The 72,089-nt window shown below is 38.6% G+C and overlaps 3 protein-coding genes and 1 pseudogene across 5 annotated transcripts; 2 read left to right on the forward strand and 2 right to left on the reverse strand.

Moving 5' to 3' along the window:
- Positions 1 to 13,545: 13,545 nt before the first annotated feature.
- Positions 13,546 to 18,706, reverse strand: TCEAL7 (transcription elongation factor A like 7). Of its 3 annotated transcripts, none has more exons than XR_015723238.1 (3): positions 18,604 to 18,706; positions 17,923 to 17,990; positions 13,546 to 13,618 (listed from the first exon to the last, which is right to left on the reverse strand). XR_015723238.1 is itself a non-coding variant. In XM_045804243.2 (3 exons), the coding sequence occupies exon 3, from the start codon at positions 17,558 to 17,560 to the stop codon at positions 17,258 to 17,260; it is 303 nt and encodes a 100-aa protein (XP_045660199.1). In that variant the 5' UTR covers positions 17,561 to 17,571; positions 17,923 to 17,990; positions 18,604 to 18,706; the 3' UTR covers positions 16,624 to 17,257. The 3 variants fall into 3 exon arrangements, 2 of the variants coding, with proteins under 2 accessions (XP_045660199.1, XP_045660197.2); XM_045804243.2 differs by lacking the exon at positions 13,546 to 13,618 and adding an exon at positions 16,624 to 17,571; XM_045804241.2 differs by lacking the exon at positions 13,546 to 13,618 and adding an exon at positions 16,624 to 17,571 and having other exon boundaries at positions 17,923 to 18,028.
- Positions 18,707 to 32,337: 13,631 nt separating this feature from the next.
- On the reverse strand, positions 32,338 to 46,830 carry LOC123796752 (2',5'-phosphodiesterase 12 pseudogene; annotated as a pseudogene).
- Positions 46,119 to 47,739, forward strand: BEX2 (brain expressed X-linked 2). Its single transcript, XM_087859606.1, has 3 exons — positions 46,119 to 46,256; positions 46,657 to 46,734; positions 47,102 to 47,739. Exon 3 carries the CDS (start codon positions 47,107 to 47,109, stop codon positions 47,491 to 47,493), a length of 387 nt encoding a protein of 128 aa, XP_087715732.1. The 5' UTR covers positions 46,119 to 46,256; positions 46,657 to 46,734; positions 47,102 to 47,106; the 3' UTR covers positions 47,494 to 47,739.
- A 12,279-nt stretch (positions 47,740 to 60,018) lies between these two features.
- On the forward strand, positions 60,019 to 62,859 carry TCEAL5 (transcription elongation factor A like 5). Its single transcript, XM_045804240.2, has 3 exons — positions 60,019 to 60,114; positions 61,399 to 61,466; positions 62,133 to 62,859. Exon 3 carries the CDS (start codon positions 62,160 to 62,162, stop codon positions 62,778 to 62,780), a length of 621 nt encoding a protein of 206 aa, XP_045660196.1. The 5' UTR covers positions 60,019 to 60,114; positions 61,399 to 61,466; positions 62,133 to 62,159; the 3' UTR covers positions 62,781 to 62,859.
- The last annotated feature ends 9,230 nt before the right edge of the window (positions 62,860 to 72,089 follow it).

Here is a 72,089-nt window from a genome sequence, read left to right on the forward strand (position 1 = left end):
TACTCAAAGAATACAAAAATTCTAATTCAAAGGGTTACATGTACCCCAATGCATATAGCAGCATTATCTTCAATAGCCTAATTATGGCAACAGCCCAGGTGCTATGGATAAAGAAGATGTGGTATATGTATATAATAGAATATTACTCAGCCATAGAAAATAATGACATACTGTCATTTGCAAGGACATAGGTGGATCTAGAGAGTACAATGTTAAGCAAAGTAAGTCACTCAGAGAAAGATAAATACCATATGATTTCACTCATATGTGGAATTTAATAAACAAAACAAATGAGCAAACGGAAAGAGAGACAAACCAATCATATGGTATTTGTCAAGAAAGAGACTCTTAACTATAGAGAACAAACTGATGGTTACCAGAGGGAAGGTGGGCAGGAGGATGGGTGAAATAGGTGATGGGGATTAAGGAGTACACTTATCATGACAAGCAGTGAGTAATGTATAGAATTGTTGATTCACTATATTGTACACCTGAAACTAATGTAACGCTGTATGTTAACTATATTGAAATTAAAACTTAATTTAAAAAGGTAGAACTGTTGTTGTTTTTTAAATATCAACCAAGGTAGAATTCAAGGCAATGGGCATTTATAAAGAGGGATATTTAATAAAGAAAAAAGATCAGTCCACCAGGATTGTATTATGATACCTAATTTATTATTTTTTTAAAGATTTTATTTATTTGACAGAGAAAGACACAGAGAGAGCGGGAACACAAGCAGGGAGAGTGGGAAAGGGAGAAGCAGGCTTCTTGCTGAGCAGGGAGCCCAATGAGGGGCTCGATCCCAGGACCCTGGGATCATGACCTGAGCCGAAGGCAGACGCTTAACGACTGAGCCACCCAGGCACCCCAATGCCTAATTTATATGCAGCTAAAGACATAAAGCAAAAAATAAAAACCAGAATAAAAGGATGAGAAGAAAAATCCACAATCATAGTGAGAAAGAATACCAGAAGTTTCTTGGTAACTAATAGTACAGTCAGAAAAATATCAGTAAGGATATCAAAAATTTACATGATAGCCTCAGGATACTTGGTAAGAGTCCATGCACTGGAACCAAATCCACACTCTGTCTCTTACTAGGTGTGTGACCCTCACTATTTTTTATATCATAAACTCCCTTCCTAAACTAATGAGAGCTATAGACTCTCTACTTAGCACATACATACACCTTGAATAAACGGATTCCTCCATCCCTACACACATACGTGCATTTAATTTTGAACACAAGTTTAAGGGGATCCACAAGTTTCCTTTATTAAGCCTTTGTAGTCTAATTTAATCAGTAGGAACCTAGAACAGGAGGGTCAGATAGAAAACACATAGTAAGATAAGAGACATAAACACAGATCCATAATTAGAGTGAATATGAACCAACTAAGCACTTCAAACCACACTTGGTAAAAGTAATAAATCATACGCTGCTTAAAAAGACACAATGTAAATTTAAGGACACAGGAAGATTGAAAGTCAAAATGTAGAAAAATACATACATGCATACCATAACCAAAGGAAAGCTGGTGTAGCTATGAAAATATCCAACAAAGTAAGCCATAAGCCAAGAAATATTACTAGAGATAGAGAGATATATTTTATGATAAAATTGTCAATCTAATAGGAAGGTACTAAGATTGTTAATCTGTATGCTTCTACAAACATTGCTTCAAAATATACAATACAAAATATATCAGACAAAAAAGGAAAAATAGAGAAATCTAAACTTATTGCGGAACATGTAAATATACCTCTCTAAATAACTGATAGAATAATTAGAAAAAAATCAGCAGAAGTATTACAGATTTAAGCAACAAGACTAACAAATTTGACCTAATTTACATATATAGAGCAATACAAACTACAATTACAGAATATACATTTTTTTCAAGTGCAAACAAGACATTTGCTAAAATTAACCTTCTATTCAGTCTTTTAACCAAGTAGCAACCAATTTAAAATATTAAAATAATTCAGAATATGTTCTCTGATGACAGATGAATAAAGCTAATAATAACAAATGGATAACAAAAAATTTCAAAGTTTTGGAAATTAAGCAATACATTTCTCAGTAATTAATGAGTAAAAGCAGAAATTACAATCAAATTTAGCCTTATCTTTAATTGAGTGATAATGAAAACACGACACATGGAAACCTGTGAGAGGCAGCTATCTGTGCTTAATAAGAAATTCTATGCCTTTAAATGCGTATATTAGAAAATAAGAAAGACTGAAAAATATCAATGATCTTAAGTTTGCTTGAAAATAAGTTTTGGGGGAAACAATATAAATCCACACAATTCTTGAAACAAGAAATAATTAGAATAGAAATTAAAAAGAGATGAAACAAAAGAAAGAAACACAAAAGTTAATTGCATGTAAATACTAATAAAATCAAAACCCTCTAACAAAATTGTTCAAGCAAAAAAGAGAAGACACAACATAATACCAAGGATAAAAGAAAGAAGAACAGCACATATTCTACAGATTTTAAAAATATAATAAAAGAATAATAAGAACATCATTCTAATAAATTTAATAATTTAGATTAAATCCATGAATTTATTAAAAAACACAACTTACCAAAATAGAAAAAAGAAATAGAAAATCTGACCAGTCCTATATCTATTAAGTGAATTGAATTGCAATTTAAAAATTGGCATAAGGTCCACTTTTGTGATGACGACAGGAAGAGCTATGAAGACCCCCTCAACAGTTACACAAGTAGATCAGATGGAAACTATTAAAAAACCCAACCATTTAATGTCTTTAGGAATTGTCCTAAGGGAAAATAGCATATGAAGAAACATTTATTCAAGAAAAATCTACCAAAACTTGGTAAAAAACAATAAGCGTTCCTGGCATTTGAACCAGGACCTGCTGCTTCCTTCCTCTTCACCCCCAGCTCATCTTAACAAAAACTATACTCTGGAGGCAGAGCCAAAATTAGAGGGCTTCCTTTCCCCCTCAGTTCCCAATCAAGGTTTATATCTCACTGGGAGGGCAAGTTACCAGCATTCCTGATCCCCTCCACAATAGAGTTGAAGAAGCTAAATTCTTAGTGAATGTGATCAAGAAGTCATGGATTCCCTTCTAGTAACCAGTGGCTACCCAAAAGACAAATGCTTCACCCAACAAGGCAGACCAAGAATAAAGGGGTCCTAATTGCCCTCATCATGGATTCCTCTTAGAGCAGAGATTTCAACCAGGAGAAGCGATCAAACAAACAAAACCAGAGGCTACATACAGCCCTGCCAAGAGTAGCAGCTCACAGTTTGTGCCCAGGGAGAGAAGTAGCCCATTAAAAAGAGAGAGAGAGAGAGAGAGCGCTTAGGGGCTCCTGGGTGGCTCAGTCGTTAAGTCTCTGCCTTGGGCTCAGGTCATGATCCAGGGACCCTGGGATTGAGTTCTCACCGGGCTCCCTGCTCAGTGGGAAATCTGCTTCTCCCTCTCCCACTCCCCCTGCTTGTGTCACTCTCGCTCTCTCTCTCGCTCTGTCAAATAAATGAATAAAATCTTTGAAAAAATAAAAAATAAAAATAAAAAATAAAAAAGAGCTTCTATGCTCTCCACAAAAGAGAGGACTCAATTTGAAACACAGTCTGGGGAAGATAAAGCTTAAACTTAACACTAGAAAACAATAGCTTCCCTTAAATAAAAGCAACGAGTTAAACTATAGGCCAGCTAGTACACCAGAGAAAACTAGGGGGAGAGTTAGTAAATAAGAGTCTACGGGGGGGGGGGGTCAGAATAAACTTGAAAGACTGGCCTCAAAAACTATACCTGATTGAATTTAATTGGATCAGAGTTTGGAGCATTTTATGCCCCAGGGCTTTGTTGAAAGCAGAGCAATCAGCCTATAATTAGTGGAGCCTAACAGGCCAAGTCTAACCCCAAACGAAGCAAACAGCTTAATGCAGAGATCAGAGAGACAGTCAAAAAGGGTGTTGGCAGAAACCACTCAATTCCAGGATGCCTGTACATGTGCTTGTTCGCACCTTCTGAGGAGTGATAGCAAAATGTTCACAAAGTGGGGGAAACAGCTTCACTAACAAAACCTAGTCAAGTCACAAAACAAGCAAACAAACAATACCCAAAACAGAGTGCAGAAGGTGGGGAGGCAAATCAGTATTCAAAGATGTTAAAATAGACTACCTAAACCGTGCAGATTTCAACAAAAGTCACAAAATATTCTGTGAAAGAAAAACTGCATTGTGCAGAGTTAAATATGACAGGGAGATTTTATTCCTTGAGATTGAACTTAACTCCAACTTCTACAATGGGGGCAGCAGGGGATTTTTATAATCACTACACAGGGAGAAAAAGTCATTGGATTAAAATTACTAAGAGGAACTTGATTAGATATCAAGGGTGGAAGAAGAGAAACTTAATTGAATTTCAAGGGTAGAAGGATTCTTGCTAAACTAGCTTAGCAGGATTCTTGCTAAAACTGAGATGAACAGGATTTTTTTGCTAAAACTAATCTTGACAGTCCAAGGACAGCGCCTAATCAAGAAGAGGGCTTGGGGTGCTGGGGTGGCTCAATTGGTCAAGTGTCCAACTCTTGATTTTGGCTCAGGTCATGATCTCACGGTCACAGCACATCTGGTTACAACATGATTTGCTAAATGTTTGAAGCTCACAGTTGAGACCTACTGCTAAGAAAAGATTCCTTTCAAAATATTACTGCCCATTGACAAATGAACCTGGTCACCCAAAAGCTCTGATGGAGATGTATAATGAGATTCATGTTTTCATGCCTGCTAACACATCCATTCTGCAGCCCATGGATCAAGGGGTAATTTCTACCTTCAAGCCTTATGATTTAAGAAATACATTTTATGAGGCTACAGATGCCATAGTGATTCTTCTGATGGATCTAGACAAAGTAACTTGAATCCTGGAAAGGATTCACCATTCTAGATACCAGTAAGAACATTCATGATTCATGGGAAGAGGTCAAAATATCAACACTAACAGGAGGTTAGAAGTTGATTCCAACCCTCATGGATGACTTTGAGGGGTTCAAGACTTCAGTGAAGGAAGTAACTGCAGGTGTGGTGGAAATGGCAAGAGAGCTCGAATTAGAGGTGGAGCCTGAATGGGACTGAATTGCTGCCCTCGCATGATAAAATTTTAATGGATGAAGATTTGCTTCTTATAGATAAGCAAAGAAAATGATTTCTTGAGATGGAATCTATTCCTGCTGAAGATGCTGTGAACACTGTTGAAATGAAAACAAAAGATTTAGAATATTACATAATCATACTTGATAAAGCAGCAGCAGGGTTTGAGAGGACAGACTCCAATTTTGAAAGAAGTTCTACTGTGGGTAAAATGCTACTGCATGTGACAGAGAAATTGTTCATAAAAGAAAAACTCAATCAATGTAGCAAACTTCTCATTGCTGTCCATTTTAAGAAATTACCACAGCCACTCCAAATTTCAGCAACCATCATCCTGATCAGTCAGCAGCCACTAACACTGAAGAAAATTCTTTACTAGCCAAAAAAAAAATTATGACTCACTGAAAGCAAAGATGATGGTTAGCACTTTTTATCAATGAAGTATTTTTAATTAGGCATGTACACATTTTTAAACATAATGTTATTGCACACGTGATGGACTATCGTAGAGCATAAACGTAAACTTTTATCATCACCAGGAAAACAAAAAATTCATTTGACTCGCTTTATTGCAGTGGTCTGGAACCAAACCTGCAATATCTCCAAGGTATGCTTATATACGAAACATGGACAGGATACAGGTAAGACACATGCTTACTTATTCCTAGCATATTGTTTTGCCCACTCATGTGCAAGCTCCCTGCCTGGTGAGCTGGGCTAGACCTCTGAAAAAAACCACTCTGCCGTACAGCATATACTGTTTAGAATGCTGACAAAGCAATTTTTGTTGCGTAGACGATCAATCAATAGCAGCTTTCTGTATGTGCTACCATGCTCAATAAATGCCTATTGCTCACAATAGCTGTCATTTTTAAAAAGCATGAAAGTTTTCCAGGTGATACATGTATGTAGATCATGGAGTGGATACCATAGATAAAATTCCCATTTTACAGATAAGCCTACTGAGGTTCAAGGAGTTTATACAACATACTTAAGCTCACTCAACTAAATGAAGAGTCACATCTGGAATTTCTATCCAGGTTTGTCTGACTATATAGCATGTGATCCTAGACATTAAGTTCCGGTGTCTCTATTTACAATATATAAAACACTTCCGTTTGGATCTCCCACAGACATCTCAAACTCAACTTGTCCAAATATGATCTTGCCATCTTCCCCTTACACTTATGACTTTCCCCCACCCCATTCCTTCTCCTTTTCTCATGACCCCTATTTCAATAATTGGTGCCAACACACCACCAACTTTGATGCCTTCTCTCTCATCCCACACAATCAATCAGTCAACAAGTCCTGGACACTCTAACTTTTATTTGGGTATGATCCCTGTGTATATATTTTTTAAAGCAGTCTAAAAAAACACTTTTAGAGCAGTTTGATATTCAGTCTTCCAAAGTGGCTATACCATTTCACAGTCCCACCACCAATGAATGAGTGAGTGTTCCTGTTGCTCCACATCCTTGGCAGCGTTTGATATTGTCAGCGTTCTGGATTTTGGTCATTCTAATAGAGCCGTAGTGGTTTCCTGTTGTTTTAATTTGCATTTCCATGATTACATATGGTGTGGAGCATCTTTTCATCTTACTTCCCATCTAGATACCTTTTTTTGATGAGGTGTCTGTTAAGGTCTTTGGTCCACGTTTTAATTGGGTTGCTTGTCTTCTTACTGTTGAATTTTAAGAGTTCTTTGTATTTAGGATAACAGTCCTTTATCAGATGTGTTTTCTGCAAATATTTTCTCCCAGTCTGTAGCTTATCTTCCCATTCTCTTGACATTGCCTTTCACAGAGCAGAAGTTTTTCACTTTAATGAAGTCCAACTTATCAATTATTTCTTTCATGTATTATGTTTTGGGTTGTATCTAAAAAGTTATCTTCTGGGGCGCCTGGCTGGTTCAGGTGATAGAGCATGTCACTCTTGATCACAGAGTTGTAAATTCAAGCCCCACATTGGGTGTAGAGATTACTTAAAAATAAAATCTTTAAAAAAATAAAATAAAAATTAAAAGTTATTATATCCAAGGTCATCTAGATTTTTTCCTGTATTGCTCTCTTTGCCTTTAGGTCTATGATCTATTTTGATTTGATTTTTGTGAAGGGTGTAAAGTCTGCGTCTAGGTTTATTCTTTTACAAACAGATGTCCAGTTGTTCCGGCACTGTTTGTTGAAGAGTATATCTTTGCTCAGTGCATGGCTTTTGCTCCTTTGTCAAAGATCAGTTGACTGTATTTTTGTGGGTCTATTTCTGGGCTCTCTATTCTGTTTTATTGATCTATCCATCTATTCTTTTGCCAGTACCACACTGGCTTGATTACTATAGCTTTATGGTAATTCTTGCAGTTGGATAGTAGTGTCATCAGTCCTCAAACTTCATTATTCTTTAGCACTGTGTTGGCTTTTATGTGTCTTTTGCCTCTCCATGTAAACATTAAAATGACTTTATTGACACCCACAGAATAAATTGCTGGGATATTTATTGGGATCTAACATTTAAATATGTCTCTAAAACTAGTTTTTCTTGCATATGGCTTCACAGGGGAATTCAACCAAACATTTAAAGGAGAGTTACTATCTATTCTTCTCACAATTTACCAAAAAATGGAAGAGAGAGGAAAGCTTCCAAATTCATTCTATGAGGCCAGCATGACCCTGGTACCAAAACAAGGTAAAGATACCACAAAAAAGAAACTGTAAGCCAATATCTCTGATAAACATAGATGCAAAAATCCTCAACAAAATATTAGCAAACACAATCCAACAAGACATTAAAAAAAGCATTCACCACTATCAAGTGGGATTTATTCCTGGGATGCAAGGGTGGTTCAATATTTGAAAATCAATCAACATGATACATCACACCAACAAGAGAAATGATAAAAACCATACAAGCATTTCAACAATAGATGCAGAAAAAGCATTTTAATGTACAACATCCATTTATAATAAAAACCTTCAACAGAGTAGGTTTAGAGGGAACACACCTCAACATAATGAATGTCATAAATGAAAAACCCACAGTGAACATCATACTCAATGGGGGGAAAAATGAGAGCTTTTCCTCTATGGTCAGGAACAAGACAAGGATATCCTCTCTCACCACTTTCATTCAACATAATACTAGAAAAGTCCTAGCCACAGCAATCAGACAAGGAAAGTATATAAAAGGCATCCAAATTGGTAAGGAAAAAGTAAAACTTTCACTATTTGCAGATGACATAAATCTATATATAGAAAACCCTAAAGACTCCACCAAAAAACTACTACAACTGATAAATGAATTCAGTAAGGTTGCAGTACACAAAAATCAATGTATACAAATCCATTTCATTTCTATACACTAATAATGAAGCAGCAGAAAGAGAAATTAAGAAAACAATCCCATTTACAATCACATCAAAAATAAAAAAAAATATCTAGGAATATAAAATTAACCAAGGAGGTGAAATACCTGGCCTCTGAAAACTATAAAACATTAAATGAAAGAAATTAAAGATGGCACAAAGAAATGGGAAGACATTCCATGCTCATGAATTGGAAGAACAAATATTGTAAAAATGTCCAAAGCAATCTACAGATTTAATGCAATTCCTATCAAAATCCCAACAGCATTTTTCACAGAGCTACAACAAATAATCCTAACATTTGTATGGAACTACAGAAGACCTCAAATAGCCAAAGCAATCTTGAAAAAGAAGAGCAAAACTAGAGGTATCACAATCCCAGATTTCAAGTTATACTACAAAGCTGAAGTAATCAAAACAGTGTGGTACTGGGACAAAAATACACACAAAGATCAATGGAACAGAATAGAGAGCCCAGAAATAAACCCGTAATTATATGGTCAATTAATCTTCAACAAAGGAGGAAAGAATATGCATGGGGAAAAGACAGTCTCTTCAACAAATGGTTCTGGGAAAACTGGACAGCTACATTCAAAAGAATAAAACTGGACCACTGTCTTACACCATATATAAAAATAAACTCAAAATGTCTTAAAGACCTAAATGTGAGACTCAAAACCATAGAAATCCTAGAAGAGAGCATACGCAATAATTTCTCTGACATTGGCCACGGCAACGTTTTTCTAGATATGTCTCCTGAGGCAAAAGAAATAAAAGCAAAAGTAAACTATTAGGACTACATCAAAATGAAAAGCTTCTGCACAGCAAAGGAAACAGTTAACAAAACTAAAAGACAACCTACTGAATGGGAGAAGATATTTGCAAATGACATATCTGATAAAAGCCTAGTATTAAAAATATATAAAGAATTGATACAACTCAACACCACAAAAACAAATAATCCAATTAAAAAACCGGCAGAAGACAAAAACAGACATTACTCCAAAGAAGACATGCAGATGGTAAATAGACACATGAAAAGATGCTCAACATCACTTATTATCAGGGAAATGCAAATCAAAGCCACAATGAGATAGCACCTCACACCTGTCTGAATGGCTAAAATCAACAACACAAGAAACAGCAAGTGTTGGCAAGGATGTAAAGAAAATGGACCCTCTTGCACTGTTGGTGGGAATGCAAACTGGTACAGCCAGTGTGGAAAACATTATGGAGATTCCTGAAAACTTTATAAATAAAATTACCATATGATCCAATAATTCCACTAGTGGGTGTTTACCCAAAGAAAATGAAAATACCAATTTGAAAAGATACATACATCCCTATGTTTATAACAACATAATTTACAATAGCCAAATTACAGAACAACCCACATGTCCATCGATGATAGATAAATGGATAAGAAAGATGTGGCATGTGCGCGTGCATGTGCGCGCACACACACACACACACACACACAGGAATATTACTCAGCCATTAAAAAGAATGAAATCTTGCCATTTGCAACAACATGGATGGAGCTAGACAGTATAATGCTAAGTGAAATAAGTCAGTCAGAGAAAGACAAATACCATATTACTTCCCTCATATGTAGAATTTAAGAAACAAAACAAAGTCAAAAGAGACAAACCAAAAAACAGGTCCTTAAGTACAGGAAAAAAACTGATGGTTATCAAAGGAGAGGTGGGTGGTGGGTGGGTGAAATAGGTAAAGAACTGGGTTAGTCTGAAAAGACTAGAGCTTAAAAAGGTTTTTAACATAGTCCTGGCAATGGTGAGGGGGAATAGATACTCCCATGCATTGTTGATGCAACTGTTTTTATTTTTTTTTTATTTATTTATTTTTTTATTCGACAGAGAGAGACAGCCAGCGAGAGAGGGAACACAAGCAGGGGGAGTGGGAGAGGAAGAAGCAGGCTCACAGCGGAAGAGCCCGACGTGGGGCTCGATCCCGCAACGCCAGGACCACGCCCTGAGCCGAAGGCAGACGCCTAACCGCTGTGCCACCCAGGTGCCCCATGTTGATGCAACTGTTAATTGGTATACCTCTTAGGAGCAAAATCTGGAAATATTTCTAATAATTAAAATGTGCTTAATTTTTGTATTGAGGTAAAATTCACATAAAATAAACTATTTTATTTTTTATAATTTTTATTTTGTTATTTTAAATGTATAATTCAGTGGCATTTAGAATATTCACTTTGTTGCACAACTATTCACTTCTATTTGGTTCCAAAAGATTTTTATTACCCCCTCAAAGGATGCCCTTTACCAATTTACCCATTCTGTCCTGTCTCCAGCCCTGACAACCACTAATTTATTTTTTGTCTTTATGGATTTACATATTCTTGCCATTTGATATAAATGGAATCATACAATATGTGACGTTTCATGTTTGGCTTCTTTCACTTAGCATAATTTTTTTCAAGGTTCATCGACATTGTATCATATTATCAGTACTTCATTCCTTTTTAGGGCTGAATAATATTCCACTGTAAGACTATACTACGTTTTGTTTATCAGCTCATCAGTAGATGGACATTTGGGTTGTTTAACCCATTTTGAATTTTATTTTTGGAATAACATGAGGTAGGGGTCTAATCTCATTCTTGTGTATGTGGATCACCATTTGTTGAAGAGCTTATTCTTTCTCCCATTGAATGGACTTGTCACCCTCGCCCAAAACCAATTGGCAATAGATGTATGGGTTTATTTCTGGACTCTCAGTTCTAGCCCATTGATCTACATGTCTATTCTTATGCCAGTAGTACACTGTTTTACTATAAATTTGTAGGGTTTTAAAATAAGAAAGTGTGAGTCTTCCTACTTTTTTTCTCAGTATTTTTTGTCTATTTGGGATTTCTTGCAATGAATTTTACTCTCAGCTTTTCCATTTCTCAAAACTAGACTATTCTTATTTTGATAGGAATTGATTGCTTTGGGAATTACTGCCATCTTAACAAATATTGAGTCTTTCGATCCATGAGCCTGGAACACCTCTCCATTTATTTATGTCTTATTTAATTACTTTCAGCAATTTTGTAATTTTCAGTGTACAAATCTTGAGATACTCAGGTTAAATTTATTCTTAAGTATTGTATTCTGTTTTGTGCTTTTGTACATAGAATTGTTTCCTTAATTTCATTTTGGATTGCTCATTCCTAGTGTAACAGAAATACAGCTGATTTGGAATAGCTGATCTTGTATCTGGCAATTTGTCAAGTTCATTTATTAGACCTAGTAGACTTCTTGCATATTCTTTAGCATTTTCTCTATATAGGATCATGCCGTTGGCAAATAAAGATAATTTTGCTTCTTTCTTTCCAATTTGGATTCAACTATTTTTTTTTCTTGCTTAATTTCTCCGGCTGTAACTTCCAGTACAAAACTGATGAAAGCAAACATCCTTGTCTTATTTGTGATCTCACATGGAAAGCTTTCACTCTTTCATTATAGAGTATGATCTAGCATTGAGTTTTTCATAAGCACCCTTTATTATGTTGAGACAATCTGCTTATATTCCTGGTTTGTTGAGTGTTTTTATTATGAAAGGGTAATGGAGTTTGTCTAATGCTTTTTTTCTGTATCAATTGAGATGATAATGTGTTTTTCCCTTTCTTTTATTAATGTAATATAAGGTTTTGACATTGATTTTCACATGTTGAATAACCCTTGAATTTTGTGGGTAAACCCCAATTCATCATGATGTAAAATCCTTTTAATATTCTGCTGGCTTAGTTTGCTAGTATTTTGTTGGGGATTTTTGCATCAATATTCATCAGGACTTTGGAGGTGATGGATATGTTTATGGTATGCATTGTGGTAAATAAACAAACCAATAAAAATATTTTCATACCATATGATCCAGTGTTTCACTACTTTATATTACCATGGAGATATATGCACACAGGTGCACAGGAAAGCATAGATAAATGTTTATTATGGCATTGCTGGTAAGAACCAAAATATTGGAAATAGCTTAAGTCATCAAAAGGGAAAGATCAAATAAACTGTGGTCTATCTAAACCAAGAAAACTACACAATAGTTAAAAAGAACGAGATTCTTCTATTGAAGCATTTCCAGGAATATTGTTAAGTAAAAACAGTAGGGCAATAGATGTAATATTATAATATTTAGTTAAAATGCAAAACAGAAATATATATATTTCTAGATGGATATCCATCAAACTAATGTGTTTAATTGTGGGAAGGGGATTGAAATTGGAGGTGTGGGTGAAGCAGTATATTAAGTTGAACTAGGCTATCTCAATGGATTTAAAGCAGTTTATTACTCATTCACGTTACAGTTTAATGAGAGATATTGGTTCTCCTGCTTGGCTCTGCTCCATTGATTATTCAGGTATCTAGCCTGCATTCATCTCACAGTCATGTGTTCCAGATGGCACACATGGTTTCCAACGTTACTGAAAGGAGACGGAAAGATCACCCAGCATTGTTTAAAAGCCTTAGAAGTGTCTTATATTACATTTGGTGGCCCCAACATATGTGCAAGGGAGGTTGGAAAATGTAAAAGATCACATACTTTTTGATCAAGCAATCTTACTTTCCAGAATCTATTCTATAGAAATATAAGCACCAGTAATTTGAGTCTATGTGCAAACATGTTAATTGCAGACAGCATTGTTTTTAGTGGGCAAAGTATAGAAATAACTTAAATGTTGAGTGACAGGGAATGATTTTAATAACATACGGTACATTCATACTATAAAAAATAGATTCATTTGTATTTGTATTTATGGACCTCTGAAAAGTCCTATGAGACTTCCATGCTGAGAAAGAGACACAAGATAAGTAACTCAAAGTCATATAAAGAAATAAACAACAACAGTAAAGGTAGCTACATAGGTAAATATAAAAACAAGTAGTTTTTCATATTTGGTTTATAACTCCTCTTCTTTTTCCTATATGACTTAAAAGACAAATGCATAAAACAATAATTATAAAGCTATGTTAATAAGCACATGCATAAAACAATAATTATAAAGCTATGTTAATATGCACACTCACCATTTATCCTGTTTCAGCTGAGATGTGCAGGAGTCTCCTTATAATGGTTTATGATTCCTAATTAAGGGCTCCTGAAAGTCACAATGTAATATTATAATATATAGTTAAAATGAAAAACAGAAATACATAAATTTCTAGATGGATAACCATCAAACTGAGAAGTGTTTAATTGTAGGGAGGAGATTGAAATTGGAGGTATGGTTAAAGCAGTATGTTAAAATGAACTAGGTAATTCATTATGACAATATTTTTTGTGACAATAGCAATATAAAGACACATAATGTCCTTTTTTAACGATTTTATTTATTTATTTGAGAAACAGAGAGCGAGAGAGAGCATGAGCTGGGGGGGAGGGGCAAAGGGAGAAACAGACTCCCTGCTGAGCAGGGAGCCCAATGTGGGGCTTGATCCCAGGACCCTGAGATCATGACCTGAGCCAAAGGGAGATGCTTAACTAACTGCCACCCAGGCACCCCAAGATACATAATGCCTTTACTTAACAATATTCCTATAATGATGTTTCGATATTAGAATCTTATTCTTAACTATTGTATAGTTTTCTTGGCATAGATAGACCACTTTTTATTTGACCTATCCCTTTCGATGACCTAGGCTATTTCTAATATATTGGCACTTACAAACAATGGCATAGTAAACATCTATGCTCTCCTGTGCGTATGTGTACTTATATCTCCTTGGTAATACAAAGCAGTGGAAGTGCTGGGTCATATGCTATGTACATATTTTTACTGGTTTGTTTATCTTTTTCTTTTCCATCTGTAAAAGCTATTGGGGTTATAGAGATATTTTCCCATTATCTGCCATGGTATTGAAAATATTTCTTCATAGGCTATTTCTTGTCTTTGGACCTTTTTAATTATTTTTTCCTTTATAACTTAAAATGACATCACAAGATTATACATTTTTTAATTCATTTTCATTGCAATATTTTATTCTTGTTCTTCACATTTACTTTCTTTCTCTTTTTTTAAAAGATTTATTTCTAAGTAATCTCTACACCCAACATGGGGCTCGAACTTACAGCCTCAAGCTCAGAGTCACCAGGTGAGTGAGCCAGGAGCTCCTTGTTCTTCACATTTTCATCTTCAATCCACCTGGGATGTATTTTTGTGTATGTGGTGAATAGGAATCTATGTTCGTTTCCTTCTGATTGGATAGCACATGTACTTGATTCATAGGTTTAAAAAAAATCCTTGCAAATATGTGAAATCTTTAAATGAAAAATATTTATAGCTAAACATTCACTCACCACTATGATTATTTCCTTAGGACAAATTCCGAACAGTAGAATTATTTGGTTTTTTGCCTCCTACCAAGGCTGAACAATGTTTATTGTTCACATAGATTTACTTGTTAGATACACAATTTTCAGGCTATGATAACCACCATTTTGACTTTCAGGAGCCCTTAATTATGAATTGTAAACTATTTTGCTCCTTGATTATAAGGAGAATTCTACACTGCTCAGCTGAAACAGGGTCTATGGTGAGAGTATATGAAGCAATAGTGGAGACCATAATATAATGGGAAACCCCAATGGAGGGCCAAGGCGAAATGCAGAGATTCTGATTCAGAGTAAGAGTATCAGTGTGTATGGGACATATGTGTCCAAATTTTTCATTTTTAATAAGCACTCCAGATGATTATAATGTAAGGAGCTGTTTGAGACATCAGTTATACAATGTTACAATAATTTTATAGACTGAATATGGGAAATGATCCCTTTCCTGTTGGGTCCCATTTGAAAATGCAAATTATAGTTTGTAGTGAAATAATTATTGCCATTTTATGCAATCAGAAGTAAAACTGGGCCAAGAACACTAGATTCTAACTAAGCAAACATTTATTAAATACTCACTATATAGAAGTCACTAATCAAAAGAGGTATGAAATATACGACATGGTGTTTACTTTGAGATGCAAAATGCAAGAAGCCCAATTAGGAAATAATGCTTAAGTGTGTGTATATATATATGTATATATATACACACACATATATATATGTATATATGTAATATATAGAAGTATATATATGTGTGTGTATATACATGTCTTTTGTAAGACTAAATATATATATACACACACATACATATGCACTAAATATATATACAATACATATTGTACATAGATACACTAAAAAGTACATGTAGACATATATTTCTATATATGTCATATATATGTCATATATATGTCATATATATTATATATATATTAGTCTTAACAAAGAATTTTTCATGTTTCAGGAAGGAAAGTAATAGAAAGATGGGGAATGTTTTCTTAGATCTATTTTCTGCATTGTTTTGCCGTTTTATATCTGTCTCCTGAGAGTCTTCTGAACCAGCAGGGCAGGCCTGCCAGGAGTCTTCAGCGAGAGATCATCTCACAAGAGAAGGAAGACAAAACCTTAGTCCTTAGACCTAAGGCAACTCTGACCACAGCTTTTTTTTATTCAAACTTGTACCTTGGTCCAACTCCCAAAATGGCCTCATCATGTCTGACTCCTACTTAGAGGAGGGGTCCTGGGTTTGAAAACAGAAGAGGCTGTTTTGCTAAGAACCCTGCAAGGCATTGTGGCCCAAAAATCCTAGAGGAGTCTCACCTGTGTTAATGGTCACCAATGAAGCAGGGAGGCTTCAGAAGACAGAGTAGGGGTTTGACCCACTGGGGACTCTAGGAAAGTGAGTGGGTTTTGGCACCCGAGGACTCCAGTGCACCAGGAGCAGTGAGGGCCAGCAGAGAGCAAAGGACCTAGCAGAAGAGGCAGCAGTGCCCAGCAGGTGTGGCAGAAGCCAGGGGAGGAGAGTGGGGCTCGACAGCAGATGACTGGCATGAAGCCCCCACCGCCCTGCCTACTAATGGACTTGTTCCTGAGCACCGGTAAGTCGTGTCAGGGCACTCCCTCAAATAACTGATGCTGTAGTCGGTTGGGGTTCTGCATGCACAGGTGGGAACAAGAGTCCACCAAGCATAGCTCGGAGTCACCTCATTTGTTCCTGATAGCAGCCCTATGAGGCAAAGGTTTTCCCCGTGAAAAAGACTGAGTCTTAAGCAAGTGTATCTGTAATAATTGCCAGTTTTATTCCCCTAGCTAAGAGATCCAAAGGTAATTTGAAGTTTACATTTCTTTTTTATAGTTCTTTTGTCAAGAGTTTATTAAGCGTTTTACTGCCCTTCAAAGGTGATTGACAAGTTTTTTGTGTCTGTTTATTTTAGTTTTTTTGTGACACAATACACACACATATATATTCATTTTTTGGAAAATGAGAAGATGCAGATAGCGAAAAAAGAAATAAAATACAGATCACACAGAGGTTCACTGTTAAACTTTTGGTGTATAATAATTCAGAGTTTTTCTTTTGCATTTTGTCACATATAAAGTGTGTATGTGTATAAATATATATATACACACATATATACACACACACACTGTTTTCCAACTTATTGTTTTCACTTTACAATACAAATGAGCATCTTCCCATGCAAATGAATGCAACATCCTTATTAAATGAGTGAGATTGGGTCAAAAGATGAGATGTTGGTAAAAGGAGTCATATGCAAATCAAAGGAACATTGAAGGATAGGAGTAAAATGGTAGCAATATATAGCAAGAAAATGCAGACAAAAAGAAGCCAATGGTGGTAATATTAATAACAGAAAATAGTGGAATTCTCCAATAGAGGAGAAATGCATTAAATGGGATAAGGACGGTCCCGGGAATGCCTATGGTTAGAATGCAGAGCCCTAAATTTCTTTCTCAGACCCCTTATCTCTTCCAAACACCTTTCCATCTCATCTCCCTCCCTTGTCATTTCTTCATCTTTAAAGTGCCTATAATCTATGTCCTCTTTAAATTCCTCGAGAGACTGAAGCAGCCTTTGCCTAAAATTCCCTTCTGTTTGCTGGCGTTCAAATTCTCCATAGGGGCGTTCTTCCTCTCTCTTTGGAACGCTGCACTTGGGCTTTCCTTCATTCTCTTTGCAGGGTTTTTGCATGTTGTTTCCAGCTTAAGTCCGGGAAGAAAATGTAGAGCAAATTGCTTCGTTTCTTTTGATTCCGGTTAGTTTCTCTTTGAGGCAAGATCCTCGCCTCATGTCCCACCCCTGCCACACGGTTCCAGCCCTCTGAAGTTCGAGATGCCGCCCCTTCCTCCCGCACCCCCACCACTCCGCCTCCTTTCCCCTCCCTCTGCAACCCACCATTTCCCCAGCAGACCAGGCTAATGGCCTCTCTGACGGGCGCCGGAGAAAGGGAGCAGACCGGTAGCTGGGCTGCGAGGCCGCAAATTATACCCAGCTCTCATCCTTCCCAACTCCCACCCTCAGAGACCCGCGCTAAGTGCCTCCTTCACACTGACCTGTGAGGATTCGGGATAGTTTCCTCCTTTTCTTGCCTCGAGATGTCTGTGAACACAGACCCTTGGACCTGCAGACAGAAAGGAAGGGGGCGGGGAGGAGGGAACTCTGTGGATCCACCAGCCCCAGAGACAAGACATTCATTATCTTGAGTCCGGGATCCTCACAACCGTCGTCGCCCCAAATTTCCTACCTCCTGGTTCCCCCTCTTGTCCCTATCCCTTCCTCCCAGATCCCTGCCTCCACCCCCGCACCCTCACCCTCTGGCCTAGTCATTGCGAGGGCTGCTGTCCCCTTGGCCCCACCCCCCGCATGACCCACAGGCAGGCACTGAATGAGAGAAAATATTTTCAAATGATGGCTAAATTTCTGCCTCCACCCCAGGATTCTAGCCCTTCCCCACGCAACAGCCCACACCTCATTTCCTCAACGGAATTGGAGAAAGAGGAGGATAAACGGAAAGCTTGCCAATCTGAGAGAAGCCGATTATTTCTAAACTATCACTAAATCTGTGGGTGTCTCTCAGGAGACTTCCACCTACTCCCCCCACCGTCCTTTCAAAAAAAATACAATCATCTCCCAACGAGTTTGCAGGGATTTGGGGAAAGTGAGCCTGGACCTATTCCAGTCACTAGACTCAGCCACTACCACCCCAGGGGTCCCAGCGGTTTCCTCAAACCAACCTTCTGAGATTTAAGAATTTAAGTCCTCCTTATCTTGGCCACAAGCACGGACGCCTACAGGACATTAAGGAGCTGGTACCCAGAGGAGAAAGAAGCCCGGGAATATAAGGACTTCGCGGCAGCTCCTGGTCACGTGAGGATTATGTCATCCTCCAACTCTGGTCCCCACTTTCCCCTCCCACCAGCTGTGCTGCCGAAGTGGAACGACTTACCAACCTCCCACCTCCCCACCACACCAGGCCCTGTCACTCACTTTCGTCACTGCTAATTCCAGAGGTCAAAAGTGGCCCCTTCTCCCTGTGGCTGGAATTTGCCTGTCTCTGATTACCAGAGAAGGGCTGCATCTTCCTATAGTCATATTAACCACTGTTACTTTTTAGTGGTTTTGTTGAGAGGATTACTGATCCTCTTGTAAGCTACAACAACAGAAAGGTAGCAGTTTTTCCTCCACCCCCCCACCCCACCCCCAATCACCAATAGCCACCATTTGCCTTGCTGCTCAATTCTTGAAATCAAATTAGAGGGGGTGGGGTAAATTAGGAAAGGAAGTGATGATGGAGATTGTGGTTTTTTACTTTTGTTCTGGTAATTTCCTACTCTTCTATTTTTTCCATCAATTTATTATATTCTTTTATTAATCAGAAATACAATAACAATAAGTACATTTGGAAAAAGACTCAAGATAGAAGGGGGAAAAGACCCAGCCACCTGTTTCTGCTGCTGACTCATGAGATAAATATAGACCCTCCAAGCAGACACATTTTTGGAAGTTTAAAACATACAGGGCAGCTGGAGGCTACTACCCTTCTGAAGAGCCCCTAGGCATGTGAAGCCCTTTCCTCAGAACTACTGGGGCCATAATCCAACAGCACTTTGCCATTAGACTTTCAGATCTCAAAAATCAGTCATAAAACTTTACTAGTTTGATCTCAGTATCATGCTTTCTCTCAGTTTGTAATATGCAGTTTTCTTTATTTATTTCCTGTATCCAAAAAATCCCACCTTTCCTCAATACTCTTATTGAGAATCAAATATTTCTTCATTTCTCCCAGACACCATCATCTTATTTATGTTTTCTTAGACCTCATTCAGCCACACTGAGGAATTAGGACTAACAGAAACTGGCCACATTACCAAATTTTTTGTTGCTAAGGATTTTGGTATAAATCTTAGTGGATTAGTTGTTGTTGATATGTTAGTTTGAAATATATACAACAGAAAGAGGGATGTGTTCTTTTTTTCCCCGTGATTTCTTTTTTAAATATTTATTTAAATTCAATTTAATTAACATATACTCTATTATTAGTTTCAGAGGTAGAATTCAGTGATTCACCAGTTGCATACAACATCCAGTGCTCATTACTTCAAGTGCCCTCCTTAATGCCCATCACCCAATTACCCCATCCCCCCACCCACCTCTCCTCCAGCAACCCTCAGTTTGTTCCCTATAGTTAAGAGTCTCTCATGGTTTGCCTCCCTCTGTTTTTTATCTATTTTACTTTTTCTTCCTTTCCTCTATGTTCATCTGTTTTGTTTCTTAAATTCCACATATGAGTGAAATCATATGGTATTTATCGTTTTCTGACTGGCTTATTCACTTAGCATAATACCCTCTAGTTCCATCCATGTCATTGCAAATGGCAAGATTTCATTCTTTTTGATGGCTGAGTAATATTCCTATATATATGTATATATGGGAATATTGGTAATATGGGATATATAGGGATATTAGTAAGATATATATGTGTGTGTGTATATATATGTAACATATATTGGTGTGTGTGTGTGTATGTGTGTGTGTACATATCCTATATATCTAGGATAAAGATACCACATCTTTATCCATTCATCTGTCAATGGACATCTGGGCTTTTTCCATTTTCAATATTTTGGCTGTTGTGGCTATAAACATTAGGGTGCATGTGCCCCTTCGAATCACTATGTTTGTATCCTTTGGATAAATACTTAGTAGTGTAATTCCTGGGGCGTAGGGTAACTCTATTTTTAACTTTTTGAGGAACCTCCATACTGTTTTTCAGAGTGGCTCCACCAGTTTACCTTCCTACCAACAGTGCAAGAGGGCTTTCCCTTTCTCCACATCTTCACCAACATCTGTTGTTTCCTGAGCTAACAACCATTCGGACTAGTGTGAGGTGGTATCTCATTGTGGTTTTGATTTGTATTTCCCTGATGCCAAGTGATGTTGAGCATTTCTTCATGTGTCTGTTGGCCATGTGTATGTCTTCTTTGGAGAAATGTCCGTTCATGTCTTCTACCAATATCTTGACTCTATTTTTTGTGTGTTTTTTTGGGGGGTGTCTTGTGTTTGATAAGTTCTTTATAGATTTTGGATACTAGCCTTTTATCTGATAATACATTTGCAAATATCTTCTCCCATTCCATAGGTTGCCTTTTAGTTTTGTTGACTGTTTCCTTTGCAAAGAGGGATGTGTTCTTAAAACTTGTTTTTAGGAAGACTGTAGCTCATTATGAAAGAAAAGTTTCCACTGACCAGTTTGATGTAAATGATTCCAGAAAATACTTAAAAGAAAGAGAAGAGATCTTAAGAAGAGTGCAGCATTGTTGTCACAGTTATTACAAAATGCTAAGTTATGTTAGAGGCATAAGATTTATTGATGGGGTGGGGAATTCCTGAATCCTCTGTGAACAGCTTTCATGCAGATGGTTAGACTCGTGGTTTTCAAATGGCTGAAAGGATCCAGGTGCCGACGATTTTAGCATTGAGGTAAGAAGCATAACTTTGAACTGATCTGAGTTTGAATTAATTGCATTTACTTACCTGTTGTATAACCGTGGATGTAAAACTTGGATATTAAAACTTCCATGTAAGTCAAGCAGAGAAAGACAATTATCATATGGTTTCTCTCATCTATGGAACATAAGAACTAGGAAGATCGGTAGGAGAAGAAAGGGATAAAGAAAGGGGGGTAATCAGAAGGGGGAGTGAAGCATGAGAGACTATGGACTCTGAGAAACAAACTGAGGGCTTCAGCGGGGAGGGGGGGTGGGGGAATGGGATAGACCGGTGATGGGTAGTAAGGAGGGTACGTATTGCATGGTGCGCTGGGTGTTATACGCAAGTAATGAATCATCAAACTTTACATCAAAAAATAAATAAATAAATATATAAAAAATAAAATAAAATAAATTTAAAAAATCTTAAAAAAAAAACTTCCCTGTGTATTATCTGTAAATGAGGCTAATGCTTCATAGAGTTGTTGGGATTAAATGATATAATTTATATAAAGCATTTAGTACGTAACTGAAAAATACCAAGTGCTCCAATAAATGACAGGTCTCAATGATTATGTCCTAAGGATCTCAGGAATCCTTCCAGTTTCCACTCTGGCTCTACTACCACTCCCCTAATGCAAACAGCCATAAACTCCGGGACAACCACAAGATTTACTGGTCTCTTTGCCTTACATATTGCTACTTTCCAATAGAATGATGATTCCAAGTAACAAATATGGTCATATCCCTGCCCTGAATTATTTTATTTCATCCTCCAACGATCTTACTAGAAAGGAACATCTTCAGTTGATCTTCTGAACATTTCACGGAATACGTCTCCATTTCTTTTTTAAAGATTTATTTGCTTATTATTTTAGAGAGGGAGAGAATGGGGAGGAAGGGCAGAGGGAGAAGGAGAGAGAGAATCTCAAGCAGACTCCCTGCTGAGCACGGAACCACGGTGCTCTATCTTACAACCCTGAGATCATGACCTGAGCCTACTTGAGCGGAAACCAAGAGTTGGATGCTTAACCGACTGAGCTACCCAGGTGTCCCTATATCTCCATTTCTAAGTAAAAGCTTGTATGAAAATACATACAAATGCAAGCAAAGTAAGATATTGAGTTAGATTTTACTTGTTCGCCTAGTATTAACTGATGGGACTCACAGGTGAAGACAAAGAGGCATTCTGTATCATAAAAAGAAACTCCAACAATTGGGACCAGATACCTTCATAAGAGCTTGCCAAAAGGCACCTAAGCCAGCTCTACTACCTACAACAATCATCCTAGTCTTCCCTCCCGCAAGTCAGTATAAGGAGACAGGTAAGGGTAAGAGGTAAAGAAATGTGGGAGCCATTGACTTTGTGGGGAGGTCAGTGTGGTTCATTATAACAACACCAGTGATACTTAGAACTTATTTAATACTTCTTATGTACCGCCTAATTCTTCTAAGCACTTTTCATATACTAACTAAATTAATACTTATTATGCTATTATTAGGAAACTAAGGAGTACAGAGGTTAAGTAGCTTGCCCAAAGTCACACAGTACATAGTGGATGTAGAATTTTAACTAAGGTACTATGACTCCAGGGTTGGCACATGGTGAAAGTCAATTCTATCACTTTTTTCATGGGTGAGAGCAAGAGTACAAATTCTTCCCTCTTTTAAACCAAGTGGAGGTGGAAGCTCCAAGAGAATCACATACAGAGAGAGGTCTGTGAGAAGGGGATACTGGTGTACAACCCCCAGTTAGATCACCACATATCTTGTTGATCTAAAAGAGATGGCAAGGTGAAAATAAAGACATAGTGTACTCCTACCTTTGCTTTGGCAGGATGGGTGAATTTTCCTGTGGGTTAGGTAGACACCTGGCTGACTTGTTGGTTCCTTTTCCAATATGACTTTAAATGGGGTGAGGGGAATCGATAAGCAACCTGTTCTAGAATTGTACAAAATATGCTAAAATAAACCAAATGACAAAAATTATGGGCAGACTGGGATCAAGCATATACTCCTGCTTTGAAGAACCAGATAACTGGACAAATATATCAAACAACTACAATTGTTTTCAGACTCTGTACAACTGAGAGCACAATGGTGTGGTCCCTGACAGAAGAGAAAGAATCAGGGTGAGATCTATGATTGCTTTGGATTTGACTAAAGGTACCCACTTGTACTGGCCAATTTAAGGGATAAACAGACAACAATAGTAAGAAATTTCAATATACCACTTTCAATAATAGAATAAGCAGGCAAAAGTTAAATGAGAAGGAACCTACCAGCTAGACCTAATTATATATATGCCTTATGCTAAGCAATTAAAAAGCTTCAGTAAAATTTTTAAAAGATTGACAGTATACAAAGTGTATTCTGTGATCACACAGAGTGAAATCAGAAATTAATAATGGAAAGAAATCTGGAAAATTGAAAATATGTAGAAATTAAACAACATAATTTGAAAGAATGAATGTCATAAGAAATCACAAGGAAGTTAGGAAATAATTTGACACAAATGAAAATTAACTCACGACCCTTCACAACCTATGGGATTCATGTAAAGTGGTGCTTAAAGTGAAATTTATACTTGAGTACATACATTGAAAAAAAGAAAGATCTCAAAGCAGTACCTTCCACCGTATGAAATGAAGAAAGGAAGAGTGTAGTAAACCAGAAGGAAGGAGATAATAAGGATTAGAGCAGAAATTAATGAAATAGAAAAGAGAAAAATAGAGAAAAATTGAACAAAACCAAAAATTGTTTCTTGAAAAAGAATAAGAAAATTGACAGGCTTTTAGTTACACTGATTAAGAGAGAAAAAGAGAGAAGACTCTATTTATTAAACTCAGGAATGAAAGAGCAGCCACTGCTACTGCCTTTACAGAAATTTTAGAAAAAGATTGTCAGAGAATACTATAAACAACTGCATGCCAGTTAATTAAATAAATCAGATGAAATTATCAAATTTCTAGAAAGACACAAACTACCAAAACAAACCCAAGAAGAAATAGAGAACCTGAATAGATTGATAACAAATAAAGAAATTGAAGTAATAATTTTTTAAACTTCACAGTAAGGGGAAAAAAATCTCAGATGACTATACCAGTGAATTTTCCCAAACATCTGAAAAGAAATAATACCAATTCTTCCAAAAAGTGAAAAAGGAGAGGACATTTCCCAATGCATTCTAAGTGGTCAATATCACCCTGACCCCAAAACCAGACAAAGACATCACAAGAAAATTACAGATCAATAATTTTTATGATATAGATGCAAATATCCTCAATAAAATACTAGCAAGCTGAATTTAGAAACATAGAAAAAGAATTATATACCATGAGCAAGCAGAGCTAATCTCAAGAAAGTCAATATATGTATATACCATATTAATAGAATTAAAAACCCCACCACATTACCATTTCATGTCATCATTTTATTTCAGCGAACTGCACAAAATTTTTAAAAAATACAACAGCTCTTCATAATAATAAAGAAAATTCTCAGAAAAGTAGGAATAGAGGGAACATCCTCAACCCTATGAAGGACATCTAAGAAAAACCCACAGTTAACATTACAGTTGGTGGCAAAAGACTGGTTGCTTTCCCCCTATGAGCAGGAGCAAGACATAGATGCCTGCTTTCACCACTTCTAGTCAGCATTGTACTGAAGGTTTCTGACAGGGCAATTAGGCAAAAACATGAAATCAAAAGGATCCAGACTGGAAAGGGAGAAGTAAATCCATCTCTATTTGCAGGCGACATGATCTTATACATAGAAAATCCTTAAAAAAAATCCATAAGAAACCTACCCGAACTAATAAATTAATTCAAAGCTGCAGAGTATGCAGATCAACACACAAAACCAGTAGTGTTTATACCCACCTATGATGAACAATCTGAAAAGGAAATTAAGGAAACAATTCTATTTACAGTATCATCAAAAAAATAAAATACTTAGGAAGATATTTAACAGAAAAGTGCTAAAATTATACTCTGAAAATTACAAAGAATTATTGAAATACATTAAAGACCTAAATAAATGGAAAGACACTGCATATTCATGGATTGGAGAATCAAATTGTTAAAATGGCAATACTCCTCAAAGAGATCTACAGATTCAATGCAATCCCTACCAAAAGTTTAATGACCTTTTTTGAAGAAATAAAAAAGTAGATTTTCAATTACATAATGGAATTGCAAGGGACCTAAAATAACCAAAATAATCTTGTCAAAGAAGAACAAAGATGGAGGAATTACACTTCCTGATTTCAAATCTTACTACAAGGCTATAATAATCAAAACAGGGTGGTACTGGCAAAGGATAGACATACAAGTCAATGGGACAGAATTGAAACTCCAGAAATAAACCCATATAGTATGGTCATTTGATTTTTAGAATGACACCAAGATAATCCGATGGGGGAAAAGTTGAAGTGTCAACAAATGGTACTGAGAGAATTCTTGCAAGAATAACCACTTGCAAGAGAATAAAGCTGAACTTCTCTCACTATATACAAAAATTAACCCCAAATGAATCACAGACCTAAACGTAAGAAACAAAACTATAAACACTGAGAAGAGAACATAAGCATAAATCTTTGTGACCTTGGATCAGACAGTGGTTTCTTAGATATGACAACAAAACACAAAAAACAAAATTAAAAAAAAGGTAAATCAGACATCTTCAAAATTAAAAACTTTTACATTTCTGAGGATATCATCAAGAAAATGAAAAGATACTCAACAGCTATAGAAAAAATTTCAAATCATCTATCTGACAAAGAGCTTATATCTAAAATATATAAGGAGCTATTATACTGAATAATAAAAGACAAACCAATTAAAAATGAGCAAATGATCTGAATAGACGTATATCCAAAAAGGTATAAATATGGCTGACAAACAAATGAAATGATATCCAACATCATGATAGTCATTAGGAAAATGCAAATCAAAGCCACAATGAAATATCACTTTATACCCATTAGGGTGCCTAACCAACCAATGCTGACGAGGATGTGGAAAACTTGGGATTCATGCATTGCTAATGGGACTATAAAATGCTGCAGCTGTTTTGGAAAGCATTTTGTCAGTTCCTCAAAAAAATATGGAATTAGTATATGACCTAGCAATTTCACTCCTAGGTATATACACAGAGAAATGAAAACATATGTCCACATAGACATTTGTCCTTGAATGTTTATAGTAACCTTATTCATAATAGCCAAAACTTGGAAACAACTCAAATGACCATCAACTGATAAATGGATAATTATAATGTGGTAGATTGGTACAGTAGAATATTATTTGGCAATAAAAGTACTAATGCATGCTACAACATGAATGAACCTTGAAAACAATATAGTAAGGGAAAGAAGACTGTCAAAAAGGACCATATTTTGTATGATTTCATTTCTAGGAAATGTCCAGAAGAGACAAATCTATACAGATAGAAATTAGATTAGTGGTTGCATAGGCTTGGGCGCTTGGGGAGAAATAGGGAGTTACTTCAAGTAGGTTTCCTTTAAGGGTAATTAAAACGTTCTAACATTGATTGTAGTAATAGTTGCATTATTCTGTGAACATATTTAAAAAGCATTGACTTATACGCTTTAAATTGGAGAACTAAATGATATATGAATTATATCTCATGAAGTTTTTATTTAAGAAAGATCAGTGAACACATGGCAATAGAACCTATTGAAAGTGCATCACAGTAAAAAATAAAGGACGTGGGGATCCATATAAAGCAGGATAACTGGAAATATGACTCAGACAAAGAAGAAAGTGTGTGAGACAAAAGATATATTGAAAAATATAATGGCTGGGGTGCCTGGGTGGCTCAGTCGGTTAAGCATCCAATTCTTGATTTTGGTTCAGGTCATGGTCTCAGGATTGTGAGATCAAACCCCAGGTCAGACTCTACACTCAGAGTCGGCTTGAGATTCTCTCTCACCCTCTGCCCCACCCCCAGCTCACACTCTCTCTTAAATAAATAAAATCTTTTTAAAATAAAAGTATAACGGCTGAAATAGTTCTAAATTTTATGAATATTATAAACTCAGAGACCCAAGAAGCATAATAAACCTCCAGTAGGATAAACAAAAAGAATGTCACATCACTCCCATGTTCACTGCAGCATTATTCACAGTAGCCAAGCTATGGAAACAAACTCAGTGTTCATCAATGGATGAATATATTAAGAAAATGTGATATATATACACAATGGAATATTATTCAGCTATAAAAAAGAAAGAAATCCTGCCATTTGTGACAACATGAATGGACCTTGAGGGCATTATGCTAAGTGAAATAAGTTAGAGAAAGGCATATATGATATCATCTTACTTATATGTGGAATATTAAAAAAAAAACAAAACCCCAGCAAACCCACAAATACAGACAATGGATTGGTGGTTGCCAGAGGCATGGGTGGGGGATTAGGTGAGCAAAATGAGTGAAGATAGTCAAAACGAAGCCAAAACTTCCAGTCATAGCTAAGTGAAATAAGTCAAGCAGAGAAAAACAACTATCATATGGTTTCTCTCATCTATGGAACATAAGAAGTAGGAAGATCGGTAGGAGAAGAAAGGGATAAAGAAAGGGGGGTATCAGAAGGGGGAATGAAGCATGGGAGACCATGGACTCTGCGAAACAAACTGAGGGCTTCAGAGGGGAGGGGGGTGGGGGAATGGGATAGACCGGTGATGGGTAGTAAGAAGGGCACATATTGCATGGTGCACTGGGTGTTATACGCAACTAATGAATCATGGAACTTTACATCAAAAACCAGGGATGTACTGTATGGTGACTAACATAATATAATAAAAAAATATTATTATAAAAAATAAACAAAAAACTTCCAGTCATAAAATAAAAGAAGTCCTAGGGATAAAATGTATAGCACGGTGACTATAGTTAATGTATAAAAAATGCAAAACATCTCATTCCTATTTTGATTACATGTTGAAATGATCATATATATAAGGGGTAAATAAAATGTAATTAAAATGAAAAAAATACTGTATTGTGTATTTTAAAGTTGCTAAGAGAGTAGATCTTAAAAGTTCTCATCCAAAGAAAAAAATTTGTATCCCGTCCTCATTGGTCAGTTTCCCCACTGAGCTGGTGGAGTGAGTTTTCAGCGCTTTGTGAGCAAGATGATTCACTGGTAGTTGTTGGAAGTGGTTGTAGGAGGAAAAAAAAAGAGTGGGCATGACAAAGAAAAATACTGTAACTATGTGCGTTGATGAATGTTAACTAGACTTATTGTGGTACTGTTTTGCAATATACCAATATCAAATCACTATGTTGTACACCTGAAACTAATATAATGTTATATGTCAATTATATCTGTACTTAAAAAAGAATGCCACGTCAAAGTACATCATAATCAAAATCCTGAAAAGCAGTTACTAAGAGAAAATCTGAATAGCAACCACAGAAAAAGGTTATGATATAGACAAAGGTATAAATATAAGCATCACTCCACACAGCACCAGATTTACAAGAAGACAATGAAATGACATCTTTAAAAGACTGAAGGAAAAAATGTTAGCTGAGAATTCTATATCCAGTGAAAATATCCTTTAAAAATCAAGACGAACAAAGGCTTTTCCCAACAAACAAAAGGTCAACGTATTTGTCATCATGCTACCATAAGAAATATTAAAGAGAGCTCTGAGGTGGGAGAAAAATGACACCTGCTGGAAATGTGCCTCTACATATAAGAAAGAAATGTACAGGAAATGCCATATATGTGGTTATATACATGGGGGATTTGGAGACCAAAGAAGAGCCAATGTAGCAGTTCAAGCTCAAAAGCCAACTGCTGGCAGAATTCCTTCCTGCCTGGGGGAGGTCAGTCTTTTGTTTTATTCAGGCCTTCAACTGATTAGATGAGGCCCACCACACCATAGAGAGCAATTGCTGAACATCCACCAACTTAAATGTTAAGCTCATCCAAAAACACCCTCATAGAAACATTCAGAATAATGTCTCAGTCAATAGTAGAACCTACCATGGGAAGGAACAGTTAGAGAAATAGTTTATTTCGGGGTGCTTGGTTGACTCAGTTGGCAGAGTGTGTGACTCTTGATCTCGGGGTTGTGAGTTTGAGCCCCATGCTGGGTGTAGAGACTACTTAAAAATAAAATCTTTTTTAAAAAAGAAAAATAGTTTATTTGACTTATTCTATTATGAAGACTTTATTCCTCCTCTAACCAGAGTGTACTTTCTGTGTTATTTGGACTTACATGAATAGCACTTACAGGACATGTTCTCTGACTACAAAAAGTTGATTAGTTAAAAATCAGAAATAATATCTAGAAAAAAACACCAATATTTTAAATAATGCTTGTAAATAAGCCATGGGTCAAAAAAATTCAACGCAAATTAAAAATATTTCAAACTCAGTAATAACATATTAGATTGGAGGATGTTGTTAAAACAAAGCTCAGAGGAAAATCTGTACTTGTAAATGCCTATATTAGAAGAGACATTTAAAATTAAGGATCTAAATTTCCATCTACAGAATTAGAGAAAAAAAAGACATCGTATCCAATGTAAATAGAAGCAAAGAAATAGTAAAATAAAGCAGAAAACAATGAAATAGACAATTGATTTTTTTAAAAACAGAAAAAATCGGGGCGCCTGGGTGGCACAGTGGTTAAGCGTCTGCCTTCGGCTCAGGGCGTGATCCCGGCGTTATGGGATCGAGCCCCACATCAGGCTCCTCCACTATGAGCCTGCTTCTTCCTCTCCCACTCCCCCTGCTTGTGTTCCCTCTCTCACTGGCTATCTCTGTCAAATAAATAAATAAAATCTTAAAAACAGAAAAAATTAACAAAACCAAATATTGGTTCTTTGAAAATACTAAAAGATCATTAAACTTCTAGTAAATGAATCAAAAAAAAAAAAGAAATCACAAATTACCAATATCAGGGTTGAAATAAGGCCACCACCACACATTGTACAGACATAGTAAGGAAATATTATGAGCAACTTTATGCCAATAAAGTCAATGACATAGATGAATAGATGAAATGGTAAAATTACTTGAAAAGAAAAACTTTCCAAACTGACTAAAGAAGAAACAAATTTGAGTAAATTATTTTAAAAGGGGGGCGCCTGGGTGGCACAGAGGTTAAGCGTCTGCCTTCGGCTCAGGGCGTGATCCCGGCGTTACGGGATCGAGCCCCACATCAGGCTCCTCCGCTGTGAGCCTGCTTCTTCCTCTCCCACTCCCCCTGCTTGTGTTCCCTCTCTCGCTGGCTGTCTCTATCTCTGTCGAATAAATAAAATCTTTAAAAAAAAATTATTTTAAAAGGAAGAAAAATATGTATTTTGCAAAAGAACCAGATTCTGGCTTTAATATATTCATGTATTTGTAAACTGATGTTAAAATGCTCTCCAAAATGTTATTTTGGAAGGCACAATTTGGTAGCATCAACTTTTCATTTATAGCTTTTTCTAAACAAGATCCCGAGAAACTGCCACTTTAATTTTTCCCCTCCAGTATTTTAAGTCCTTCAAGGTTCAAACTGAACTGTAAGTAAAACTCTCATGCTCAAACTTACTAAGCTAAGAGTTAACAATACGTTGGCTAGTGAGTGGAATATGAAAGTACAGCCTACTTTATCAAAAGAGAAAAGTTCTTATGGTATTGGGTTTAGAGATTAGAAAAGAATTTGGGACAAAAGCTCTCACGACTGTGGAAAATCAGAGCTCTTCTTGAAGTGGGTAGGCTTTTAATATCTAAGCAATAGAAACTGAATGCAGAAATATGAGATAACATTATAGTTATCCTGAACATCAAAAAGTAACAGCTAAAGCATTGCAAATAAAGTATGGTGATAACTGAGTTAGAAGAGCTCTGTTACCACTCTAGGCTAGAAACTAATCAGTAAAACCATAATTTCTAATTTTAAAAAGTTTGGCTTCATATTTAAATTTTTTTACAGTACATAAATTATATACAATGTTTTCCTATAACTCAAACTATAATGCTCAAGTCTATAAAAAGAACAGTTTATTTCGGAACTGCTCAAAAGCCCCACTACTCCCCCTTTCTCCTATTTATAAAAACCAACAATTTCAAAAATACTTCCATACTTTTTTTCATAAAAATGCTCAATGGTTCACCCAAAATGTCAAGGCCATATCAGTAGGCAGTTTCTCATAAAGTAATCTATTATGTTGTATTCTGTAATATCATATGGTCAAATACCCCATTGATTTATGAACATTTTTCATGGGTAAGAATAATTAAAGAAAATGGGATCAGGTCGACTATATCGCTATTCACTTTGATACTAAATTTGAGATGCTTGCATCCTAAAAGTTCAAATGAGCTGCAGTAAGAATAAGAATATAAACATCCATATGTACCATATACTAAAAATTAAAATCCTAAAAACGGCAGAATGAAAATACTTTATGTTAATTGAAAGATTAAAGATGAGAAGCAATAACTATTGGTGATGGTATATTTTAATCTGTTAAATCTCTGAAGTTGTATTAAATTGCTAACCAAATTGAGGTCGAGGTAGACTCTAATATTACTCCTTTCATGTGTCAGACTTAGGCCTCTCACTTTAATCTGTATGCATTATATAAACACGATTCAATTTGAAACATGTTATGATAGAAAAATTAAAGGATCACTCAAATGGGTTTTTTTTTACAAAATTCTTAATTCTTAGCTTTAAAAAGGTACTTATAAAAATGTATATAATAATTCAATGTTCTTCCTGGGAATCATAAATATATTTGTTTTTCCTTCAACTGTAGGAAAAAAAGAAAAGTGGAGAAATTGCAAATATTATAACAGTTGTGTAATGAAGACACTGGGACATAACTAGTAGAATAACAACATTTTGCCTTGGTGTCTGTCTACTTTTCGTCTTTGAAGTTTACACATAAGCTCTGATTCATATGAAATTTCCTACTAAAGCAGACTTAGATTCCATTAAACACAAATCTATTTCCATTTTAAATCACATACAAGTGCTATGTGATCAGAGGGATGGGAAACACTAGATAAGGCCTGATGGGTGGTAACTTCTTCAAGACTAGGTAATGGAATCACCTGTTCAACCTCTGGAGCATTTAAGTCAATGAAAATGTAATCCAGACATCCATGAAAGCCACCAACGTAATTTGTGTAAGCAGGTTCACCACAAGCACTTTTCAGTTTGAAAAAAAATGGGTAAGGGACATGTTTCACCGTTCCTCTTCTTCACTGACAACAAAATGATACATTCCTGTTGATGGGGTACTATTAAATTCTCCACAAAACATCACTGGTATGCCAGGATGCCGGTCCCACGAGACATCTCTAATGTGAGCCAAGACTACTGCCATTTGAACGAGAGAAATGTTCCTACCTTTTGGATGCCAGCAGAGATGGGTATTAGCAGCACATATCCTTTTAGAAGAGTCCTTTGTAGATTGAAGAACAGAAACGTGGAGGACAGAGGATCTCTGGAGCACCCTCTCCTGTGCAGACAGGTACAAAACTAGTTTCTCCAGCAGTTCTTTGTGAAGTGTGTTGGATTCCGGGGCTTCATGGAAAGAAATGTCATGCTGGCTAGGGAGAGTGAATTTGGTCTTTCGATAGAAAGTTAGCCAGGCCTTCCTGGTGCTTGATTCTAAACACGCCCTCCAGCCCAAAGGCCTCGAGGGCCGAGGGCCGGCACCAAGCCCTCTGTAAACGCATTGCGATCGATCAATCTCTTGCTAACAGATGAGGTCAGCGTTGTAGCCTGTGAGCTCCTGCTGGATAAGGTTCTGGCGGTAGTCGAGCTCCAGGGCATAAGGGGCACACACAGTACGAGTACAGGAAACTCCTTGAAAACTCATTCTGGGCATAAGTGTCTGCCAGGACGTTGTAGGAGACCGTGCGGATGAGAGAGTCGTCTGTCACCTTCTTGGTGTAGAGATGCCAGGCCTAGCCTCCACGGACGCACACTTTTCAACTCCCGTCTTGGCCCGGAGAGATGTCCATTGCCTGGGATGCAATGAAGCTTGAGTCCGGAGCCCGATGTAGGCATTGGACGGCGTGTAGACGCGCTCCTTCACACCGGTCTCCGTCCAACTAGGAGAAGGTGAAGAGGGAGACAGCGACAAAACACCCCCCCCCCCCGCCCTCAGGCTCTGCCGCTCTTTGTACCAGCGGAAGAGGGAGCTGGCGGGATCCCCAAATTCGAGGCTGAGCCTGGGGCCCACAGGGAAGCCGGCCATGATGTAGCGTGGCAACTGCGGCTCCTGAAGGCGAACCGGTTGCGCTCCACCTTGTACTTGACATCGCCGATCTGCAGCACGGCGCGGTCCACGTGGAGCACGTCTTCAGCCACTGCGAGCTCCTCCCGGTATTACAGCTTCATCACGGGCTCGCAGGCCGCAGCCGGCTCGGGCCCAGGCCCCCGCACAGGCCACGCCGCCACTTGCATTTGGCCGGTTCTTCCTGCTCTTCCTGGCGGTGGCCGCCTTAGCGTGGCCTTTGAGGGCATTGGTTGCAATCCGGCTGAGGGCCCGAGCTAGCGGCTCGCTTTGGTCGCGCTGCATGTTCTTGTGGCTGCCATGGGCCGGCGCGAACGACATACTTAGCTTAGGCTCCGAGGGCACACAGCTCACTACGGCGCGCTCCACGGCGCCCGCCGCCGGCTCAGTCGCCGCCTCGGCGCTAGCGTGCGGCTCCACCGTCCTGCGGACCCCACGAAGCACGGCGCGGGAGCCTGGGAGCCTCCACACGAACCTGGTGGCCCAGCGGCCGCCCAGCGTCAGATCTGAGTAAATTTATATCTATAAAATAAATTCATAACCAAAAAAAATTCTCCCAAAGATTGTACTGGTGAGCTCTATCAATCATTTTAAAAAGAAATACTGCCTATACTACACAGTCTTTCAGAAATTGGAGGATACAAAGCACTCTGCAACTCATTTTAAGATACAAGAATAATCTTGACAATAAAACCTGTTACGGATATAAGAAAAAATTATAGACCAATATACTCATGAACATATATGCAAAAATCCCCCATAAAATTACTAACATATAATATCCATTGATGTATATATAAGGATGAGTACCAAGTGGAGTTTACCCCAGGAATGTAAAGTTGGTTTAACATTCAAAAATCAAGTAATGCACTCCACTTATTTATAGAGTCAAAGAGAAAAAAACATATTATTATTTCAATAGATGTACGAAAATACCTGACAAAAGTCAACACTCATTCATGAATGAAGGGAGGGTAAACAGAAGGGGGAATGAACCATGAGAGACTGTGGACTCTGGGAAACAAACTGAGGGCTTCAGAGGGGAGAGGGGTGGGGGATTGGGATAGGCCGGTGATGGGTATTAAGGAGGGCACATATTGCATGGTGCACTGGGTGTTATAAGCAAGTAATGAATCATGGAACTTTACATCAAAAACTAGGGATGTACTATATGGTAAATAACATAACATAATAAAAAATTATTATTAACAAAAAAGGAAAATCAAGGTGCCTGGGTGGCTCAGTCCTTGAGTGTCTGCCTTCCACTCAGGTCATGATCCCAGGGTCCTGGAATCGAGCCCCACGTGGGGCTCTCTGCGCAGAGGGGAAGTCTGCTTCTCCTTCTCCCACTCGCCCTGCTTGTGTTCCCTCTCTGGCTATCTCTCTCTCTGTCAAATAAATAAATAAAATCTTTAAAAAAATGAAAAAAATCATCAAACTTTCCCAGTGATAAAGGGAAACTATGATAAACCTACAGAGAATATACTTGGTTGTGAAATAGTGTACATATTCCCCTAAGATGGAGAATAAGGGCAGGTTGTTCACTTTCATCATTCCTGTCCAACATTGTACTTTATTCACAGATGACATGATTTTTAAAAGAAAAATTCTAAAGAATATACAAAAAAGGTACTAGAGCTAATTGAGTTTAGAAATGTTGCAGGATGCAAGGTCAATATGCAAACAGCAATTTTATTTCTTTTTGGTTTTTTAAAGATTTTGTTTGTTTATTGAGAGAGAGAGAGAGAGAGAGAGCCAGGGGAGGGGCAGAGGGAGAAGGAGACCGAGAATCTCAGGCAGACTCTTCCGTGCTGAGTGTGGAGCTCGGCTTCTGGCTGGATCTCACAATCCTGAGATCACGGCCTGAGCCAACATCAAGAGCTGGATGCTTAACCGACTGAGCCACCCAGGCACCTCAACAGTTGTATTTCTATGTACTAGCAGTGAACACCTGAAATTGCAATTGAAAATTATAAATAAAACAAAATCAATATCATTAACAATAGCTTGAGAGTCTTAGAGACAGGGCTAACAAAATATGTATAAAACATGGACATTAAAAACTAGAAGACAGTTGAGAGAAATACAAAAAATATCTAAACAAATGTAGAGATATATCATGTTTATGGATCGGGAGACTGAATATTGTTAAGGTGTCAATCCTCCTTTCCAAGTGATCTATAGATTCAATGCAATCACAATCAAAATGCAAGAAGACATCTCTGTAGAAACTGACAAGATGACTCCAAAATGTATATGGATTTATAATAGCTTAAACAATTGTAAAAATGAAGAACAAGTCTGGAGAACTCACATTTTTTATGATATGATATAGCTACAGTGACCAAGGCAGTGATGGTGGGGTGCAGAATTGTTATATTGTCCAGAAATACACCCAAACACATAAGGTCAATCTGTTTTCAACAGAGATGCCAAGATATCTCACAGGATATCTTTGATCTTTACCTGATATCATGCACAAAAAATAATTGGAAATGGATCATACACATGAATATCAAACCTGAAACTATGAAACTTGTTTATCATGAGGTCACTAGGAGATTCTAAGATCTCACCATCACTACCGTTGCTATCATGTTAAGATTTTTGAAATGGTGTCTTAGGTCATACTTACATAGATAAAAAGAAATCTTATGCGTTTTAAAGCATTTTCATTGCAAAATATAACACAGAAACATTAAAAATGTAAACATTAGTGAAATAGTATAAGATGAACACTCTTAATAACCATAACTCAGATCAATAAATAAAACTTCCAGACTCTCCAGAAGCTCCTCTATATGCCCCATCCTAATTGAAGGCTCCCTTTTTTACCCTGAAAGTAACCACTGTCCTGGCTTTTGTAGTAATCACTTTCTTTGGTTTCTTTATGTTTTTATCTTCCAAGTATGCATAGCTGGACATTATACTTTAGTCTTGCTCTTCAAAAAATGTTTATATTTATTTAAAGTCCTTACTAACGTACGGGCTTTTGCTCCATTTCTTTCTTTTCCTCACACGTTATCTATGGAAGAACTTGGGCTGTTTGACTTTTGGACTTAGAGTCTAGAGTTTGCTAACTGCCTATGTATAGTTCAACCTGATCCTCTTTCTTCTAATTCCTGCAAGTTGGCAACTATATCCAGGAGACTAAAATATTGACTCTAACAATTTGCCCTTATCCAGATATCGTTTGGTGACTACAGGTCTACTGGGGCCGACTTGACTTCAAGTCTCCTGTTGGTATTTTATAGTCATCTTTGAGTGAGATCCTGTGCTCTTAACATTAATTAATGCAACCTGCCATATTAATTTGTCTAGTGGCTCTGTCTTGAAATGTCAGAGTCTTGTCTGACTCTCACCCCTTCCGTAGCCTGTAAGCCTCTGTCTTTCTTCACTGTGACAGCTGAATTCATCATTATCCTGTTTTAGGCCCTCATGACCTTTTATCTGAACTACTAGGGCAGACCATTCTCTGGTGTTCCTCCCTCTAGCCTCTCCCCCTCCCCTTTTGAGAGATTTAAGTAAGGTGTCTAAGGTTATATAGCCTGTTAGCGTTGAATCAGGGAACCAACCCAAGTTTTAGAATGAGGACTGTCTCAAAATGTTCCTACGTTTTCTCCCATCTTTGTTCACTGATGAGTTATTTTGAGGAACCCTTCTCATACCCAGTAGTGCCTTGTGTGCTCTGAATGATAAGGGCTAGGTCTCAGAGAAAGGCACAACCCTGGTGAAACATATACTGTTGCTGGGTAGACCAAATACCCTTTCACATGAGGCCATTTGGAGACAGCTAAACAAAAGGGTGAACTATCAGACCACTAGAAGCTAGAAGAATGATGATGATGATGATGATGATGATGATGATATAATAATAATGATATTCACCCAGTTGATTTTTCTTAGATATGAATAGAAGAAAGCTTATGCTTTGCACTAAACTGAGTTGTGTGTGGATGTATTTCAGATAAACAACTTTGCCAAAGTTTGACTGATAAGTGTGACCTTACTGCTATTACTCCTTTTAGCCAAGATAGCAAATTTTCCCCAATAACAATTTTCCCCATCTTCTTCTAAGTAATAGGATTCTCTTCCCCAAAGTTTTAAAGGAACTCTTGATCACTCAACTAGAAACTAACATTCCCCAGCCTCCCCTGCAGCCAAGTGTGTCTTTGTGTCCCAATTCTTTGCAATGGAATATGAGGTATGGAACGTGCAACTTCTGTCCCACTTTTTTAAACCAATTTTTTCTTATTTCCTTGAATTTATTTCTTTAACATACATTTCTTTTCTTTTTTTAACGTATGTTCCACTTTTTAAAAGGAAATTGTTTGCTTACTATTTTCTCTTTCCTCCCTACTGTGTCCTAAAACTCAGACAAAGTGTAAGTAAAACACTCTAGGAGATAGCAGAGCAACAAAATAAAAAGCACTTGACCTCAGACAGCAGACAAATCCACCTGTCCAAAAAACCCTTTCTATCTCTGTACTATTTTGTATGGGAGAAATATATTTCTCTCTTGTTTGAACCATTGTATTTTGGGGGTCTCTGTATTACTGCGGCTTATTCTGTATCCTAAATAAACTTGGGAAGGAAGTGATAGATTTTCCGACTGGAGTGAAAAGGAAGATTTTTCCGCACTACTTTTTTTTCCGATGTGGAAAAATGAAGTTAAAATAAATTCATGATGTATGTTCTGCACACGTTTCCTAGTTTGTTATTTACTATTTTTGCTCCTGGTGGTTTTATGTATAGAAATTTTTTATTTTGGGGATGCCTGGCTGCTCAGTTGGTAGAGCATATGACTCTTGATCTTGGGGTTGTGGGTTGAACCCCATGTTGGGTGTAGAGGTTTCCTAAAAAATAAGATCTTTTAAAGAAAGACTTTTTGTTTTAATATTGATAATATAAGCATATTCAGAAATAAGGATAGATTATATTCTTTTTATTACATTCTATGTTTATACGTATATATACATCTACATGTATATCAGAATCCCACTGAGCACACTGTTTCTAATCGACTTTTCCATTATTTAAAGTGTAAATCATAAAAAGTTTTCTTTATCATTAAGTACACTTTAACGGCATATTTTTCTTTCCTTTTCTTTATTTTAATTATCTACCTACTTATTTATTTATTTATTTTTATTTTAATTCCAGTATAGTTAACATAGTGTGATATTTGTTTCAAGTGTACAATATAGTGATTCCACACTTCCATACATCACCTGGTGCTCATCACAACAAGTGCCCTCCTTAATCCCCATTACCTATTTCACCCATCCCTCCATCTACCTCCCCTCTGATAACCATCAGTTTCTTCTCTAAATTAAGTCTGTTTCTTGGTTTGTCTCTCTCTCTCTCTCTCTCTCTTTTTCCCTTTGCTCATTCGTTTTGTTTCTTAAATTTCACATGTGAGTGAAATCATACAGCATTTGTCTTTCTCTGACTGACTTATTTCACTTAGCATTATACTCTCTAGCTTTATCCACACTGTTGCAAATGGCAACATTTCATTCTTTTTTATGGCTGAATAATATACCATTGTATATATAGCATATTTTTCTTATTTTCAGAACTCAATTATACTAACAGGCAATAATCAGTTTAAGCCAGCTAACCTGTATTTTTTCATTTTTTTGCTTATATTTTTGCTTATGTTTTTCCATTACTTTGCTTATATTTGTTTTTTTTAAGATTTTATTTATTTATTTATTTGATAGAGAGAGACAGGCAGCGAGAGGGGGAACACAAGCAGGGGGAGTGGGAGAGAAAGAAGCAGACTGCTAGCAGAGAAGCCTGATGTGGGGCTCGATCCCAAAACACTGGGATCACGCCCTGAGCCAAAGGCAGACGCTTAATGACTGTGCCACCCAGGCGCCCCCTGCTTATATTTGTTTTACTACAATGAATATCTTTATGTGTAAATCTCTAAACACGTATATGATTTTTTTCTGTATAATAGAATGTAAAAAATTAAATTGTTACATCAAATAGTATGAACATTTCTAAAACTTTTTAATAATTACTGTCAAATAGCCCTCTAGAAAGAATGTACCAAATTCATACCCACCAAATACTGTGAGAATTTTTTTGTAAGCTTAACAATTTACTATGAGAAGAATGATGTCAGTTTGTTTTGAATTAAGGGAACTTTTAAATAAAGTATAAAATACATATGTAAAAGTGACCAAATCATGAGTACCTAGCTCAGTGAAGTTTTGCAAACTAAAACCATTTAACCAGTACTTAAAACAAAAGAAAAAACCCCCAGAACATTACCAACACTGTAGAAACCCTGTTCCAGTCATTTTTCATGGATGCCACTACCTTGAATTCTAACATCATAGTTTTGCTTATGTTTAAACTCATAAAATTCATATACATTACTCGTTTTCGCTTTGGCTTCTTTATCTCAACATTAGGTTTGTGAGATCCAACCATACCGTATATAGTTGTAATTTGTACATTTTTATTACTGAGTAACATCCCACTGTGTAAATACATGATAATTATTTATGCATTTTCCTGATGAAGTACATTTGGATCTGTGCTAATTTCTGACAACATAAAAAATATTATTATAAACATATGTGTAAATGTTGTTTGGTAAACCAATGCACACATTTTTATTATGGGTATATCTAGAGTGAGATTGCTTGGTTGTAAAGTATACATATGTTTACCTTTGTACACAGTGCCAAACAGTTTTTCAAAGTGGTAGTGCCAGTTCCTGTTATACCACATTTTATGGGGAATAAAACACTTGACACCTTCTGTCTTTATTATGTTAGACATTCTGGGGAGGGGGAGGGTGTTGAGTAGTATGACATGTTGGTTTTAACTTGTATTTCTCTGCAAACTAATGAAGTTCAACATATTTTCACAAATTTATTAGACATTAGGATATTCTGGTTTTTGAAGTGCTGTTTTAAGGTGTTTGCCCATTTTTAAATTGGATTGTCTGTCTTTTTAAAATTTATTTGTAAGAATTCTTTATACATTATAGATATGAGCCTTTTGTCAGGTATATGTCTTCCTTATATCTTTTCCTAGTTTGTGGCTTGCTTCCTTATTCTTTTAATGATGTCTTTTGATGAACAGAAGTTTCTGATATTAATAAAGTGCAATTTACAAGCATTTTTATCCTTCATAATTAGTGCTTTTTGTGTCCTCTTTAATAATATTGCTTATTCAAGGGAAACAAAAGCAAAAAATGAACTATTGGGACTTCATGAAGATAAAAACCTTCTGCATAACGAAGGAAACAATCAACAAAACTAAAAGGCAGGCCGCATAATGGGAAAAGTATTTATAAATGACATATCTGATAAAGAGTTAGTATCCAAAATCTGTAAAGAACTTACCAAGCTCAGTATCCGAAAAACAAATAATCCAGTTAAGAAATGGGCAGAGGGGCGCCTGGGTGGCTCAGTAGTTAGGTGTCTGCCTTCGGCTCAGGGCGTGATCCTGGCCTTATGGGATCGAGCCCCACATCAGGCTTCTCTGCTGGGAGCCTGCTTCTTCCTCTCCCACTCCCCCTGCTTGTGTTCCCTATCTCTCTGGCTGTCTCTCTCTCTGTCAAATAAATAAATAAAATCTTTTTTAAAAAAATGGGCAGAAGACATGAATAGATACTTTTCCAGAGAAGATATCCAGATGGCTAACAGACATATGAAAAGATGCTGGACATCACTCATCATCAGTGAAATACAAGTCAAAACCATGACGAGATAGCACCTCCCACCTGTCAGAATGTCTAAATTTAACAACACAGAAAAAAACAGATGTTGGTGAGGATGCGGAGAAAGGGGAACCCTCTTGCACTCTTGGTGGAAATGCAAACTGGTGCAGCCACTGCGGAAAACAGTATGGAGCTTCCTCAAAAAGTTAAAAATAGAGCTATCCTATGACCCAGCAATTGCGCTACTAGGTATTTACCCAAAGGATACAAAAATACAGGTTCCAAGCAGGTACATGCACCCTGATGTTCAAAGCAGCATTATCAACAATAGCCGAACTATGGAAAGAGCCCAAACGTCCATCACCTGATGAATAGATAAAGAAGATATGGTATATATTCACAATGGAATATTACTCAGCCACCAAAAAAATGAAATCTTGCCATTCACAAGGAAGGGACGCAGCTAGAATGTATTATGCTAGGGGAAAAAATCAGAGAAAGACAAATACCATACGATTTCATTCATATGTGGAATTTAAGAAACAAAACAGATGAACATATGGGAGGGAAGAAAAAGAAAAAAGAGAGAGGGAAACAAACTATAACAGACTCTTAAAGATAGAGAACAAACTGAAGGGTGATGGAAGGAGGTGGGTGGGGATGGGCTAGATGGGTGAAGGGTATTAAGGAGGGCACTTGAGGAGCACCTGGGTGGCTCAGTCAGTTAAGTGTCCAGCTTCGGCTCAGGTCATGATCTCAGGGTCCTGGGATCAAGCCCTGCATCAGGCTCCCTGCTCACTGCAGAGTCTGCTTCTCCCTCTCCCTCTGCCCTTCCACCCACACTCGTGCTCTCTCTCTCTTCAAATAAATAAAATATGTTTTAAAAAAGAGGGCATTTGATATGATGAGCACTGGGTGTTGTATGATGAATCACTGAATTCTACTCCTGAAACCAACATTACACTGTATGTTAACCAACTAGAATTTAAATAAAAAATTGAAAAAAAAAATACTGCCTACTCCAAAGTCACGAAGATGATTTCTTGTGTATCTCTGTCATTCCTGTAGAATGACATTTTCATCTTTCCCATTTAGATCTGCAATTCATTGGGAGTTTATTTTGTGTGTTATTTAGGGTAGAGTCGACATAGATTTTTTTTTTTCACATATGGATATCCGTCTGCTCTGTTACCACTTTTTAGGGAAAAAATCCTTTTCCCCTTTCACTGCAGTGTCATCTTTGCCATAAATCGACAGTATGTGTAGGTATGTTTCACAGGTCTGCACATGCATGTGTATGTACACAAATATGCTAATCTTTGAGACAATATCACACTACTTATTCAGAATTTACTCACTATAGCATTGTATTAAGTTTGGTATCTACTGGTGGAAGTTTTGGTGCTCCCTTCTTCAAGGTTCTCTTGGCTGCATTTGGTTTTTTGCATTTTCATATACATAGTTGAAATCTGCCTACCAACAAAAAATAACCAGTTGAGATTTTTATATGGATTGCACTGAATTTATAGATCAATTTAGGAATAATTGACTTTAAAATATTGACTCTTTCAATCCATGAAACCAGTATATCTCTACACTCATTTAGGTCTTCTTTAATGTTTCTTAAAATTATTTTATAATTTTTAGTGTAGAGGTCTGCCAAGTATTTAATTAGATTTATTTCTAGATATTTGATTTTTAATCAACTTTATTGGGATATAATTTACATACAATAAGATGCATACATTTTATCTATACAGTTCAGTGATTTCAACAAATGTATTCGCCAGCAGAGTCACTATCCCATCAAGACACAGAACATTTACCCCTGTTGAGAAAGTTCTGTTATTTCCCCTTTTACACTCAGAAAAATTCCAACCTTCAAGCCAGGCAAACACTGATTTCATCCAATTTGTATCAATATAAATTAGTTTTGCCTCTTCCAAAGCATTATATAAATGGAACCAAACAGAATGCACTCTTTTGTGTCTGAGATCTTTCCCTGAGTATAATATTTTTTTAAAGATTTTACTTATTTATTTATTTGAGAGAGAGAGAGACAGCGAGAGAGGGAACACAAGCAAGGGGAGTGGGAGAGGGAGAAGCAGGACTCCTGCCAAGCAGGGACCCAGGGACCATGACCCCAGTCAGAGCCAAAGGCAGACGCTTAAGGACTGAGCCAACCAGGCACCCCATGAGTATAATATTTTTTGAGATTTATCTATGTTATTGCTTATACCAGTAGTTTGTTCGTTTTTATGCCTTCGTAGTACCCTAACATATGAATACATCACAATTTGTTTATACATTTACTTGTGTTTTTTTTTTAAATATTTTATTTATTTATTTGACCGAGAGAGACAGCCATCGAGAGAGGGAACACAAGCAGGGGGAGTGGGAGAGGAAGAAGCAGGCTCCTAGCGGAGAAGCCTGATGTGGGGCTCGATCCCAGCGTTCTGGGATCACGCCCTGAGCCAAAGGCAGACGCTTAATGACTGCGCCACCCAGGCGCCCCTATACATTTACTTGTTGATGGACATCTGGATTGTATCCACTTTGGGGCTATCCTAGATGAAATTGCCATGAACATTCTTATACAAATCTTTTTTAAAAAAAGATTTAATTTATTTGTCAGAGAGAGAGAGAGAGAGAGCACGAGCAGGGGGAGCAGCAGGCAGAGGGAGAAGCAGGCTCCCCGCTGAGCAAAAAGCGTGATTGGATTCCGGACTGGATCCTAGGACTCTGGGATCATGACCTGAGTGGAAGGCAGATGTTTAACCAACGGAACCACCCAGGCATCCCCCTATACAAATCTTTTTGAGGAAACATGGTTTGAATTTTGTTTGGGAAAATTCCTAAGAGTGGAATTTTTTGGACATATGGTAAGTGTAAGTTTAACTTTTCAAGAAACTATCAAAAAGCCTTTCAAAGTGGTTGAACTTCTCACCAGCAATGAATGAGGAATGAGATTTCCAGTTGTTCCATATCTTCAAAAATACTTGGGATTGTCAGACTTTTTAATTTTAGCAATTCTGATGGCCATGTTGTGGTTATTTCATTGTTTTTGTTTGTTTTACATTTTCCTGATGATTAATGACATTGAGCTTCTTTCCATGAGCTCTTTGGGGATTTGTACATGTACTTTAGTGAAATGCTTGTTCAAACCTGTTGATTGTTTTTCATTGCATTGTTTGCCTTATTTTGAATTTCAGGAGGCCTTTATATATCTTCTGGATACAAACCCTTTGTTGGTTACACCTATTGAAAATATTTTTTCTCAGCTTCCCACGTCATTTTCTTAACCATATCTTTCCCACAGCAGAAGTTTTTAATTTTAAATTCATTGTCTGTGTATACTCCCTTACTATACTACCTTTATTACTGCATCTTCAGTCCAGAAATCAGGTAATATAATTTTCCACATTTGTGGGTTTTTTAAAAAAATATTGTCTATACTAGGTCCTTCCAATTTCCATATAATTTGAGGGGTAATTTTGTCAAGTTATACAAAGATGTCTGCTAAAATTTTTATTTTGGCTGCACCAAATTTATAGATTAATTCGGAGATAATTGATGCCTTAACAGAACTGAATTTTCTGATCCAGGACCTTGGTCTATCTTATATCTTTACATCTATATTTATCTATCTATCTAAAATATACACAATTTCAATTTCCAATTGTTCATCACTAGCACATAAGAATACAATTGAGTTTTTTTACATCCATCTATAGCTGCAACCCCATTGAATTAAAGTACTAGTTCCACAGTAGGTTTATTGTAGATCTCTTAGGATTCTCTAAATACATGATCATGTGATTTGCAAATAAAGACTTACCTATTGCCTTTTAAACCAGAAATCTGTGAAAGAATTTTCATTTCTGGTGTTGTTTTGGTACTGAAAATTCATCAAGACTCTGCTGCACTACTGACACATTGGCACCTCATGGAAGGGCCTCATGGATCTAGGGGCCCCTAACAAGAGGAGCCATCAGCTGCCCTGTCTTTTTCCAAGTTCCAAAAAAAGAAGCTGCCTGTATAGTCTATATTTATATAAAGATTTAGCAGAAAGACAGGTGGTTGGTTTTTTTTGCCCCAACTTTAATTCTACTTTTCAAATTAAAATAACTTATTTTTCTTTAAAAAAAAAAAGTATATTGGGACGCTTGGGTAACTCAGTCGGTTAAGCCTCTGTCTTCAGCTCAGGTCATAATCCCAGGGTCTTATGATAAAGTCCCCCATCCGGCTCCTTGCACAGCCAAGAGAGCCTGCTTCTCCCTCTGCCTGCTCTGCCTGCTTCTGCTCTCTTTCTTTCTCTTGGACAAATAAATAAATAAAATCTTTTAAGAAAAAGTATATTGATTTTTGAGGGCTTAACATAAAAGGAACAAAACAGATATTAAGATTTTTTAAAATCCACTCTCCTGGACTATTCCTGACACATCTTTTCTACACATTTTAGTGGAGGGGAAATGGACAACATTGGTAGCAGAAAGGACAGTAAGTGGAAGAAGGCATATCATTGGGGCAGAGGAGAGGAAGAGGCAAGTCCCCAGGGAAGAACTGGGAATGGCCAACAGGTCCCTGAGAAGATACTGCCCTTCCCCAGCAGGCAGAGAAAGGCCCAGGAATATGCAAAGAAGGGAGAGCCACAGAGCCCAGGCCAGTGCTGTTAAGAAGAACGCGGCAGCAGAGAGGTGCCAGGCGGGCCAACCGGCTGGGCGCCACCTCGCGGGCAGAAGCCTGCACGGGCTGGGGGCGGGGCCGCTCACGGTGACGAAAGCCTCACGTGACCCGCCGCCGCTGACTCCCGCGCCCAGCTGTAGCGTCAGACCGGCCCTCGCTCGCTCACTTCTCGCTACCTGCTCCCGGTGGCCCTGAAGACGTGCGCGCCAGAGGCGGCCCCAGAATCGGAGGCGAAGGGGAAGCAGGTAAGGGACCGGGAGGAGGGGGAGCGTTCCCTGGGCTTGCTGTGGGACAGCCCACGCGGCTCGCGGAGCCCTGCTGGGGGTCCGGCTGCCCCGGGGCGAAGCGGCGCGAGGACCGCAGCCCCCACGCCCCACAGCAGCCCGCGTTTGGCCGCTGCAAAAGGTAGGCCGAGGGCTGGACGGCGGTGAGGCGATGACCCTTCGGAAACACCTGCCTAGTGCACGCCGCGTCCCGCCCCCGTCCTTCTTGATGTAGAAAATGGTGGTCAGCGCGGGGGATGGGGCGGCTGGGTGTGGGGGCGAGGCGGCCGTGGGGGGTCCGGGAGGGGCTGGGTAGCGTCGGGTGGGCGCGGAGCGCTCGGCTGCAGCAGCCCCGGCTGCCCCCCACCCCGGCCCTCTGCAGGTGTGCAGGTCTAAGTGTCGCGGCGGCGCACTCTCGGCAAGAATCGGGAGGAGGAGGAGACTGCAAGGATAGGCCCAGGTCGGTGCGGGGGACAGTGGGGCCGGGGGGAACGTGTGGAAAGCCTGAGACCCCAACTTCCCTCTCCCCCCCCCCCCGCCCCAGCCGGTCCTCCATCTTGGTTCCTGCAGAGGCCTGGGCAGGGATCGGCAGGGAAAATGGTGGGCTTTGGGCGAGGGTGGGGGAGGGGAGAGGAGCGACGGGGATGGGGGAGGGCTCGGACCGGGGGCCCCCTAGAGGGCGTAGGGAGCCTCTCAGGTGGGAAAATGAAATTTTAAAAAGCCTGAGAGATCCAGGGCTCTGAGTCTTGGAATGTGCGTAGTAGGGCCTCTGTCCTCGGTGCTGATCTGTCCACTAAGAATATAATTCTTTCTCTTTTGTCTCTCAGGAGCAATGGCGTCCAAAGAGGAACAAGCAGTAAAAAATCTCAACGTGGACAATGGCAAACAGGAAAATGAAAAAAAGGATGAAAAGGAGCAAGTTGCTAATAAAGGAGAGCCCTTGGCTCTCCCTTTGGAAGCTGGTGAATATTCTGTGCCTAGAGTAAATCGTAGGCGGTTCCGTGTTAGGCAGCCTGTCCTGCAGTATAGGTGGGACATGATTCAGAGGCTTGGAGAACCACAGGCAAGGATGAGAGAAGAGAATATGGAAAGGATGGGGGAGGAGATGAGACAGCTGATGGAAAAGCTGAGGGAAAAGCAATTCAGTTATAGTCTGCGGGCAGTTAGCACTGACCCTCCTCACCATGACCATCATGATGAGTTTTGCCTTATGCCTTGAATCCTGATGTTTAACCTGAAGTTAATAGGAAGACACACCTGCTTCCTAAACTTAATGTTCTCAGTGTACCTTTGTTGTAAACCTTTTGGTGTTATATGTCTCTTGTGGGTCTCCTACAGCCAGCTTCTAATTAAATGTTGTATTTTGACCCAAAATGTAAGATTCTGTCAGCAGGGGAGTTTTACCCTATTGCATGGCAAGATGTTCATTATATATTGTGAAGTTAATAAAGCAGTTTAAAAGACATTCTCTGTATTCTCTTTTATTTCACATCTTCTATATTTTATATATGAGCACACAGTTTACGTATAAAAAGTAAAAAATTAAAGTGTTTATCTCTTTATGGTAGAATTATGAATAATTTTTATTTTTTATTTATATTTTCTCATTTCAGAACTAAATACCTATTAGCTAGTGAAAGGGCTTGGCCACCTGATAAAAGCAATATGAGCACTTAACCTAAACAGTAGTGACACAATCTCAGTTTTAGCTTACCTGTGGATCTCCTATTTAGAAGTATAAACCTAATAATGATAAGAGACACATCTCTTTAAGAACCATACTTACAAAAAAAATCATGCATATCAGCAAGATGATGATAACTCCAAGGGCTGCCTTGTGTACTTGATGAAGCAGTAAGTTTATGTTATCTCCCAAGTTTTTGTTCCCACTGGAATGTACATGACCCAACACTTTATTCCCTTCAGCTATTTGGGGAAGTTTCCAGAGCTGGGTCTTTATGTGGACTAAGGCATAGGTATTTCCATTCCTCTGCTACTTTGCCCCATTTCCATCTCCCCTGGGTATTGATGTTCAGGAATCCTCAAGGTGAAAAAGTCCCACTGATTTTTTTTCTGGTACACTCAATAAATTGAATCCTCACTCTAAAGTGAAAGTGTGAATAAGTCCTCTCCCTTTTTAGCTTCATGAAAAGACCTTATCTGTCTAGTTCTCTCTTTCCTTAGATGTGTAGTTCTTTTCTAAGAAACCTTAGTTCAGGGGCACCTGGGTGGCTCAGTCATAAGCATCTGCCTTAGGCTCAGGTCATGATCCCTGCTTAGCGGGAAGCCTGCTTCTTCCTCTCCCACTCCCCGTGCTTGTGTTCCCTCTCTTGCTGTGTCTCTCTCTGTCAAATAAAATCTTAAAAACCTTAGCTCATTAGACTATATTAAAGATGTGTAATGGGACACAGTTCACTTTAAGTCTGAGACAGTCCTTCCTTATCCGAGCTCCCTGAAACCTATGAATGTAAAGAACCAACATATTGAGTTGGATGCCAGGAGATTATGTCCATGAGTTCAGTGGATACCCAAATGTGGGTAATTACAAGAAGCCCATTGGAGGACTATTGGGTTTAAGTGTCTCAATAGAACTTGAGAAATGAAATTGCCTTGGAGTGTGCAATGTAGGTGAAATACATGCCATGTATGAAGACAGTCTTGTATGGAAATAAACTTAGAAGTTAGGATTCTAGGGTACCTGGGTGGCTCAGTTGGTTAAGTGACTGCCTTTTGCTCAGGTCATGATCCGAGAGTCCCAGGATCGGCTCCCTGCTCAGCAGAGAGTCTGTTTCTCCCTCCGACCCTCCCCCATCTCATGCTCTCTCTCTCAAATAAATAAAATCTTAAAAAAAAGTTAGGATTCTAAAACAGAAGTTGGCAAACCACAGTCCATGAACCAGATTTGGCCTATTGCTTATTTTTGTGGCCAATGAGCTAAGATTAAATTTCACATTTTCAAATGGTTGAAAAAATCAAGAATATTTTTTGACATGTAAAAATTGTATGAAATCCAGCTTTTGGTGTCCATAAATAAGGTTGTATTGAAATACAGCCATATGTAGGAATTTACATACTGTCTTTGGCTGATTTTGCACTACAGTAGCAGAGTCGAGTAGTTGTGAAAGAAACAGCATGGCCTGACTGCAAAGCCTATATATTTATTATCTGGCCCGAACAAAAAAAGTTTGCCAACCTCTGCTCTGGAATATAGCAGTTATGAAACCAAAGAGAAAAATGGTTTGGCAGGTGCAAACATGTAACACAGCAAACCCCATACATCATGAATCAGATGCCTAAGCAATTCCAAAACTCTCCCTCTTCCAGGTCCTTGAGACACAAGGCACATTCAAGCAGGGCAGAAGTTTATAAAGATAAAGGCTAGAGTTGAAAGGGCAGGAAGACTGATGAACAGAGAAGCTTATGCCCCACCATACTTCCTACACTTGATTGTCAATATTAGCATCAGCTTTCCTATCTACATCTAGTAGATATTTGGTGAATGAAAAACCACAAAATAAGTATGGATTTACTGGTATTCAGCAAATGATAAACACGTATGCACATCTTTGAATTATTATGTATTTCTAACAAAATTGAGATAATGACGCAGATAATTCATGACTTTTGAATAAAAATAATTTTTTTTCTTAAAAAAAATCAAGTCAGTTGAAAGAAATTCAGAAAATGAATTTAAGGGCCACCTTGTGACCAAAGAAAGCAGTGCAATTTGAACGTTCTAGTCAGAGGCAGAGCGGGGAGAATACACAGACCCTGGACTCTTCCAGGAAGTTCAGATAGCAAAAGAAACTTTGGTTAGAGGTGAAATAAAACCTTCATGATTACCTATCATTTAAAACACCAAGCTACGGGGCACCTGGCTGTTTCAGTTAAGTGTCTGATTTCGGCTGAGGTCGGGATCCTGGAGTCCCAGGATTGAGCCCCACATCGCATCAGGCTCCCTGCTCAGCAGGGAGTCTGCTTCTCCCTCTGCCCTTCACCCCGCTCGTTCTCTCTCTCTCTCTCTCAAATAGTTAAATAAAACCTTTAAAAAAATAAAACACCAAGCTACAATTTATACTTCAAATGAAAATAGAATAACGGGGTCTGGGTTTATCTCCCTAACTGAAACCACTAAAACCTGGACAAAATACATGAAACAACAGTTTTCAGTTATTTAACATCAGACAGTTGGGGGGAAAGTTCCTTGCAAAAGTAGAAACAAATAATATGAGCATTCTGATTGCCCCCAGCTTACTTTGTATTGTAGGATTTAGAACATATGGAGAAGTAAAATGTATGTCAATAATAGCACAAAGACCAGGAGAGGGGGAATGGAAGTACAGCATTTTGAAGTTCTTATTCTATACATGAATATCCTTTGAAGGTACATTCTGAAATGTTAAAAATAGATATTATAAACCTTAAAGTGATCATGAAAAAAGTTGTAGCTGATGAGCCAAAATATGAGATAAAATGGAATCTTCAAAATAGTCAATCAAAAATGTTAGAGGAAGGGACACCTGGGTGGCTCAGTGGGTTAAGTGTCTGCCTTCGGCTCAGGTCATGATCCCAGGGTCCTGGAATCGAGTCCCACATCGGGCTCCTTGCTCAGCGGGGAGCCTGCTTCTCCCTCTGCCTGCCACTCCCCCTGCTTGTGCTCTCTCTCTCTCTGACAAATAAATAAGTAAAATCTTTTTAAAATGTTAGAGGAAAAAGAACAATGAGCAGATGGGACAAATGGGAACAAATAGCAAGATGGTTGATTTAAACAAACATATCAATATCAATAATCAGATTAATGTAAATGGTCTAAATACCTCAATTATAAAGCAGAGACTGTCAGATTGTGTAGAGAAGGAAGGCAAATACATGCTACCTATAAACACCTTATTTTAAATTTAAAGATACAAATTGATTACAAGTAAAGAAATAGAAAAAGATGAATAATCTTAACATCAATCAAAGCTTGAGTGGCTATATTGATATCAGATACAATAAATCTCAGAGCAAAGAATAATACCAGGGATATTACAGTTACTACATAAGTTTAAGTGTTAAGTTTGTCAAGAGGACATGACAATCCTAAACATTCACATATTGCAGTGCTTTAAAATACATGAAGCAAAAACTGATAGAACTGCAATGAGAAACAGAGAAATCCACAATTACAGTCAGAGATATCAACACCTTGTCTAAAAAACTGATAGAACAAGTAGACCATCAGCAAGTGCATATATGACTTGAAAAACACTATGAACCAACTTATCTAGTTGACTATGGTAGAACTTGCCACCACCACCAAGAGAATGTGCATTTGTTTCATTTGCACATGGAACTTTTACCAAGATAGTCCGTATTCAGGGCCATAAGATAAGTCTCAATAACATTAACAGGATTCAAATCATAAAATGTATGTTTTCTGAGCACAATGGAATTAAATGAGAAACAAATACAGAAAAATATCTGGAAAATCCCAAATATTAAATTAACATCAAGCAACACATGTCTAAATAACCTAAAGAAGAAATCAAAGAGGAACTTATAAGGCACTTTGAACAGAATGAAAATGAAAATTCAACATATGATAATTTATGAGATGTGGCAAAATGACCACTCTGGCAGAAATTTATAGCACTGAACATATATATTAGAAGAGAAGAAATCTCTACAGCTATTAAATAAACAGAAAAATTTTTAAAGTTTTTATTTATTTATTTAATTGAGAGAGAGAGCAAGCACAGGATCATGATGTGAACCGAAAGCAGACACTTAAACCCACTGAGCCACCCAGGCACCCAATAAATAGAAGTTTTTAAAAGTTTTTTTTGAAGTATGTTTAATATCTGCTGTTATATTAGTTTCAGGTGTACAATATAGTGATCTGACAATTCTATACATTAAGCTATGCTCACCATGAAAATAAATGGAAATTTTATTTAAAACACCTCCTCCAAAAAACATTCTGAGTCAAGATGGCTTAACTGGTAATTCCACCAAACATTTAAAAATTACATAACACCAATTCTACGCAAAATCTTTCAGAAAATTGAAGAGGAAGGAATAGCTCCCAAGTCACCCTATGAGGCTAGAATTACCCAGATAATTAACCAGACAATTTTACTACAAGGAAAGATAACCACAAACTAATCTCCTCATGAAATATATGCAAAAATTCTTAATAAAACTTTAGTAAAATAGAATCCATTAATACATACAATATACCATGACCAGGTAAGTTTTATCCCAAGGAGTCAAGGTAGTGTTAATATTTGAAAATCATTGTAATTCACCACACTAACATAAAAGAGAAAAAACATATGATCATCTCAGTGGCTAATGAAAAAACATTTGCTAAAAGTAAAAAAATATATATTACTGATTAAAATACTCAGCAACCACATATAAAAGAGATGTTCCTCAACCTGATAAGATACATCTACAAAAAAAATAATGATATATACATAAAGACCAAATGTTTCCTCCTTAAGATGAAAAACAAGGCAAAATAGACATGCTCACAAATTAGATTCAACGTTGTATTAGAAGTTCTAGCCAGCACAATAAGAGCAATAAATAAGTCATACAGATAGCAAAGGAAGAAATAGAAAATATTCATAGAAAACAATTATCTATGTAGAAATTTTTTGTAATATACAAAAAGCTACTAGACCTATGGGGCACCTGGCTGGCTCAGTTGGTGGAGTGTGCAACTCTTGATCTTGGGGTTATGAGTTCAAGCCCCTTGATGGGTGTAGAGATTACTTAAAAATAAAATCTTTAAAAAAAAGCTACCAGAACTAATAAATGAGTTCAGAAAGGTTAGAGGATACAAGATTGAAATATCAATTTAGTTGTATTTCTAATTTTCTGAGACTTCCATAACAAATTACCACAAACTTGGTGGCTTAAAAAAATCCGAGAAATGTATTATCTTATAGTTTTGTAGGCCAGAAGTCCAAATCAAATTATCAGCAGTGCTACGTTCTCTCTGAAGTCTCTAGAAAGGAATCCTTCTTTACTTCTTCCAGTTTCTAGTGGCCCCAGGCATTGCCTGGTGTGTGACAGCATAACTCCAATTTCTGTTTCTCTTCTGTTTGTCTACATGCTCTTTGTCTCTTCTAAGGTTACATCAGTTGGATTTAGGGCCTACCCTAAGCCAATATGATCTCTCTCAATTCTTTTGTTTTTAAGATTTTATTTTTAAGTAACCTCCATACCCAACGTGGGGCTCGAACTCACAACCCCGAAATCAAGAGTTGCATGCTCTACAGACTGAGCCAGCCAGGGACCCCTCATCTCAATTCTTAATTAATTACATCTGCAAAGACCTGATTTACAAATAAGGTCGCGTTGTGAAGTGCTGGGTGGATATGAATTTGGGGGGAAATTATTCAGTCCTCTACAAGCAATGAACAGCCAGATTAAAATCTAAACCAGTATCATTTACAATAGTATCAGAAATATGAAATATTTCAGGGTAGATTTGACAAAAGAGATTCAAGACCTGCACATTGAAAACTATAAAACATTGATGACATACATTAAATCCACCAAACTCAGAAAAACAGATCAGATTTGTGGTTATCAGAGGTGGGAGTGGGGGGAAGGGGAATGGGAGAAAAGTGGTCAAAAGTTACAAACTTCCAGTTATAAAATAAATAAGTCATGGGGATGTAATGTAAAGCATGATGACTATAGTTAACAATGCTGTACGATTTATAGGAAAGTTGTTAAGAGAGTAGATCCTAAGAGTTCTCATCACAAGGAGAAATTCTTTTCTTTTCTTTTCTTTTTATTGTATCTATATGAGATGATGAATGTTAACTAAACTTACTGTGGTAATCATTTCACAATATATGTAAATAAAACCATCATGCTATATATCTTAAATTTATACAGTGATGTATGTCAATTATTTCTTGATAAAACTGGGGGGGATGGAAATAACCCAAGTGTCCATTGACAGATGAATAGATAAAAAATATATATATATATATATAATGGAACATTATTCAGCCTTAAAAAGGAATGAATTTCTGACACATGCTACAGCACAGATGAACCTTGAAGATATTATGCTAAGTGAAATAAGCCAGACAGAAAATGATTCGTGATTTCATTTATGCAAAATACCTAGAGTAGTCAAACTCTTCGGGACGGAAAGCAGAATGGTGTTTGCCAGGGGGTGCAGGGAGTGGGGCAAAGAGAGTTAGTTTAATGGGTACAAAATTTCAGTTTGGGAAGATGGAGGAAGCTCTGGAGATGGATGGTGGTGATGGTTGCACAACAGTGTGAGTGTACTTAATGCCAATGACACATATACTAAAATATGGTTAAGAGGGAATTTTTAATGTTATGATAATTTACCATTATCTAAAAAAATTTGCAAGTCAATCTCCCAGGCCCATCATTGCCTTCAAAGTCTATGAACACCTCAGCCTCCTTATAATACCAGAACCACAAAAACATGACTCACATCAACCCGAGTAGGTATCTACTTGGAAAGGAGATCCCAATCCCACATCCTAGATGACATCACCTCAACCCAGAAGCTTACTACTAGAAATGATGTTGCTTCAGATGACATTGTCTCAGTCCAACATCTCACCATTGGAGATGACTTTGCTCTCTACCCAGAGGAAGACTTCACGCCAGACAGTGAGACTATCATCTCAACAATGCCTAAATGCTGCCTTTCCAAAGATAATGACAAATTAAACACAATATATTGATTGCTTTTCTTCCTTTGATATTAGGGATTCTATTACATTTCTTGAGTTCATTGTTTACTTTGCCCATGAAGCTGGTATATGTTTTGCTCTCTGCCAAAGGTATACTACATACCTCTGCACTGCCGTTCTAAAAATGAATGGAGATTATTGCTTTCCTCAGGAGGCAACTACCTCCTAGACCACCCCTCAACTAACTTGGTTATGGCTGGCCTAGAAGGACTTCTTATACTTCTACTTGTTTTCCTCCTTTTTACTCTCATAAAAACATGTCGACTTACGCCCTACTCTGTGTAAGTCTTTTCTACTATTTGAGCCATTCGAATATCCCATCTTTTTTGTAAAAATACTGTCTTGAGGCAATTTTGAGGCCCTGGCTAGAGGCCGGTTTGTTGCCCTTCTTGAGCAGCTGATGAAGTACACACTCCAGCCACTTCCCATATCATACATTCACACTCTGGGACACTATGCACCAGCCCTCTTTGCCCAGGGGCCAGGTCACAGACAAGTAAGGACAACCTCTATGCCCCGGAGCCTGAGATATTATTCAAATTAGCCAATCCTCAGAGACTCAGAAAAAATCTAGCTAACCCCAACCCACTTGTAATACAAAAGCTGCCCCTAGAGATCAAACTTTCTGTTATCCAGGCGTAACCTGTGCGGCTCTGCCTGGCAACCTTTTCTCTTTTGAAGCTGTAAGTAACAAAGAGTTCTGCCTTCTATCTATTTTTGTGACAGTGTGTTGTGTTCTGCCATCAAAAGAACCTTTAAATCTTACAAAGCCATTTACAAAAAGAAACTCACACCGTATATAAAAATTAACTCAAAATGATCAAAGACCTAAATATTTGAGTCAAAACTTTAAAATTCTTAGAAGAAAACAAAGGGGTAAATCTTCATGTCCTTGGATTTGGTAATGGATTTTTAGATATGACACCAAAAGAAAGAACAACAAAAAGAAAAAATATATAAGTTGGACTTCATACAAATTAAAAACTTACGTGAATAAAAAGGCACTATCAAGAAAGTAAAAAGGCAATCCACAGAATGGAAGAAAATATTTTCAAATCATATATCTGGAAAGGATCTGTATCCAGAATATATGAAGAACTCTTACAATTCAACACGAAAATGACAAACAACCCAATATAAAAAATAGGCAAAAGTTTTGAATAGATATTTCTCCAAAGGGATGTGGAGAAACGGGATCCCTCCTACATTGTTGGTGGGAATGCAAGTTGGTACAGCCACTCTGGAAAACAGTGTGGAGGTCCCTTAAAAAGTTAAAAATTGAGCTACCCTATGATCCAGCCATTGCACTACTGGGTATTTACCCCAAAGATACAGACGTAGTGAAGAGAAGGGCCATATGCACCCCAATGTTCATAGCAGCAATGTCCACAATAGCTAAATTGTGGAAGGAGCCGAGATGCCCTTCAACAGATGACTGGATTAAGAAGTTGTGGTCCATATATACAATGGAATATTACTCAGCTATCAGAAAGAACGAGTTCTCAACATTTGCTACAACATGGACGGCACTGGAGGAGATAATGCTAAGTGAAATAAGTCAAGCAGAGAAAGACAACTATCATATGATTTCTCTCATCTATGGAACATAAGAACTAGGATGATCGGTAGGGGAAGAAAGGGATAAAGAAAGGGGGGGTAATCAGAAGGGGGAATGAAACATGAGAGACTATGGACTATGAGAAACAAACTGAGGACTTCAGAGGGGAGGGGGGTGGGGGAATGGGATAGACCGGTGATGGGTAGTAAGGAGGGCACGTATTGCATGGTGCACTGGGTGTTATACACAACTAATGAATCATCGAGTCTTAAATCGGAAACCGGGGATGTACTGTATGGTGACTAACATAATATAATAAAAAATCATTAAAAAAAAAAATAAAACTCCAAAAAAAAAAAAAGATATTTCTCCAAAGAAGATACATAAATACCCAATAAATATGTGAAAAGATGCTCAATATCATTAGTCATTAGGAAAATGCAAAATTTGAAAAAATGAAAAATTAATAATTGATTTTGAGAATGTAGAGCAATGGGAACCCTCACGCATTGTTGGTAGGAGTGCAAAATGTTGCAGCCACTGTGGAACAGTTTGGCATTTCCTCAAAAAGTTATACATGGAATTACCACATGACCCAGCAATTCCATTCTAAGATATATACCCAAGAGAAATAAAAATGTACATCCACACAAAATCTTATGCAGAAGTGTTTAAGACAGCATTTACAATGGTTGAAATGTAGAAACAACCCAAATATCCATCAATGTTCGAATGGATAAACAAAATACAATATGAGCATATAATGACATATTACTCAGCCATAAAAAGGAATGAAATACTATACATGCTACAATGTGAATGAACCTTGAAAACATGCTAAGTGAAAGAAGCCAGACATAAAAAGTCACATATTGCATGATTCCATTTATATAAAATATATAAAATGGGTAATCCCATGGAGACAAAGCAGATTAGTCATTGCTAGGGACTGGAGGAAGGGAAAAATTAGTAGTAAAGGGTATGGGGTCTCCTTCAGAGTTAATGAAAATATTTTGGAACTAGATAGAGGAAATGGTTTCCCAACATCGTGAATGCACTATATGTCACTCAGTTGTACACTTTAAAATGGCTAAGTTTTATGTTACGTTAATGTCTCCTAAAATATAGTCTTATTTGAAAAAAGGTGTATACACGTATGTTCTCTAGGCCAGTTCGCCTTCACATCCTTTGTATCACATACCCCTCTGAGCATCCAATGATACCAATGGATCTGATCCTAGGCAAATGCATACACCCAGCAACAAAGTACATATCTCATCTCTCCCCCAACTACACACACACACACACACACACACACACACACACACACACACATCATTTTGAATATAATTCCAGGGGATTCAGAGGATTCTCTAGTTAAGAACGCTGGAACCCAAGGAGATAGTGCTCTCTCCCTTTAACATAGCTCACCTGCTATTTGTTTCTTCCTTTTTCTATCTCACCCCAAATAGCTTATTCTCCATCTCCTCTGCCTTTTCTCTACCTATAGCTTCTGCTTCTTCAGGATGTCAATCTGCTCATGTGTCAGGGTTTCTTAGGTTCCTAGGGTACAGATCTTTTCACAAGTGTACCTACTCTACTATCTTCTAAACATATGCACACTTGCATATCATTTCAGGGGGTCCGCAGACTTCCTCGGTTGAGAACACCTGGTCTAGGTCAATCAGTACAGTCAGCATGTCAGACTTCCTTAGACACCGAAACAAATCTGACTCAGAGGGCACAACAGTGGGTAGGGACTGAGAGGCAGCAATCCTGCAGCGTGGCTAGGCTCCTCCCAGGTGCCCTGAAGGTGAAGATATTGGAGTTGAGAAATCCATCAGGCTGCACCTCCTAAGTCTAGTGGTTGGCAGCAGACAGGGTCAGAGAAGCTTCCCTGGGCACTGTGAATAAGGGCAGAGAGCGGCCAAGCATGGAGGCTCTCCCTTCAGCCATCACTTCTCTGGGCTTTATGGAAACCCTCTGCTGCAGGAGTATGGAAGGGATCTGTTCTGGTTTCCAATTGTCAGGACAGCATTCCATCTCTGCTGGGGTTGACTAACTTCTGTGGGAATTTGGGGGAGGGAGGGAAGGATCCAAAGACATTTACTCTGATCCTCACTCTACTGCACCCCCTAACAGTCTCCATTTTTCTACCACTGGGCAATGGCAGAGAAAGTTTACTTCCCAAAGGTTTCTATGTTTCTGAATCCTCCTCCCAAATTTCTTTCTCACTTGTTCTTGACAAAAATGAGGGAGGTTCAGGACAGTGATGTTCAGAAGCCAGATCCTGCTGTACTCAGTTATCTGCCTCCCAAACCTCCCCCTCCAGGGTGCCCAGATAGCACAAAACCCATCACGTCTCTGAAAATGGTGACGAGAGAGTAAGGGGGCAGGGCAGAAATGTCCAGAGCATTCCTGACACCTTGGTCATCTCTCCGTGTATGTTTTAGAGTAAGCAATAGTCAGGTTCTTGTATGCAAAGGATGAGAGCCTCTGGAAGGTGAGAAGGGGCCTGGAAATTGCATATTCCTCCCCTCTTGAAAGGACAGGAAAAATCAGACCATGTCTGCATCCCTCAGATCCTCAGCTGCCTTTGCACAACAGCTAAATCTCTGAAAGAAGATAGCCATGGGCCAAATTTTCAAGATTGATACTGTGTCTGCCATCAGATTCCAGAGAGTCTACTTAACACTCAGTGATTGTTTGGGCACAATAAACACATGTATTGTTAGTAGAACATGACAGAACTACCTATTTATGAAAATTAAGAAAAATATTTTGTGTGTACCTAACTGAATCCATTTTCTATATAGTGAAAATTAATGCAATGAACTTAATTTTGGAATCTTGTTGGGGGGGTTCTATCTTAAACACATTCTTTGCCCCAAATGAAAATAGGTTTATTTAATTTTTTTGCTTATAAGAATAATCCATGCTGAGGGGCAGTAAATTAAATAAAACTGGAAAAAATATTTAGGAGCAAATAAAATCCCCATTTCAGCTATCTGCTTCCCTGCCTGCCAATCCACCATGCACCTATTGTATGAAGGTCTGGAGGAGAGAAGAAATGAACATCAGTGGCTGAGTGGAGAAGTAGATTGAGGGGGTAGATGCTTTGAGATCAAAGAAGAGAAAGAAAAAATTCCTCAAAGATGTACCAATGGCCAGTTGCCCTAGGAGATGTAGCCCTTCCTTGATAAGATAGAACAAACACATACCACAGAGAGAAGGGGCCACATTTGACCTGTGGGATTAGGAAAGACCAAAAAAAAAAAAAAAAAAAAAGCCGTGAAAGAAGGGGACTTCAGCGCTGCGAGGCGGGAGCGGGCTAGTCAAGGGAAGAAGTGGGCTGGCTCCTGACGCACTTTCTGCTGGTGGGAGGGAAACCAGGGACCCGAGCCCACTGGTGACGTTTCTTTCACGTGATCAGAAGCCGACGTGTGCAGAAGTCCCTCTCCTCCAGGTACCAGCTCCCCATTTCCGTGGAGAAAGATTTCAGACTGAGGGACAGAGCGGCAACTGCCCTAGAGCCCTGCAGGTAGGTACAAGCTGGAGGAGAAGGGGGGGGGGTGTGCGCTGGGATAGGGGTGGTAACTGGCAGAGGCTACAGAGAATCTGGTGTGCTTTCCAGATGCCACCCCCTCTCACCCCCATTCATTTTGGCGCAGGAAATTGTATGAGTGTTGGGGGAGAGATCTGGGTACCATCTCTTATTTCCCTGGGTAAGTGTGGGCTTATGGCAGAAAGAAATGGGAGGAGAAGGAGGCATCTCTTTGGAATGACCACAAATCCACAGGCACCTGCGGACCCCTGGGGTGGGGGGTGGCAGAGGGCAAAGACCAGAGCGGGTCCCGGACTGGATTCTCTCTACCCCTTCCTTCCCCGATGGCCATATGTTTGGTGCAAGAAACGGAGGGCTTGGCGGGAGGAGATGGAGAGGGACCAGGGGTTGAGAATGGGTACCCGTTGGGATCTCCTAGGAGGTAGGCTATCTCACTGACGGAGAGGGCCGGGAGAGGGGGACGGCGATAGCGAGGAAATGGCCTGATCTCTGCAGGGCAGCGGGAGAGGGCACAGCCTGTGAACCCGAGGTGGGGAGGGCCTGCGCTCTCTGCATCTTTTCCTCACCTTCCGTCCATTTTGGAGCCGGAAATGGTGGGCTGCAAGTAGGGGGGGAGGGGGAGGTGCTGCAAGGGAGGGGGACAGAGGTTCGTTCTGGAGACCAGCTCCCTTTTGCGGAGGAGTGGCTTCTGAACTAGGGAGGACTGAGCGAAGATACCATGAGCCAAAATGTTTACTGAATTTGGAAATAATTTGTTTCTTGCATTGTCGGAAAACGTGGTATTTCTGTGTATGTGGAGAGGCAAGGGGTGTCAGGAATGCTCTGGACATTTCTGCCCTGCCCCCTTACTCTCCCGTCACCATTTTCAGAGACCATGATGGGTTTTGTGCTATCTGGGCACCCTGGAGGGGGAGGTTTGGGAGGCAGATAACTGAGTACAGCAGGATCTGGCTTCTGAACATCACTGTCCTGAACCTCCCTCATTTTTGTCAAGAACAAGTGAGAAAGAAATTTGGGAGGAGGATTCAGAAACATAGAAACCTTTGGGAAGTAAACTTTCTCTGCCACTGCCCAGTGGTAGAAAAATGGAGACTGTTAGGGGGTGCAGTAGAGTGAGGATCAGAGAAGCAAAGGGAAGGGCAAGGGGGTGGCGGGATTTAGGAAAGTTTGGACAACTATAGTGTGACAAGAATCAGCGTCCCAGTTGCCAGTCGCTCACTTCTCGACCTTTCCTTCACCCTGTCTCCTGTCTCTCCACAGGTCTTCAGGTCTGTGGTTGTAGGCACCAACCCAGACAAGAGAGGAAAAGACCTGCAGGACCAGTGCAGGTCAGTGGGAGAAAGTAACTGTCCTGGAACCACTGGGAGTAAGAATGACTTAAGCTTGAGCAGAAGTTGAGGAGGCCACTACCTGCCAACCCTCCTCCAGGCCACCCTACTGCAGTCTCAGAATACGTGGCCTCAGTCAGGACTCTCAGGGAAGAAACACGGTGCTTTATGACTGTTGAGGACCGAGGGGAGAACAAGGAAGTGAGAGACAGGAAGCGTGGCCTCTGTGAAGCCCCTTGAAGGTATTAGAGTAGCCCTGAAATCTGAGAAGAGGCCATTATTCTATTGTGTCTGAGGTTCTAGAAGTCTTAAAACTGCAGACAAGGGAAAAAAGCAACTGGCCAGGATTCCTACAGGTCAGTGTAAGTCGGGACTACGCAGTTAAAATTGTCACGGGCATAGCTAACGCCAGAGCAAAGTTTAAGGACAAAGCTGCTCTTACACACTTCTCTGCACACCCCACTTAAATAGAGAAAGAAGCACCTGTGGGAGTTTGTGTAAGGGTGTTATCATGTAAACATGTGTGAAGTGGGAAGGAAAGGAAAAAATGTCTGGGTGGGAGTGCACCTGTAATTCGGGATGGGGTGAGGAAAATCCTAAATCATAAAAGGCAATTATTTTCAAGCTTTGTTTCCCCCAATCTGAGTCCTCCTTTTTATTTCCTAGGACAGGCAAAGGAGGGAGCATCTCAACATGGAAAAGATCTACAAAGAAAACGAACGAAAGCCAGAAAATGAAGGGAACCTGGAAAATGAAGGAAGGCCAGAAGATGAAGTCGATACAGAAGATGAAGGAAAATCAGATGAGGAAGAAAAGCTGGAAGTGGAGGAGAAGCCAGGGCATGAGGGAAAGCTCCAGAATAAGGGGCAGCCAGATGATGAAGGACAACCAGAAGATGAGGGAAAGCAAGAAAAGCAGGGCAAGTCCAAAGATGAGGGAAAACCACACAGTGAGGGCAAGCCAGAATCCCTGGCAAAGCCGGAGGGTGAGCCACGGGCTGCCGAAAAGCGCCCAGCTGAAGATTACGTGCCGAGGAAAGCAAAAAGAAAAACAGACAGGGGAACGGACGATTCCCCCAAGGACTATCAGGAGAACTTACAGGAAAGGCACTTGGGCAGTGAGGAGATGATGAGAGAATGTGGAGATATGTCAAGGGCTCAGGAAGAGCTAAGGAAAAAACAGAAAATGGGTGGTTTTCACTGGATGCAAAGAGATGTACCGGATCCGTTTGCCCCAAGGGGGCAGCGGGGTGTCAGAGGAATGAGGGGCGGAGGTAGGGGCCAGAAGGACTTAGAAGATGTTCCATATCTTTAATGCCTTTGGCCTTTAATCGTGATCTCTCTGATGACAATATTGCCAACCTTGCTTTCCCTGGCAGGCATTTGCCAGGCTATGTGCTTTAACCTTATGCTGATACGTTGCTTTAGGTGTCACTCTCTCGGTTACCAGCAGCCTTTTGACCCACCTGCAGCACTCTGTCTTTCAGTAGGGGACTTCCGCCCATGTGCATGGAAGAGAGATGTTCATGGTACATTGTAAAATATTAATAAAAAAAGTTTTCAGAACTACATATATGCATCAGCCCATTTTTGAAAAAAAAATAGTTACATAATACATCCATGAGTAGGGGAAACTATGAAATTGAGTAGATCAAAAGAGAAATGGTGGTTTTCCCTGTGTAGTGGCAATGGAAGAGATTATCTTCTTTCATCTGCTTTTTTTCCTTAAAAAAACATAGATTACTTTTGTCATAAAGTAAACAATAAAAGATTTTCAAAATGGGAAAATACATACCAAGCAATCAAAATAACAGTTCAGTAAGTTTACGAAGGCAGTGGAGACACTTAAAATTCCTGTTGTCTGGATGTGAAACGATGTGTAAAACTCGCATCACCTCTGGGGCTCGAAGCTGGAGGAATCAGCCCGGCAGTGATTACAGATCCACTGCTGTAACAAACAGTCTTACCATCTGTGAAATGGGGATAAAACTTCTCTTCCAGGGCTATGGAGAAGATCAGATGAGGTAATGAGTGTGAGCTGTGTTGGGCTGGCTCCTACCCTCTGCCCTGTACTAGCAGAGCCAGAACTCTGTCAGATGTTTGGGGGAGGGCTGAAGGAAATCTCACTGGTGTCCAGGAATAAGTCTTGGAAGCTAAGAGGTGGGTGCCACTTTACCTTGGGTAATACTATGTCTGATGTGCACTGTGCATCTTCTCATGGGTCCTACACCCTTCCCAAAGGGCCCCAGTGCTGGTAGTAGGCTGGAATCCTCAAGGTAACAAAACCCCTTTGATTTCCCTGGAGTCTCTGCTGAGTTGAATCCCCTCTATGTTCCCTGCCGAAGTGTGGAGAAGATGCCTCTTCTCATGTTGTACTGTAGTGTTATTAATCCTGCCAGGAAATGTGGGAAAATGCTTTTGAAAGTTTTAAGTAATATATTTTTCAGACATAATTACCCCATTAGACTTGCTGTTTTCAAAGCAAGGAATTTATCTTACTGATTTTGGTACCCACAACATAGAATACAATATATAAATTATCAAGTCAGAAGGCCTCAACTCTTGGTCCAGTTCTGTCCCTGATTGAATATGTAGCCCTGAGCACATAAAATCATTCTTCAGCAACTGAGGCTTGCCACTCCAAAAGGAACACAACAGGAGACGGGTTATATGAAAATTCATTGCTCATGATTTTAACATTGGATATGGTAGCGTTTCTCAAAGTTTGCTAGCTTCCAGAAGACCACCTGCATTAAAATCACGTAGCTACCTTGTCAACAATTCGGAACCCTGGTTCCCATCTCAGACCCAGTATATCAGAATCTTTTTTGACTTATCCTCAAAATGCCTGTGTGTGTGTCCTTTGTTTTTAGCAAATTTTTGTTTTTATCAAATGGATGCCTGTAACAAATTTTAAAATCCAATAGTGCAAAATAATTTATTATTAAAAACTTCAGTCTGCCTTGCCATTTCACATTCTCATCCTCCAGAGGCAACTACCATAAACATTTTTGGCTTTTTCTAGTATTTACTTCCATATTTCTGAATAATATGTTTATGCTGCTATTTCTTTTTTTAAACAGCTTGATTGAAATATAACTCACATACCACAAAATTCACCCTTTTAAAGTGTACGATTTAGTAGTTTTTAGTATAACAGAGCTCTGAAACCATCATCATTATCTAGTTCCAGGATATTTCCATCACCCTGAAAAGAAACCTCATACTTATTAGCATATAATGGTGTTCCCATTCTCTCCCCCCACCGCACCTAACAAGCACTTAAGCACTGACCTACTTTGTCTCTACAGATTTGTGTATTCTAGATATTTTATATATATATATATATATATATATATATATATATATATATATATATGGAACCATACAATTCACAGCCTTTCATGTAGCATAAAGTCTTCAAGGTTCATCTACATTGTAGTGTATATCAGTACTAAAAATTCTTGTACGTGTTTTTTTTGCCTTTTAAAATAAACTTTATGGAGAAGACAAAATATAATATTTACAAGCACAGAAATGATAGCTCTGCTTTAGTTTATTATGTAGATAACCGTAGTGCATGCTGATAATTATGTCCAAATATTGCTCAATTTTTTTAAAAAATTTATTTATTTATTTATTTATTTATTTATTTATTTATTTATTTGTCAGAAAGAGAATGAGAGAGAGAGTTCGAGCACAAGTGGGGGGAGTGGCAGGCAGAGGGAGCAGCAGGCTCCCCACTGAGCAAGGAGCCCGATGTTGGACTCGATCCCAGGACCCTGGGATCATGACCTGAGCCGAAGGTAGATGCTTAACTGACTTAGCCACCCAGAGGTGCCTCCAAAGTTGCTTTAACTTCATTTGTATGCTTTGATTCCCTCTATGAAAAGGCACTCTAAATTTAACATACTTGACTTTTGTCTGTTTTAAAGTAAACACAGATGTGTAGTATTTGACATGCTAGTTATTCATTTCTGCTGGAAGAAGAAAAATATTTTTTTCAATTTTTTGTTTTTAAAATTAAAATTTTTTCCAGTTTTATTGAAATATAATTTACATATATTACTATATAAGTTAAGGGGTACAGAGTATGGATTGATATACATATCATATATATTGTACATATATTATAAAACACATATATTGTAAAATAATTACCACAATGAATTTAGTTAATACCCATTATCTCACATAGATACGATAAAAAGAAAAAGAAAAAGTTTCTCCTTGTGATGAGAACTATCAGGATTTACTCTCAACAACTTTCATACATAATGTACAGCAGTGTTAACTTTTTGCATTTAAATACGTGTTTTATTTCCTTGGGTATATACCTAGGGGTGGAATTGCTATGTCATGTGTTAACTCTATGTTTAACTTTTTGAAGAACTGCCAAACTGTTTTCCAAAGCAACTGTGGCATTTTAACAATCCCATCCGCAGTGTACAAGTGTTCCAACTTCTCGACATCCTTTCTAACACTTGTCATTGCCTGTATTTTTTATTCTAGCCATCTTAGTATAAAGCGGAATCCCATTGTGGTTTTGATTTGCATTTTCCTAATGGCTAATGATGTTGAGCATCTTTTCTTTTCTTTCTTTTTTTTTAAGATTTTATTTATTTATTTTACAGAGAGAGGGAGAGAGCACAAGCTGGGGGGAAAGGCAGGCAGAGGGAGAGGGAGAAGCAGGCTCCCCACTGAGCAGGGAGCCTGATGTGGGACTCGATCTCAGGACCCTGGGATCATGACCTGAGCTGAAGGCAGATGCTTAACCGACTGAGGCACCCAGGTTGAGCATCTTTTCATGTGTTTATTGATTGTTTGTATATCTTCTTTGGAGAAATGTCTATTCAAATCCTTGACTCATTTTAAAATTGGGTTGGTTGTCTTTTTATTGTCAAGTTGTAAGGGTTCTTTGTTTACTCTGGACACAAATCTCTTATCAGATGTATGACTTGTAACTGCTATTTCCTGACGTGTTAACTTTTGTCATTATCCACTGGCTCTCTGATAGGATAATCGAGTAGTTCTCTCTTACCATCACAATCCCCACATCTATTGCCTGTCGCCCAGTATAGCTTTATCGTATCTATCGTGTATTGTAACAAGCATTCCAGTGATTCTGTTGTTTAACTCTGAGGACCATTTGTGCATTTGTCAGGTTAGGCTAAGCTTATGTTAAGCTTATGCTAGGATAGCTACCAACCCCAAAATATCAGTGGCTTAACACAACAAAGGTTTATTTCTCAAACTTCATGAGAACTGGGGATGATGAGGTTCTGCTCTCCCTAGTTTCCCAGAGATCCAGACTGAACATGATAGCACTGCAACAGAGGAAAAGAGTACGTGGAGATCTCACACTCATTTTTCCACACTGTGGTCTAGAAGTGATATAGATCACTATTGTTCACAGTCCATTTTTTTCGTATTTCTAGCTCTTTAATTCTGACAAGCAATTCTGAGAGAAGTGTTATTATGCCTTCTATATAGGTGACTGAACTGAGTCTCAAAGAGCGTTAAGTGATTTATGCAAGGCCACACACCGATAAGGGGAAGGGCCTATATTGGAACCTAGGTTTATCTGGCTCTAAGGCAATGATCCTTAACTAGCTTGCTTTCCTAAACAGAAGGATTTGAATTTTATCTTCATCCTATTAACCAACCAATCCTTTAAGATGTCAGAATAGGGACGCCTGGATGGCTCAGTTGGTTAAGCATCTGCCTTCGGGTCAGGTCATGATCCCAGTGTCCTGGGATTGAGTCCCGCATCAGCTCCTGGCTCAGCGGGGAGCCTGCTTCTCCCTCCACTTGCTGCTCCCCCCCTGCTTGTGCTCCCCAACAAATAAATAAATAAAATCTTCTAAAAATATAAGATGTCAGAATAGTGGTAATATTTCTTCAGATGACAGACCTAAAGAGCAACGCTTGGAATGGCATTACTTCCTCCATTATTACTGCCTTTAAAAGGCATTTAATGCCAATTCACAGCTTGACTGCCTTGGTCCCCAAGTCATGGGCTATGCCTATAGTACATGTAGGTATTCTCCTTGAGTTGGAGGATGACATGCCTTTTTAAGCCCCCTTTGCCTGGGGTCTCCTATACTTTTGGGCCTAGGATGACTCAAACATCAGAAGTCCTGTACCAGGCAGGTACAGAACTAACGTCACCACAAAACCATCAAAAGAGGCCCAGGCGCAATCAAGGCCCTTCTGGGAGTCTGCTCAAGGGTGCCTGGGTGATTGTCCTAACTGCATCCGCACCCTTATTGCTCTGGGGGCTATTTCACTGGACTCTGAGAGAAAGGTTCAACCTTTCTACTTCAAACTCAAATTATCTGGTCAAATCCAGTTGTAGCAGGCTCAGAAAGGGAGCGATGCTTTTAAGTTCTGTGGTATGGAGTTTAATTTCCACCCCTACAAAATTTTCCTTCAAACTCCAAAGGGAAAGAGGGCAGGGGGAAAAAACAAAGCTTTATGACTGAAAATGAAGAGTTCCTGTCACTGGAGACTACTGAGCCTATCGCCTGTTCACAATGAGTCAACAATGACCCATGTTGCTAAGGACAGTCATATAATAAAAGATAGCTACTTTGTTTCTCCCTCACTATCTTCCTAAACTCAGTAAATGCTTTTGGAGTAAGGAAATGAATGTTCCTGAGAATAGGCCCCAACTCCCTGTCCACTGCAAGCCACTAGAGCAAACAAGTTTATGCTGCTTATGGGAACCAAAAGGAACTTTAAATCAAATGTTATTTAATTTGTAAATGAACAAGACAATTTTTGGTTTCAGCTCCAAATGAAGAGCTGAAAAGAATGGCACTCACACTACAACAGGAAAGAAAGTTGGATAAACTGCAAAATAGCAATTTTTCTTAAAACCATCAGAGAACTGAGTTCACAGGGCAAACAATGATCCCAAAATCTAGAGAGAGACTCGTGGAGGGTGAAATAGGACATGAGCATCTGCTTCTCTGGGATAGACACTACCAAACAACATGTAGACCAGTAAGAAAATTTAGCTAGAAATTGCTAATGAATTTCTAAAGACTGAGTGAGGGTTAGCATAAGTGTGTGAAGTCCCTGAGGGCTTTGGACATAAAGGGCTTACACTCAGGTTTTACTCCGGGAACTTCACTAGGTGTTCCCAGGTAAGATCTGGGAGAATCTGAGAAAGCCTGCTCCGTAGTGCCAGCTAAGAGACAGAGACAGCTGTCACTCAGGATGAAACTCCAACCAGATCAAACTCTCCTACCAAACAAAAAGACTTAATCTGCAGGAAGGACAACAAAACCCATATCCTGAAGACACTGGTGGAAACCCACTGCAGCTGGGGAAAGGAAACCAAAAAACAAAAAGCTCTATGAAGGCATGTGTGCTAGGCTCGGCATTGTTTCTGAAGGAGAACCATGAACACTTGTGAAGGTTACATCACTAAAACTCAGGTTCATAGTGCTTGCCTAAGATGAAGACCTGATCAGAACATCAGAGTATGCCTGTCCCTCTCCTCAACACCACACTGACAAACATTGAGTAAAAATAACGGTGGAGGACAGCGAGAAACACATTCTTTCTGAGAAAAGCAAAGAAAACTGCAAGGCCAACTGGAAAGACTCAAAGCCAATGGGAAGAAAACATCAAACTCGGCCAAGCTTCTAACTAGATTAAAGAAAACCTCCATACTAAAAACTTAGCAGGAAAGACAGGTTTATCTTCAGTCATAAATTCTATTTACCCCAGTAATTACTGTCTTATACAAATCCAGTTTTCAGGTAAAAATTATAAGAAATATAGAAAGACAAGAAAATAAAACATTCTGAAGAGACAAAACAATAACCAGAACCAGAATCAGATATGATAAAGGTCTTGAAACTATCAGACGGGGAATTTAAAATAACTGTGGTTGGTGTTCCACTTCTGGCATGGTGATGTGAGGAGCTCTGAGAATCCACTCCCCAGTGAAATTGCTGAAAGTTATTTTTTAAAGATTTTATTTATTTATTTGACACACACAGACAGAGGGAGAGAGCAAGCAGAACCAGGGAGAGTGGCAGGCAAGGGAGAAACAGGATCCCCGCTGAGCAGGGAGCCCGACGCAGGGCTTGATTCCAGGATCATGACCTGAGCTGAAGGCAGATGCTTAACTGACTGAGAGACCCAGGCATCCCTGAAAGTTATTTTAAAAATATACCCATTTAAATTCTTTGGAAGTGGCCATAAGGGCATACAGCAAATAAGAAAAAAAGCCATATTTCTTTAAGAAAATCTACTAAAACAATAAGAACAATGAGGATCTGTGACATTTTAACCAAGATTTTCTCTTTCCTTCCCACCTCCCAGCTCAGCATGATGGAAACCACATGCCTACAGGGTACAGGTAAGAGCACAGGTCTCCTCACCTCAGTTCACATCCATAAGGGTCACATTATCTTTTCGGGAGAGATGGAATTTCTCATCCTGTCTTGAGTTATCTGTTGCTCAGGCTAAGTTCGGGGTGAGTGTAGATGAAAGGTGGGGGCTCCCTTCTGCCCAGTCCTCATTTATCAGAAAGAAGCTCTCCCTCCAGCACAGTGTGCTAAGAATACTGGAGCCCCAATTGCCCGGGAAAGGCAAGCCAAAAAGACTTGAAGGTACTGGGCATCCCCAGTCAAATGCACAGATCCTAAAGCAGGAGTGTCACTTAGAGAGAACTGTGCCACTGTGTCCATCCCTAGCTCCAGAGCTTTGTAACAGAGATTTTTCCCGGTGGGAGAGGCAGTCTTTGAAACAGAGAGCCCAATCTCTTTCCAAAGGAACTGTCACACAGTATAGAGAAGTTGAAGGCTAAAAGCACTATAAAAACACGAAGATTGTGGTGAAATGCAATTAGGAGGAGGCCAGTAGATTAATTAGAGATATAACTAAATGTCAGGCCAGCTAGTTTACCAGAGAAGTAGGGAAAGAGACAGCTATGTAGAGTTTTATCTCTATCTCTGAAAAGAAGACCAAATGTTATACCACGAATCTATGAAGTAATTTATGTCCCAGTGCATTTTCAAAAACAACAGACAATCAACTAGCTATTAGTGGAGCTTTAACAGTTAAGTGTGTTCAGGGAAAGAGACAGTGAAGAAGACTGACAAAAGCACTTTCATCCCACAGTGACTGTGGGCATACCCAATGCTGTGCTCTCTCAGGAGCAACATGAGGTTTCACATAGCAGGGAAGAAATGGACATGACTAAAATAGCCAGTCACTAAACAAACAAGCAAACAACAATTTTAATAAGCCCCAGAGGAAAAAAAAAACGGTACTCAGAGTTGCTAAAATATATTATCTGAAAAAATTGCAAGACATGAAGAGAACCAGGAAAGTAAGCCCATATATGAGGAACAAAGCAGGCAACAAAGCAAGTCTGTGGGAGTGACCAGATGTTAAATTTAACAAAAACTTCAATATAAATATATTCAAAGAATGAAAAAAAACCCTGTGATTAAAGAAGTAAAGGCAGGTATGATGACAATGTTACATCAAGTAGAAAAAAATCAATAAAGAGATAAATAGTATAAAAAGAAACAAGTGGAGATTCTGAAAAGTACAGATTGAAATAAAAAATTCATGAGAGGAGCTCAACAGTAGATTTGAGCTAGCAGGAGAAAGAATTTGTGAAGCCTAAGATTCTAAAGAAGAGAGAGAAAAAAGAAAAATGAACAGAGTCTCAGAGAAATATGGAACACTCTTAATCATACCAACCATACATGTAATGGGAATACCAAAAGGACAGGGAAAGGAGTAGAAAATAATTCAAAGAAATAACGTTTGAAAACTTCCCAAATTTAATGAAAAACATTCATCTACATATCCAGAAAGCTCAGTGGATTTCAAGTAGGACACATGCAAGAGACTGGCAAACACACACAGCATAGTAAAAATGCTGAAAGCCAAAGACAAGGAGAAAATGTTGAGCACAGCAAGTGAAAAATGACTCCTAACTTATGAAAGAACCTAAATAAGATTAAGAGCTAATTTGACATCAAAACAATAGATGCCGGAAGGAAGGAGGACAACATATTCAAATTGCTCAAAGATACAAACTGTTAACCAGCAATCCTGTATTCATCAAATATATCTTTCAAAAATGAAGGCAAAATAAAGACGTATTCAGATTTAAAAAAAAGAAAGAAAAAAATCTGTTGCTAACATACCCACCTTACCAAAAATACAAAAGAAAGTCCTCTAGTTCTGAAAGTGAATAACCCCAGAGAGTAATTTGAATCCATGAAAAAATAAGCACACATACAGGTAATTATGTAATTATAAAAGACAGTACAAATGCATATTTTTCCCTTTCCTTCTCTTAACTGATTTTGAAAAGCAACTGTTTAAAACAATACATTTGCAATGTGTTGTTTGAGTCTATAACATATAGAACAGAAATGTATCTGCCAATAAAAGCACAAAGGAGGTGGGCGGGGGTAAAGCTGTATTGGGCTAAGGATATGAATCCATAAGGTAACTAAGATATCCCTGAAGAAATGAAGAGAACCAGACGAGAACCAGATAAATAAGAAGACTAACATAATTCTATGGATATATACTTGCTATCCTTCATTTTGCATCCTCCATAAAAGACACAAAGTTATGT

Source organism: Ursus americanus, chromosome X (genome assembly GCF_024610735.1).
Source record: "Ursus americanus isolate L20-20 chromosome X, mUrsAme1.1.p, whole genome shotgun sequence".
NCBI lineage: Eukaryota > Metazoa > Chordata > Mammalia > Carnivora > Ursidae > Ursus > Ursus americanus.

Coding starts and splice junctions, on each gene's coding strand:
- TCEAL7 (XM_045804243.2), bottom strand. CDS start 17,560: ATGCAAAAACCCTGCAAAGAGAATGAAGGAAAGCCCAAGTGCAGCGTT.
- BEX2 (XM_087859606.1), top strand. CDS start 47,107: ATGGCGTCCAAAGAGGAACAAGCAGTAAAAAATCTCAACGTGGACAAT.
- TCEAL5 (XM_045804240.2), top strand. CDS start 62,160: ATGGAAAAGATCTACAAAGAAAACGAACGAAAGCCAGAAAATGAAGGG.